The sequence below is a fragment of the Ursus arctos genome, unplaced genomic scaffold (genome assembly GCF_023065955.2).
Source record: "Ursus arctos isolate Adak ecotype North America unplaced genomic scaffold, UrsArc2.0 scaffold_5, whole genome shotgun sequence".
NCBI lineage: Eukaryota > Metazoa > Chordata > Mammalia > Carnivora > Ursidae > Ursus > Ursus arctos.
Genome location: NW_026623067.1, coordinates 9997340 through 10069428, shown reverse-complemented (window position 1 = coordinate 10069428; position 72089 = coordinate 9997340). Strand labels below are relative to the sequence as shown.

The 72089-nt window shown below is 35.7% G+C and overlaps 2 protein-coding genes across 2 annotated transcripts; one reads left to right on the top strand and one right to left on the bottom strand.

Moving 5' to 3' along the window:
• The first annotated feature begins 24965 nt into the window (after positions 1–24965).
• LOC113261452 (olfactory receptor 2T29-like) lies at positions 24966–25931 on the top strand. The gene has a single exon (XM_026507575.1). The coding sequence runs from the start codon at positions 24969–24971 to the stop codon at positions 25929–25931; it is 963 nt and encodes a 320-aa protein (XP_026363360.1). The 5' UTR covers positions 24966–24968.
• Positions 25932–49114: 23183 nt separating this feature from the next.
• LOC113261450 (olfactory receptor 2T11) lies at positions 49115–50068 on the bottom strand. Its single transcript, XM_026507574.1, has one exon. The coding sequence runs from the start codon at positions 50066–50068 to the stop codon at positions 49115–49117; it is 954 nt and encodes a 317-aa protein (XP_026363359.1).
• Positions 50069–72089: the final 22021 nt, after the last annotated feature.

The following is a 72089-nucleotide window of genomic DNA, read 5'->3' as shown; positions in this document are numbered from 1 at the left end:
TCATTAGCTATATTCTTTATTTTCTCCTTTTTATTCCTGTGACTTACCATTCCATAACTGGGGGCCTGTATCTCCTCCCCTTCACCCATTTTGTCCCACTCTTCATCACCTTGATAGTGTTTCATGACAGGTGGTAATTACACCTGTTGTGAGCATATAATAACTTTTAATCAGAGTGGGAGAGAAACTGTGAGACACTCTTAACTCTGGGATACAGAGGGTTGCTGCAGGGGGAGTTGATGGGGGAATGTGGTAACTGGATGATGGGTATTAAGGAGGCTTGTGATGTAATGAGCACTGGGTGATATATGCAACTGATAATTTATTGAATACTACATCTGAAACTAATAATGTATACTATCTATTGGCTAATTGAACTTAAAACAAAGGATATTGGTAACTTCTAATAAAATTTCCATATTTCAAGGTTTTGAGAATTCCTGATGACAGTGTTGTTTATCGATGAGTATGGAATATTGCAAAATCACTGCCCTTTGAAAATACAAAAGTGAATTTAAAAAAAGAATAAAACCCCTTATTTATAGTTTTTTTTTCCTTTCTTTGTTATGGAAGTCAAAATGGAATCAACCTCTCTGATTCAAGGATCTAGGTGAATCTTAAATACTGTTAGAAATATGTTCCATATTTGAAAGGTTTAAAAAGTAACTGAAATATGATTTGGGAATAATCATTCCAAAAGCTTGAATGTCCTCTGTGATGCTCTGTGTTTGTGTGGAGTAAGCCATGCATCCACAGGAACAGATGAGTTCCTCACCCATATCAGCCCCTTAGATATTCTAGGATCATCAATGTAGGAGCCCATACTTTGAGTCTGGACTATGACTGTGGGTCCAGATCATCCTCTACCCACAATTATTTTGTCCACTTTCATAAAAAGAGGATGATAAAGTTAGATCTTAGTGTGTTCAGGACTAAATTATGTAAAATAATAAAAGTGCTTAGACATTATCAGTTATAGATGAGTAAGTACATATATTGTTAAAGTTAAGATCTACAGTAATTATTGTACAGATTCTGTGTAAGAGATGGTTGTTACCATATTTGTTTTATGATATAAGATGAAATCTCCTGTTTGCCAGTTTTAGTATCTATTCATATGCATAAGGATTTGGATTTGATAATTTCTGTAGACCAGAATATATATATATATTAACTCATTCCTCTCCCATGTCCTTTTGGTAAACAGTTTGTTTTAGATAGAATAGATATAATACTATATCTATCTATATAGCTATATCTATATATTACCTATATATCTTATTTTAACTCTGTTTAAACAGATCTTTAAGGGGAATTCTACCTTAGTTTTGTCTAGTATACCTTTTCCAACTTCATTTACATAAAGTTCCTACCATTTACTCTAAATTTAAGGGGAGAGTGCTAGCATTTGGAAGATAATTTTCATATACAAGTTTTTAGTTGTTTTCACCAGCATCATCTACTTTATTGTCTGTAGCAAAAGAGTTTTCATGGAAAATGAGATGCAGAGAGAAAAACTGAACAACAGTGAGTTGTTTCTAACTCCAATTCATTCCCCCTTCTGTATCTGGCTATGAAAGCCTATATCTACATTAAATACTAAAGTCAAATAAATAAACTTGAAATTGGTTATGCTAAAGGAGGTCACAGTCTGTCTATTCAACAAAAATGGTGTGTGTGTGTGTGTGTGTGTGTGATTCAAAGTTCAGTTTTAAAAAAGCTCAAGATAAGAAAGAACAGTAGAAGTAAACTACATCTACAAGTAAATTCAGTAAATGTACTTTACATAAAAAATGTACTTTACATCAAAAGAGGATAATAAAGTTAGATCTCAAGTATGTTCAGGATTAAATTATGTAAAATAATAAAAGTGTTTAGACATTATGATTTACAGATGAGTAATTACATATATTGTTAAATAGTTAAGATCTATAGTAATTCGTGTACAGGTTCAGAGAAAGGGAACAAGCCAATATTCAGTAAAATACATTTTCCTTCCTAAAAAAGAATGATAACTTCTTTTACATTTTGTCTTAGGGATTTTAAGGATTTGCAACTTTTCAGTTTCTGAAATGTCAAATTTTTAAAGTCCATACCAGCATAAAAAGAAATATTGGCTCCTCTCTCCAGGAAAAGTTTAGAAATGGTTATGAATCAGGGATATTTCAAGAATAATCACTAATTTTCCAAACATTCTATGCTCTTGTCATGATTCCAAAGACTGATTACAATATTCAACTTATTAAGAGTTCCTAGTTCTGGGGTGCCGAAGCAGTAGACAATACTGAAAATTAATTTAATGCCTTAATATAAATACCTAACAAATCTGATACACATCATATTGAAAAATATAATCTGTCAAATTCCACATCTACATGTAGATGAAAACTGACCTCTGTGCAAAATTAAGACAGCCCAAGACAAGGAAAACATACTCGCTTTCTGAGTCAATATGTATGGCCAAAATGAAACAACCCTTTATTGCAATTTGGAAAATGAGAATGACTGTGATCAAGCTACACTGAACAGCCCATCTGACAAACCAGATGATGGAATGCTGTCTGTACCATGTAAGGTAATTGACTGTACTGTACATTCTTATTTGTCTGTATCCAATTTCTTGAGTTTAATATAAACAGAACAGTGCACTACTTAATTTGGGGACTTATTACTAGTGGTGGTATAATAACATCAACTCTTTATTTGAAGCTGACAGCAGATTTTGTTCTATTGCTCTACCATATTTTATCTTCCCTAAGAGTTATCTCTTACTCATCTTTTTTTCTCCTTTTACAAATTAAATAATTCAGATTCCCAGGTCATTTGCCTAGCATGACATCATTTACCTGGGAGAGGACTTGTGTTTCAATTCAGATGTTGGGGTCCAGAGCTCATAATGCTCTCTTAGCTTTCTAGAACACTTTATTCCCTCCACAGCCTACAATTGGGATATAATCTGTCAGTTTCATCTAAGAAACAAAAATATAATTGAGACATTTGTTTCAGTTTTCTATCAGAAATAATTCCCACCCAAAGTAAAATCAGTCTCATTTCTTTTGTAAAATTTCAGCCTCAAGGAAACAAACACACCATCCAATAATATAGGAGGAATGTGTATTATTTTCTCCATACATAATGGGAATAAAAACACATTTCCTAATATGTTGCAGTAAGTTATTGTTACATGAAATATTCAGTCAAAAAAAAAAGGCTATCTTGTTGAGCACTGAGAAATTGTTGCATACATCTAAAACTAATATCATGTTCTATGTTAATGATACTTGAATATAAAAAAATCACATTTGCTTTTTTTCATAAAAAAATAGATGATAGGGAAAAATTGAAGAAATATGTTCAAAAGTTAATAGCATGTATGAGAAGGAAAACAAACCAAAAACAATAATTACCCCTTTTGCTCCTGTGGTTCTTTCTATATGATTGAACTCAGCATCAGATGATGCTGCAGCTCTTATCCATCTGAGTAATGGAGTGTGGCCATGATTAACAGTATAAAGATAAACAGGGCAGTGACATAATCCTGGTTTTACTATGCCCATCATGGCAGTTGATGAGGTTTACTATTGATAAATTCCTTCTGGGACTTTGAAGAGGAATGCAATTAAGAGATCTAACAACAACAAAATAACAAAAGGTAATAGGTATCTATGTTGCACTGTTCCGGTTCTCTCCTCATGTGTTTTTAAAATCTTTTCTTATAATTAATTGGAAATCTTAACCAATATTAACAGTAATCTCAAATTTCACCGTCACCAGTAAAATCTTATCTGTGAAATAGATGCCAGGTTTTATGTGGCCTTAGCCTTTTCCGTAATATAAAATATTTTTCTTATATTGTGTATATCTATCCCCATTTAATTTCAAGAGTATTGTATGAGGGATTGATATTGTTCCCTTGTCTTTCACTGATGCAGCCTCTAAAGCTCAAAAACTATATCATGTGTCAACCTCTTTTATCTATTTATTTGACAGAGAGAGAGAGAGAGAGCAAGCAGGGAAGGAGAGGCAGGGGGAGAGGTAAAAGCAGGTTCCTCAGTGAGCGGAGCCCAACTCAGGGCTAGAGCCCAAGACCCTGAGATCATAACCTGAGCTGAAGGCAGGTGCTTAACCAACTGAGCCACCCAGGCGCCCCCCAAATTCACCTTTAAAGTCATCTGGCTCTGGATTTCTGTTTGCTGGGAGTATTTTGATCACTGATTGAATTTCATTGCTGTTAATGGGTCTGCTCCAATTTTCAGTTTCGTCCTTATTTAATTTTGGAAGGATGTATGTTTCTAGGAGTTTATCCATTTCTGTTAGAGTCTCCAACTTGTTGGCATATAATTTTTCATACTACCTTCTTCTAATCCTTTGTGTCTGTGTGGTGTTGGTTGTCATTTCTCCTCTTTCATTTATGATTTATTTGTGTCCTGTCTCTTTATCTTTCTTTTTTATTTTTGATGAGTCTGGGTAAGAGTTCATCAATTTTGTATGTTTTTCAAAAATGAGCTCTTAGTTTCATTGAATTGTTCTATTGCTTTGTTTCTAATATTTTCATTTCAGCTCTAGTCTTTATTATGTCCTTCCTTATAATGGTTTTGGGCTTTGTTTGCTTTTCTTTTTCTAGGTTCTTTTTTTTTTTTTTTTTGTACGGTTAGGTTGTTTATTTGAGATTTTTCTTGCTTTGTAAGATAGGCCTTTATTGCTCTAACTTCCCGCTTAGAAAGTTTTGCTACATCCTAAAGATTTTGGGCTGTTGTGTTTTTATTTTCATTTGTATTCAATCATTTTTCTCATTTCATCTTTGCTTTCATTGTTTAGTAGCATATTATTTAACTTCCATATTTTTGTGGTCTTTTAGATATTTTGCAGTTGATATCCAATTTCACAACAATGAGGTTAGAAAAGATGCATGCACGGTACAACTTCAGTATTTTTTGAGATTTTTTTCTTGTTTTGTGGCCTAACAAGTGATCTGTTCTGGAGAATGTCTTATGTGCACTTGAAAAGAATGTGTATTCTGCTATTTGAGGATAAAAAGTTCTGAAAGTATCTATTAGTTCCATCTGTTCCAATTGGTCATTCAAAGCCACTGCTTTCTTGTGTATTTTCTATTTGTATGGTCTAGTCATTGATGTGCATGAAGTGTTAAAGTCTCCTATTATTTTTTTTTGAGTTTTTATTTAAATTCCAGTTAGTTAATATGCAGTGCATTATCTCCTCCAATGCTAAGTGAAATAAGTCAAGCAGAGAAAGACAACTATCATATGATTTCTCTCATCTATGGAACATAAGAACTAGGATGATCGGTAGGGGAAGAAAGGGATAAAGAAAGGGGGGGTAATCAGAAGGGGGAATGAAACATGAGAGACTATGGACTATGAGAAACAAACTGAGGACTTCAGAGGGGAGGGGGGTGGGGGAATGGGATAGACCGGTGATGGGTAGTAAGGAGGGCACGTATTGCATGGTGCACTGGGTGTTATACACAACTAATGAATCATCGAGCCTTACATCGGAAACTGGGGATGTACTGTATGGTGACTAACATAATATAATAAAAAATCATTTAAAAAAAATAATAAAATAAAATAAAAAAAAATATGCAGTGCAAATTAGGTTCGGGTATACAATATAGTGATTCAAAACTTCCATACAACACTCAGTGCTTATCAGAAGTGTATTCCTTAATCTCCATTACCTATTTAACCCATTCCCCAACCAGTTCCCCTCTGGTAACTCTCAGTTTCATCTCTATAGTTAAGAATCTGTTTCATGGTTTGCCTCTCTCTCTCTCTCGTTTTTTTCCTTATGCTCTTTTCTTTCATTACTTTAATTCCACATGAGTGAAATCATATGGTATTTGTCTTTCTCTGACTGACTTATTTTGCTTACCATAATACTCACTAGCCCCATCCACATAGTTGCAAATAACAAGATTTCATTCTTTGTTATGGCTGAGTAATATCCTATTTAATATATATATACCACTTCTTTATCCATGCATCAGTTGATGGACACTTGGGCTGTTTCCATAATTTGGCTGTAGTGCATAATACTGCTATGAACATTAGGATGCATGTGCCCTTTGGATAAGAATTATTGTATTCTTTGGGTAAAACCTAGTAGTGCAATTGCTGGATCACACAGTACTTCTATTTTTGATTTTTGAATAATTTTCATACTGCTTTCCAGGGTAGATGCACCAGTTTGCATTCCCATCAGCAGGGCAAGAGGGTTCCCCTTTCTCCACATACTACCAGCACCTGTTGTTTCTGTGTTGTTAATTTTAGGCATTCTGACATGTGCGAGGTGATATCTAATAGTATTTTTGATTTGTAATTCCTTGATGATGAATGATGTTGAGCATCTTTTCATGTGCCTGTTGGCTATCTGTATGTCTTCGTTGGAAAAATGCCTATTCATGTCTTCTGCCCATTTTTTAACTGAGTTATTTTTTTGGGGGTGTTGAATTTGTTATTTTCTTTATAGATTTTAGATACTAGCCCTTTATCTGATGTCATTTGCAAATATCTTCTCCCATTCCACAGTTTACTTTTTTTTGATTATTTTTTTTAATGTGCAGAAGGTTTTAATTTTGATTAAGTCTCAGTTATTTATGATTTTGCTTCTCTTTCTATTGGAGACATAATTAGAAATAAATTGCTATGGCCAGTGTCAAAGAGATGATAGCCTGTGTTCTCCTCTAGGATATTTATGGTTTTATGTCACATATTTAGGTCTTCTATCCATTTTGAATTTATTTTTGTATATGGTATCAAAAGCGGTCCAGATTCATTCATTTGTACATTACTGTCCAGTTGTCCCAACATCATTTTTTGAAGAGTCTCTTTTTCAGCATTACATATTCTTTCCTGCTCTGCTGAAGACTAATTGATCATATAATTGTGGGTTCATTTTTGGCTTTTCTAATCTGTTCCACTGATCTATGTATCAATTTTGTGCCAGTACCATGCTGTTTTGATCACTGCACTTGAAGTCCAAAACTGTGATGCCTATAGGATTTTTTTTCAAGGTTGCTTTGGCTATTCAGGGCTTTTGTGATTCCATAAAAATTTTAGAATACTTTGTTCTAGCTCAGCAAAAAGTGCTGGTAGTATTTTGATAAGGATTTCATTAAATGTGTAGTTTGCTTTGGGTAGTGTAGGAATTTTAACAATATTTATTCTTCCAATCCATGAGCATGCAATGTTATTCCACTTCTTTGTGCCATCTTTAATTTCTTTCATTAATGTTTTATAGTTTTCAGAGAACAAAATTCTTTCAACTTTTTGGTTAGGTTTACTCCAAGATATCTTATTTATGTATTTATTTATTTTGGTGTAACCATAAATGGTGCTGATTCCTTAATTCATCTTTGTGCTGCTTCATCATTGGTGTAGAGAAATACAATAAATTTCTCTATGTTGATTTTATATTCTGCAACTTTCCTGGATTCACGTATCAGTTCCACTAAATTTTTGGTGGAGTCTTTTGTGTTTTCTACATAGAGTATCTTGTCTTCTGTAATGAGTGAAAGTTTGACATCTTCCAAACCAATTTGTTTGCCTTTTATTTCTTTTTGTTGTCTGATTGCTGAGGTTAGGACTTCCAGTACTATGTTGAACAACATGGTGAGAGTGGAAATCCCTGTCATGGTCCTGCCCTTAGGGGAAAAGTTCGAGTGTTTCCCCATCGAGGATGATATGAACTGTGGATCTTTCATATATGGCATTTATGATGTTGTGGTATGTTCCTTGTATCCCTACTTTCGTGAAGATTTTTTTTTTTTATCAAGAATGGATGCTGTATTTTGTCAAATGAATTTTCTGCATCTATTGAGAGGTTCATATGGTTCTTTCTTTTCTTTTATTCATGTGGTGTATCATGTTGATTTGCAGGTATTGAACTACCCCAGGTGTCCAGGAATAAATCCCACTTGATCGTTGCAAATAATCTTTTAATGTGCTGTTGAGTTCCATTTGCTAGCATCTTATTGAGATTTTTTGCATCCATGTTCATCAGGGATAATTAATATCAGGGATATTAGTCTGTAATTCTGCTTTATAATGGGGTCTCTGTCTGGTTTCGAGATCAAGATAATGCTGGCCGCATAAAATGAGTTTGGGAGTTTTCTTTCAATTTCTATTTTTTTGGAATAGTTTCAGAAGGAAGGGTATTAACTCTCTTTAAATATTTGGTAGAATTTCCCTGGGAAGCCATCCAGCCCTGGACTCTTCTTTGTTGGGAGATTTTTTATTACGGATTCAATTCCTTTGCTGATTACAGGGCTATTCAAATATTCTACTACTTCCAGTTTCAGTTTTTGTAGTTTATATGTTTCTAGGAATTTATCATTTCATACAGATTTCCCGAAATATTGACATATACTTACTCATAATAGTTTCTTATAATTGTATGTATTTCTGTGGTGTTGGTTGTGATATGTCCTCTTTCATTCAGGGTTTTAATCATTTGGGTCCTTTTTCTCTTCTCTTTGATATGTCTGGTTAGAGGATTGTCAATGTCATTAATTCTTTGAAGATCCAGCTCTTAGTTTCATGGATCTGTTTTGCTTTGTTTTTTTCATTTCTGTATTATTGATTTCTGCTCTAATCTTTTTTATTTCCCTCCTGCTGATGGTTTTAGGTTTTATGTTCTTCTTTTTACAAATCCTTTAGGTGTAAGGTTATGTTGTACATTTTAGACTTTTCTTGCTTTTGAGGAAGGCCTGTATTGCTATCTACTTCCCTCTTATGGCCGCCTTTGCTGAATCCCAAAGGTTTTGGATTGTTATGTTTTCATTTTTACTTGCTTCCATGTATTTATTTATTTTTTCTTTTATTTCTTGGTTGACCCATTCTTTCATAAGTAGGATTTTCTTTAATCTCCATGTATTTTTGGTCTTTCCAAATTTTTTCTTGTGATTGACATCAAGTTTCATAGTGTTGTGGTGTGAAAATAGGCATGGTATGATCTCAGTCTTTTGTGCTTCCTGAGGCCTGAGTTGTGACCTCTTATGGGGTCTATTCAGGAGAATGTTCCCTATGCACTCAGAAAGAATGTGTATTCTGCTGTTTAAGGATGAAATTCTCTGAATATATGTATTAATTTAATCTGGTCCAGTGCGTCATTCAAGGCATTGTTTCCTTGCTGATTTTCTGCTTAGATGGTATGTCTATTGCTGCAAGTTGGGTGTTTAAGTCCTCTACTTTTCTTGCATTATTATCAAAGAGTTTCTTTATGTTTATTATTAATTGATTTATGTTTTCATGCTCCCTTGTTGGAGGCATAAATATTTACAATTATTAGATCTTCTTGATGGATAGACCCCTTAACTGTGATGTAGTGTCCTTTGTCAACTCTTGTTACACTCTTTGGTTTAAAATCTATTTGTCTGATCGAACTATGGCCACTCCAGCTTTCTTTTGATGTCCATTAACACGATAAACTGTTCTCCAACTCCTCAAGTTTAATCTAGAGTGTTTTGGGGTGTAAAATTATCTCTTTAGTCCCTATCTGTACCTTTGGGGTAAATACCTAGTAGTGCATTTGCTGGGTTGTAGGGTAGCTCTATTTTTACCATCTTGAGGAACCTCCATAGTGTTTTCCAGAGTGGTTGTACCAGCTTGCATTCCCACCAACAGTGTAAGAGGTTTCCCCTTCCTCCACATCCTTACCAACACTTGCTTCCTGTCTTGTTAATTTTTGCCATTTTAACTGGTGTAAGGGGGTATCTCATTGTGGTTTTGATTTGAATTTCCCTGATGGCTAGTGATGTTGAGTATTTTTTCATGTGTCTACTAGCTGTGTGTATGTCTTCTTTGGAGAAGTGTCTGTCCATGTCTTCTGCCCATTTCTTACTGGATCATTTGTTTTTGGGTGTTGAGTTTGAGTTGAGCATTTCTTCATGTGTATGTTAGCTATTTGTATGTCTTCTTTGGAGAAGTGTCTGTTCATGTCTTCTGCCCATTTCTTGACTGGATCATTTGTTTTTTGGGTGGTGAGTTTGAGAAGTTCTTTATAGATATTAGATACCTGCCCATTACCTGTAATGTCATTTGTAAATATCTTCTCCCATTCTGTAGGTTGCCTCTTTGTTTTGTTGACTGTTTCTTTTCTGTGTAGAAGCTTTTTACTTTGATGAAGTTCCAAAAGTTCATTTTATGCTTTTGTTTCCCTTGCCTTTAGAGACATGTCTTGTAAGAAGTTGCTGTGGCCAAGAGGTTACTGTCTATGTTCTCTCTAGGATTTTGATGGATTACTATCTCACATTGAGGTCTTTAATCCATTTTGACTTTATATTTGTGTATGGTGTAAGAGAATGGTCAAATTTCATTCATCTTCATGTGGTCGTCCAATTTTCCCTGCAACATTTGTTGAAGAGATTCTCTTTTTTTCCATTGGGTATTCTTTCCTGCTTTGTCAAAGATTAGTTGACCATTGAGTTGAGGGTCCATTTCTGGGCTCTCTATTCTGTTCCATTGATCTATGTGTCTGTTTTTGTGCCAGTACCATACTGTCTTGATGATTACAGATTTGTGATAAAGCTTGAAATCTGACATTGCAAGGCCCCCAGCTTTGGTTTTCCTTTTCAACATTCCCCTTATGAATTGGGGTCTTTTCTGGTTACATACAAATTTTAGAATTGTTTGTTCCAGCTTTATAAAAATGTAGATGGTATTTTCATAGGGATGCTTTGAAAGTGAAGATTGCTCTGGGCAGCATAGATATTTTCTCAATGTTAATTCTTCCAATCCATGAGCATGGAGGTATTTTCCATCACTTTGTGTCTTCCTCCATTTCTTCTATAAGTGGTCTGTAGTTTCTAGAATAGAGATCCTTTACCACTTTGGTTAGCTTTATTCCTAGGTAATCTTATGGTTTTTGGTCCTATTGTAAATGGAATCCATTCCTTCATTTCTCATTCTTCAATTACATTGTTAGTGTATAGAAATGCAACTGATTTTTGTGCATTGATTTTGTATCCTGCCACATTGCTGAATTGCTGTATGAGATCTGTAATTTGGTGGTAGAGTCTTTTGGGTTTGCCACATAAAGTATCATGTCAGATGTGAAGAGACAATTTGACTTTTTCTTTGCTTATTTGAATGCTTTTTATTTCTTTTTGTTGTCTAATTGCTGAGGCTAGGAATTCTAATACTATGTTGAACTACAATGGTGATAATAGGCATCCCTGTCTTGTCCTCACCTTAAGGGAAAAGCTCTCAGTTTTCCCCCATTGAATATGATATTTTCTGTGGGATTTTCATAGATGACTTTTATGATATTGAGGTATGTTCCCTCTTTCCCTACACTTTCAAGAGATTTAATCAAGAAAGGATAATGTGTTTTGTCAGATCCTTTTTCTGCAACAATTGAGAGGATCATATGGTTCTTTTCTTTTGTTAATGTGACCTATCAGGTTGTTTGATTTAGAAATATTGAGCCACCCTTACATCCCAGGAATAAACCCCACTTGGTCTTGTTTAATAATCCTTTTAATGTACTGTTGGATCCTATTGATTAGGATCTAGTTGAGTATTTTGGCATCCATGTTCATCAGGGACATAGGTCCATAATTCTCCTCTGTGATGGGGTCTTTCTCTGGTTTGGAATCAGGATAATGCTGGCCTCATAGGATGAGTTTGGATGTTTTCATACAATTTCTTTTTTTTTTTTTCTTTTTCCTTTTTCTTTTTTTTTTCTTCTTTCTTTCTTTTTTTTTTTATTTTAACAGCTTCAGTAGATTAGATATGATTTATTCTTTAAACGTTTGGCGGAATTCCACTGGGAAGCCATCTGGCCTTGGACTCATTTTTTGGAAGCTTTTTGATTCCTGTTTCAATTTCCTTGCTCATTATTGGTCTGTACAGCTTGTCTATTTATTGCTGCTTCAGTCCTGGTAGTTCGTTATTTTCAAGGAATACATCCATTTCTTCCAGATCACCTAGATTGTTGGCATAAGCTGTTAGCAATAAGTTATAATAATTATCCATGTTTCCATAGATTGTCTCTGTTAATATCTGGGTCTTTATTCTTTTATAGAATTCCGCTTAATATTTCTTGCAATGCTGACTTGGTGGTCATATATTTTTTTCTTAAAATATTTTTTAATATATTATGTTAGTCACCATACAGTACATCCCTGGTTTTTTATGTAAAGCTCGATGATTCATTAGTTGCATATAACACCCAGTGCACCATGCAATACGTGCCCTCCTTACTACCCATCACCAGTCTATCCCATTCCCCCACCTCCCTCACCTCCGAAGCCCTCAGTTTGTTTCTCAGAGTCCATAGTCTCTCATGCTTCACTCCCCCCTCTGATTACCCCCTTCTTTATCCCTTTCTTCTCCTACCGATCTTCCTAGTTTTTATGTTCCATAGATGAGAGAAACCACATGATAATTGTCTTTCTCTGCTTGACTTATTTCACTTAGCATTATCTCCTCCAGTGCCATCCATGTTGCAGCAAATGTTGAGAACTCATTCTTTTTGATAGCTGAATAATATTCCATTGTATATATGGACCACGAATTCTTAATCCAGTCATCTGTTGAAGGGCATCCCAGCTCCTTCCACGATTTAGCTATTGTAGACAGAGCTGCTATGAACATTGGGGTGCATATGGCCCTTCTCTTCACTACGTCTATATCTTTGGGGTAAATACCCAGTAGTGCAATGGCTGGATCATAGGGTAGCTCAATTTTTAACTTTTTAAGGGACTTCCACACTGTTTTCCAGACTGGCTGTATGAAATTGCATTCCCACCAACAATGTAGGTGGGATCCCCTTTCTCCACATCCTCTCCAACAATTGTTGTTTCTTGCCTTGTCAATTTTTGCCATTCGAACTGGCATAAAGTGGTATCTCAGTGTTGTTTTGATTTGAATTTCCCTGATGGCTAATGATTTTGAACATTTTTCATGTGTCTGTTAGCCAATTATATGTCTTCATTGGAAAAGTGTCTGTTCATATCTTCTGCCCATTTTATGATTTGTTTATTTGTTTCTACGTATTGAGTTTGAGAATTTCTTTGTAGATCTTGGATACCAGTCTTTTATCTGTACTATCATTTGCAAATATCTTCTCCCATTCTGTGGGCTACCTCTTAGTGGTTTTGACGTTTCCTTGGATGTGCAGAAGTTTTTTATCTTGATGAAGTCCCACGAGTTCATTTTATCTTTTGTTTCTCTTGCCTTTGGAGATGTGTCATGAAAAGGTTGCAGTGGCTGATGTGGTAGTGGTTGCTGCCTATGCTCTCCTCTAGGATTTTGATGGATTCCAGTCTTGCATTGAGGTCTTTCATCCATTTAGAGTTTATCTTTGTGTATGGTGTGAGGGAGTGGTCAAGTTTCATTCTTTTGCATGTAGCTGTCCAATTGTCCCAGCACCATTTATTGAAGAGACTGTCTTTTTTCCATTGGATGTTTCTTCCTGCTTTGTCAAAAATTAGTTGCCCAAAGAGCTGAGGGTCCATTTCTGGGTTCTGTATTCTGTTCCATTGGTCTATGTGTCTGTTTTTGTGCCAGTACCATGCTGTCACTTTTCCAATGAAGACATACAAATGGCTAGCAGACACATGAAAAAATGTTCAAAATTATTAGCCACCAGGGAAATTCAAATCAAAACCACACTAAGATACCACCTTACACCAGTTAGAATGACAAAAATTGACAAGGCAAGAAACAACAATTGTTGGAGAGGATGAGGAGAAAGGGGATCCCTCCTACATTGTTGGTGGGAATGCAAGTTGGTACAGCCACTCTGGATAACAGTATGGAGGTCCTTTAAAAAGTTAAAAATGGAGCTACCCTATGATCCAGCAATTGCACTACTGGGTATTTACCCCAAAGATACAGACATAGTGAAGAGAAGGGCCATATGCACCCCGATGTTCATAACAGCATTGTCCACAATAGCTAAATTGTGGAAGGAACCGAGATGCCCTTCAACAGATGATTGGATTAAGAAGATGTGGTCCATATATACAATGGAATATTACTCAGCTATCAAAAAGAACGATTTCTCAACATTTGCTGCAACATGGACAGCACTGGAGGAGATAATGCTAAGTGAAATAAGTCAAGCAGAGAAAGACAATTATCCTATGGTTTCTCTCATCTATGGAACATAACAACTGGGAAGATCAGTAGGAGAAGAAAGGGATAAAGAAAGAGGGGTAATCAGAAGGGGGAATGGAGCATGAGATACTATGGACTCTGAGAAACAAACTGAGGGCTTCAGAGGAGAGGGCGTGGGGGAATGGGTTAGACTGGTGATGGGTAGTAAGGAGGGCACATATTGCATGGTGCACTGGGTGTTATACGCAACTAATGAATCATCGAACTTTACATCGGAAACCAGAGATGTACTGCATGGTGACTAACATAATATATTAAAAAAATTAAAAAATAAATAAATGGTATTAAAAGTATAAAAAAAACAAAAAACAAAAACAAAACAAAAAAAAACAATAGCCAAAGTATGGAAAGAGCCAAATGTGCATGGACTGATGAATGGATATAGAAGAGGAAGTATATATATATGTGTGTATATATGTGCATATATGTGTGTGTGTGTATATATATATATATATATATATATATATATATGCACATATACATACACACACAATGGAATATTGCTCAGTCACACAAAAAAAGAATGAAATATTGCTATTTTCAAAGACAGGAATGGAGCTAAAGAGTATTATGCTAAGTGAAATAAGTCAGTCAGGGAAAGACAAATACCACATGACAAATGAGCAGACTGACAAAAGAGATAGAGAGAGAGAGAAAGAAACTGACTCTTAACTGTTGAGAATAAACTGATGGTTACCCAAAAGGAGAGTGCAGAGGGATGGGTTAAATAGGTGATGGGGATTAAAAGTGCACTTGTGATGAGGACCAGGTGTGGTATGGAAGAGTTGAATCACTATTTTGAACACAGGAAACTAATATTACACTTTGTTAACTAACTGAAATTTAAATAAAAACTTTTTAAAAACCCTAAAATTTAAATAAAAACTTTAGAAAAATAAAAATAGCACTTCAGAGACAAAAAAAAGTTGGAGGGGTCTAGGATGAGTCATCTGCAGGCTTAAACCCTGGAGGACACAGTAGGCTCCAGTACAACAGAGTGGAACTTACAAAAATAGTCACTGTCTGGAGAAAGGATGTCATGCACAAAGATGGCATGAGAAAATGATCAACTTAGTTCCATAACACATATATAGAAAAAGGTTCAGAAGAACTGCTCCTATCTTGTTCCCTGGTTTATCCCAACTGCCTGGTACATGCCCTGCACCTCATAAATATTCATAGTTTAAAAAAATTAAGAGGTAACCCATGATATTTGTAAATGAGATTACAAATAAAGCTCTGGTATCCAAGATCAATAAAGAATTTCTCAAACTCAACACCTAAAAAACAAACAATAAGTCAAAAAATGGGCAGAAGACATGAACAGACACTACTCCAAAGAAGACATACAAATGGCTAACAGACACATGAAAACATGTTCAACATCACCAGCCATCAGGGAAATTCAAATCAAAACCAAAATACCTTACACCAGTTAGAATGGCAAAAATTAACAAGACAGGAAACAACAAATGTTAGTGAGGATGTGGAGAAAAGGGAACCCTCGTACACTGTTGTTGGGAATGCAAGCTGGTACAGCCACTCTGGAAAACACTATGGAGCTTCCTCAAGATGTTAAAAATAGAGGATTCAGAAGGGAGGTGGTGGAGGTGGGGTAGTTGGGTGATGAGTATTAAGGAGGGCCCATGCTGTGATGAGCAGTGGATGTTATACACAACTAATGAATCATTTAACACTACATCAAAAACTTATGATGTACTATATGGTGGCTAACTGAACATAATACAAATAAATAAAGCAAAAATTAACTTTTAAGTCATGATTTTTCTGCTTGACTTATTTCACTTAGCATAATTTCCTCCAGTTCCATCCATCAGAAAGGATGATTAGCCAACGTTTACATCAACATGGATGGAACTTGAGGAGATTAGGCGAAATAAGTCGAGGAGAGAAAGACAGCTATCATATGGTTTCACTTATTTGTGGAACATAATGAATAGCATGGAGGACATTAGGAGAAGGAAGGGAAGAATGAAGTGGGGGAATCAGAGGGGGAGATGAACCATGAGAGACTATGGACTGTGGGAAACAAACTGAGGGTTTTAGAGGGGAGGGGGCATGGGGGGATAGGTTAGCCCAGTGATGAGTATTAAGGAGGTCATGTATTGCATGGAGCACTGGGTGTTATGTGCAAACAATGAATCATGGAGCACTACATTGGGAACTAATGAAGTACTGTATGGTGAATAACATAACTTAATAATAAAAAAACATTTTTTTTTATATTGCATGGAGCACTGGGTGTTATATGCAAACAATGAATCATGGAACACTACATCAAAAACTAAGGATGTACTGTATGGTGACTAACAAAACATAATGAAAAATTTAAAAAAAGAAAAAGCATGATTTTTGTCTGAGAGATTACATTATGGTTCATTTTAAATTTTTTAAAATACTATTTTGTATTATTGAAATATAACTGACATACTATGTTATATTAATTTTAGATGTACAATGTATTGATTAAATTTTCTTTTTAATGGTTTGTGTTTTTATATTTTTCTATTATCTATTTCACAAATAAGATTTTACTGGTGATACTGAAATGTGAAATTATTGTTAATACTTTTAGGGTTGCCAGTTTAATAATAAGAAAAGATTGAGATGCATGGGTGGCTCAGTTGTTTAAGTATCTGCCTTCAACTCAGGTCAAGATCCCAGGTCCTGGGATGGAACCCCACACAGGGATCCTGCCAGTCCCCCTGCTTGTGCTCTCTCTCTCTCTCTCTCTCTCTGACAAATAAATAAAATAAAATCATTAAAAAATAATAAGAAGAAAAGATTTTAAAAAGATATGAGGAGAGAACCAGAAGAGTGCAACAGGGAAACCCATTGCCTTTGTTGGTGTTGTTGCCATTGTTGTTGTTAGGTCTCTTAACTGCAAACTCCCACAACGAATTTATCAACAACAAACCTCATCAACTCCCCTAATGGGTATGGTAAAACCAGGATGATGTCACTCTCTTGTTAATCTTTATACTGTTAGTTAACCACGGCCACACACCATTACCCAGGTGGGTAAGGGCTGCACCATCATCTGATGCTGAGTTCAATCATATAGAAAGAACTGCACAAGCAAAAGGGTAATTAATGTTTTTGACTTGTTCTCCTTCTGATACATGGTATTAGGTCTTGACCATGTTTCCTCAATTTTTCTCTATCATCTATTTTTATGAAGAAAAACACATGTGATTTTTAAAAATTCAAGTATAATTGACATACAGTGTTATAATAGTATAAGTTGTATGATCTAATGATTCAACAATTCTAGACATTTCTCAGTGCTCATCAAGATGAGTGTACTCTTAATTGTCCTTTTTTATTAATCAGGTAGTAGTTACTTATTGCAATGTACTAGGAAATGGCTTTTGGGTTTCCATTTATGTATGGACAAAATAATATGCATGCCTGCCACTTTTTGAATGATATGATTGTTTTATTGAAGCTGAAATTTTACAGAAGTAATGAGATTGATTTTACTTTGAGTGGGCATTATTTCTGGTAGTTAGAAAACTGAAACAAATGTCTCATATAGATATAGATGATAGATAGATGATAGATAGATAGATAGATAGATGATAGATGATAGATAGATATAGATGATGATAGATGATAGATGATTGATAGATGATAGATAGATAAATGATAGATAGATGAAGACAGATGATAGATAGATAGATGATAGATAGATAGATAGATATAGATGATATAGATATCTCAAATATATATAAGAAACAGACAGTGATGCGTGTACCTAAACTGTAGACTGTGGAGGGAAGATCGTGTTCTAGAAAGTGAAGGCAACATTATTGGCTCTGAGTTCTATCACCTGATTGAGAATGAGACACAAATCCTCCCTCAGGTGAGTTGTGTGATGCTAGGCAGTTACCCTGATAATTTTTTAAAAGAATTTTCTCTTCTATTAATCTTATGTTAAAATGTCTATACTGGGAATTTGAATTGTGTAATTTGTAAAAAGGTGTAAAGATGATTAAGTACTTCATTGACTCTTGGGGAAGGAAATATAGAATAATAGAGAACAATAGAACAATTTCTGGATTTTCATCAGCTTCAAGTAAAGATTTGTTATTCTATCACCACTATTAAAAAACAAAGAAACAGGTATGCTCAGTTGGTTAAGTGTCTGCCTTTGTCTCAGGTCATGATCCCAGGGTCCTGGGATCAAGTTCCACATTTGCTCCTTGCTTAGCAGGGAGCCTGCTTCTCCCTCTGCCTGCTGTTCCACCTGCTTGTGCTCTCTCTGTCTCTCTGACAAATAAATAAATAAAATATTTAAAAAATAAATAAAAATAAAAAAGGGGATAATTTGAAAAATAAAAATACATATTTAAATTTATTTTAAATTTAAATAAATCATATATATATTGATCTAATGATCATATATATATATATATATATATATATATATATATATATATGTATTTTAGTACACTCTACACCCAACATGGGGTTCAAACTCACGATCCCAAAATCAAGAGTCACATGCCCTTCCACTGAGCCATCCAGGTGCCCCTACCACCATTATTAATATTCCCCAATTTAAATATGCACTATTTTATTTACATTAAACACAAACAACTGGATAGAGAAAATAAGAATGAACAGGGTGGCTTGTTATCTTGCGTGGTATAGACAGCATTCCATTGTCTGTTTGGTGTGCCAGATAGACTGTTCAGTGTGGCTTGACTCCACTTACTGAAGTACAACAGAGATTTGCTTCATTTGACTGCAAAAATTGACTTAGAAAGCAGGTATGTTTCTCTTTTACTGGGCTGCTTTAAAATTTTGCATGGAGGTCAGCTTTCATCTACCTACTGGGGGTGGAAAATGAGAATAAGTTTATATTTTTAATGCAACATATTTTAATGTAGCAGATTTGTTGGATATTTATATTAAGGCATCAAACATATTTTAAGTGCTTTCTACTGCTTTGGAACCCAGAACTTGATAATGTTAATAAGTTGAATATTGTAATTAGTCTTTTTAATCATTACAAAAGTATATAATGTTTTGAAAGTCACAATTTATTAGTGAAATACCCTGTATCATAACCACTCCTAAATTCTTCCTAGAGAGAAGAGTCAATATTTATTTATTTTTACATTTGTTGCTAAAGACTTTTATTTTATTTTATTTCATTGTGAGTCAAGATATATTTATTATTATTTTTTTAGATCACAGAATTTTATTATTTTATTTTTTAAATAATATTTATTTTGTTCTTTAGTCACCATACAGTACATCCCCAGTTCTTGATGCAATGTTCCATGATTCATTACTTGCACATAACACCCAGTGCACCATGGAATATGTGCCCTCCTTAATACCCATCACCAGCCTATCCCAATCCCCCACCCCCCTCCCCTCTGAAGCCCTCAGTTTGTTTCCCAGAGTCCACAGTCTCTCATGGTTCATTCCCCCTTCTGTTTACCCCCCTTCATTCCTCCCCTCCCTCTCCCAACAATCCTCCTATCTCTCGTGTTCCATATATGAGTGAAACCATATGATAATTGTCTTTCTCTGCTTGGCTTATTTCACTTAGCATAATCTCCTCCAGTCCCGTCCATGTTGCTGCAAATGTTGAGAAATCGTTCTTTCTGATGGCTGAGTAATATTCCATTGTATATATGGACCACAGATTCTTAATCCAGTCATCTGTTGAAGGGCATCTTGGCTCCTTCCACGATTTAGCTATTGTGGACATTGCTGCTATGAACATTGGGGTGCATATGGCCCTTCTCTTCACTACATCTGTATCTTTGGGGTAAATACCCAGTAGTGCAATTGCTGGATCACAGGGTAGCTCTATTTTTAACTTTTTAAGGGACCTCCACACTGTTTTCCAAAGTGGCTGCACCAAGTTGCATTCCCACCAACAGTGTAAGAGGGATCCCATTTCTCCACATCCTCCCCAACATTTGTTGTTTCTTGCCTTGTCAAATTTTGCCATTCTAACTGGTGCAAGGTGTTATCTCAGTGTGGTTTTGATTTGAATTACCCTGATGGCTAATGAATTTGATCACTTTTTCATGTGTCTGTTAGCCTTTTATATGTCATCATTGGAAAAGTGTCTGTTCATATCTTCTGCCCATTTATTGATTTGATTATTTGTTTCATGTGTTTTGAGTTTGAGAATTTCTTTGTCGATCTTGGATACAAGTCTTTTATCTGTAGTGTCATTTGCAAATATCTTCTCCCATTCTGTGGGCTGCCTCTTAGTTTTTTTGACTGTTTCCTTGCCTGTGCAGAAGCTTTTTATCTTGATGAAGCTCCACAAGTTCATTTTATCTTTTGTTTCTCTTGCCTTTGGAGATGTGTCATGAAAAAAGTTGCTGTGGCCGATGTCAAAGAGGTTGCAGCCTACGTTCTCCTCTAGGATTTTGATGGATTCCTGTCTCACATCAAGGTCTTTCATCCATTTGGAGTTTATCTTTGTGTATGGTGTGAGAGAGTGGTCAAGTTTCATTCTTTTGCATATAGCTGTCCAATTTTCCCAGCACCATTTATTGAAGAGACTGTCTTTTTTCCACTGGATGTTTTTTCCTGCTTTGTCAAAGATTAGTTGCCGAAAGAGGCGAGGGTCCATTTCTGCATTCTCTATTCTCTTCCATTGGTCTATGTGTCTGTTTTTTTGCCAGTACGATCATGGCTTTGTGATCACAGCTTTGTAGTATAGCTTGATGTCCAGCAACGTGATGCCCCCACTTTCTTTTTCCTTTTGAACAATTCCTTGGAGATTCAGGGTCTTTTCTGGTTCCACACAAATTTAAGTGCTGTTTGTTCCAATTCTTTGAAAAATGTCATTTGATCGGGATGGCATTGAAAGTGTAGATTGCTCTGGGTAGCATAGAAATTTTAACCATGTTTATTCTTTCAATCTATGAGCATGGAATATTTTTTGATCTTTTTGTGTCTTCTTCAATGTCTTTCAAGAGTGATTTGTAGTTTCTAGAGTAAGGACTTTTAAAATTTAACATTTAACACATCAGTAGTTGGAAAGTTGCAACGATTTGATCTGTAGAAGAGAAAATGTACCATGAGAGACTATGGACTCTGGGAAGCAAACTCAGGGCTTCAGAAGTGATGGGGGTGGGAGAATGGGATAGGCTGGTGGTGGGTATTAAGGAGAGCACGTATTGCAGGGTGCACTGGGTGTTATAGGCAAGTAGTCAGTCATGGAACTTTGGATCGAAAACTAGGGATGTACTGTATGGTGATTAACATAATAGAATAAAAAAAAGAAAAGAAAATGTAAAAGAGGCTATTACTGATTCTTTTCAGAATGGACACTTTACTTCCAGTGTTCTTTCTTATTTATTTTGAGCCATTTTAAAATTCTACTTTTAATCACACACACACATGCACACACACATGCACACACACACACACACACACACACACACACACACACACTATTTTAGCCTGAATAGATGGACTGTGACCTCCTTCAGTGTAATAAATTTATTTTTTTCTTTTGTCTTCAGCATTTAACAGAGGTATAGGTATTGAGTAGCCAAATTGGGTAGGGTAGGGGGAGTTGTATTAGAGTCAGAGACAAACTCAGCATTATTCAGTTTTGCTCTCTACATCTCAGTTTTGATGAAAAACTGGTTACTATAGACAATAAAGTAGATTATAATTTTAAAAGCAACTAAAGCTTGTCTTGTAAATGATGAAGATCTTGTAAATGTGAATTCTTCTTCCTGAGATTTAGAACAAATGGTAGGAAATTTAAGTAGATGAAGTTGGAGAAGCCTATATTAGATAGTACTAAGACAAGATTTTCCATAAAGATATGCTGTTTGGAAAGAGTAAAAATAATAAATATATCATATATAAATACAAATATATAAATATAAATATATATTAGTCTGGGACTACAGAAATTGCCAAATCCAAGTTCTTATGTGTATGAATAGATACTAAAACAGGCAAACTGAAATAATTCATCTTATATTATACAACACAAACAGTAACTGCCATCTCTTACACAGATTTTACATAACAATTACCATAGATATTAACTCTTTAACAATATATGTGCTTATTCATCTGCAGCTTGTAATGTTCTAAGCACTTTCAGTATTTTTTTATTTGATTTTTTAAATAATAATATTTTTTATTATATTATGTTAGTCACCATACAGTACATCCCTGGTTTTTGATGTAAAGTTCCATGATTCATTAGTTGCGTATAACACCCAGTGGACCATGCAATATGTTTCCTCCTTACTACCCATCACCAGCCTATCCCATTCCCCCATCCCCCTCCCCTCTGAAGCCTTCAGTTTGTTTCCCAGAGCACTTTCATTATGTTACATCATTTAATCCTGATCATACTTGAGATCTAACATTATTATCCTGTTTCTATATAAAGTGGACAAAGGGACTGTGGATAGAGGATAATCTGGACCCACAGTCACAGTCCAACCTCAAAGTTTGGGCTCCTAAATTGATGTCCCTAGGATATCTAAGGGGTTGGTCATTGGTGAGGGCCCTGATCTACTCCTGTGGATACATGGATCACTCTGCACAAGCAGAGAGCATCACACCCTAATCTGATTGTGGAGTCAATGGGTGTTCACATTTTTGGTATAAATTTCCCCAAGTTATGTTTCAGTTACTTTCTAAATCTTTCTCATGTGGAATATATATTAAGAGTTTTAGAAATCCAGTTGGATCTTTAAAAGTGAAAGGTTGATTCAATTTTGACTTCCATAACAAAAAAGTCTATAAATAAGAGACTTTACTGTCTTTTTTCCATGATTCACTTTCTGTGTTTTTCTAGGGCAGTGATTCCAAAAATTTCCATACTCAATCATAAACAACTATCCATTATCAGGAAATCTCATGACCTTGAACTGTGGCAACCTTACTGTAAGTTACCAATATTAACTTGACACACAATGTTGCAGTAATTTCAGGTACACAACATTGGGATTCAACAAATTATATGCTATGCTATGTTTACAAGTGTAGGTTACATCTGTCACCCTACAAACTATTAAAATATCATTGACTATATTCCTTATGCTGTGTCTTTTATTCCTGTGACTTATTCATTCCATAATTGGAAGACTCTATCTCCCATTCCATTTCACCCATGGTTCCCATCACCCTACAATTCTCTCCTCTGGCAATCATCAGTTTCTTCTCTATATTTCTAGGACTCATACTGGTTTTTTTGTTTATTCATTTATATTTTAGATTCCACATGAGTGAAATTATGTAATATTTGTCGTTCTCAGTCTGACTTATTTCACTTACCATAATACCCTTGTGGGTCCACCCAAGTTGTAAAAAAGAAGAATCTCATCCTCTATGATAGTGGCATAATATATATATATATATATATATATATATATATATATACATACACATAATACATTTATATGTACACAGACACCATTCCTTCCTTATCCACTTAAGTTGTTTCCATATCTTGGCTATTGTAAATAACACTGCAATAAACATATGGCTGCACATAAAAATATACAATGGAATATTACTTAGCCATAAAAATGAAATCTTGACATTTGCAATGACATGGATGGAGCTAGAGAGTATTATGCTAAGTAAAATATATCAGAGAAAGAGAAATATCATATAATTTCACTAATATGTGGAATTTAAGAAACAAAGCAAATTAGTAAAGGGGAAAAAAAGAAGAGAGAGAGACAAACCAAGGAACAGACCCTTAACCATAGAGAACAAACTGATGGCTACCAGAATGGAGGTGGCTGGGAGGATGGGTTAAATCAGTTATGGGGACTGAGTACATTTGTGATGAGCACCAGAGATTGTATGAAAATGTTGATTCACTATACTCTACACTTGAAACTAATATTACATTATATGTTAACTAATTGGAATTTCAATAAAATATTTTTTAAAAATGAATGTCATCTGAGGATTTGAAAAAAAAATAAACATGAAGGTGCAAATAGTGTTTTTGTTTTCTTTGGGGAAAATGTATACCTAGAAGTGGAATGATTAAAGTACTGATATATATTTTTTTAATTTATGTGTCAAGTTCTGTATTGATTTTTTCTTTTTTAATTTTTATTTTGTTATATTAGTCACCATACAGTACATCCCCAGTTTTTGATGCAATGTTCCATGATTCATTATTTTCATATAACACCCAGTGCACCATGCAATATGTGCCCTCCTTAATACCCATCACCGGCCTATCCCTGTTCCCCACCACCCTCCCCTCTGAAGCCCTCAGTTTGTTTCCCAGAGTCCACAGTCTCTCATGGTTCATTCTCCCTTCTGTTTATCCCCCCTTCATACTTCCCTTCCTTCTCCTACTGATCTTCCTATTTCTTATGTTTCATAAATGACTGAAACCATATGATAATTGTCTTTCTCTGCTTGACTTATTTCACTTAGCATAATCTCCTCCAGTCCTGTCCATGTTGCTGCAAATGTTGTGTAATCATTCTTTCTGATGGCTGAGTAATATTCCATTGTATATATGGACCACATCTTCTAAATCCAGTCATCTGTTGAAGGGCATCATATTTTTGACCCACAGTTGTGAATTCTTAGATTTCTAGTAAATTTGTTCAATTATAGGTAATTTATAATCTTAAACTTTATAGGTCCTTGGAATTTCACCATATTGGCACCCGGGTTGCTATGTGTAAACATGCATGCACATGCACACACACACACACACACACCCTCCCTCACTAAACCTTTATTTCAGGTGCTCATATCCCATGAATGGTCTATTAATTCCACAGCTCTCCTTGGTTCACCAGACAAAATGCAATGGAGAACACCACTTGGGTTGTCAACTATACTGGACGAACAGATTTTGACCTAGTGGGACTCTTCAGTCAATTCAAGTACCCAGCTCTCCTTTGTTTGGTCATTTTTGTGGTTTTCCTGATGGCCTTGTCTGGAAACACCATTCTGATCCTTCTGATACACTGTGACATTCATCTGCATAACCCCATGTACTTTTTTATCACCCAGTTGTCTCTCATGGATGTGATGTATATTTCTGTCACTGTGCCCAAGATGCTCATGGACCAGGTCATGGGTGTGAATAAGATCTCAGCCCCTGAATGCGGGATGCAGATGTTTCTTTATCTGACACTAGGGGGTTCAGAATTTTTCCTTCTAGCTGCAATGGCCTATGACCGCTATGTGGCCATCTGCCATCCACTCCGTTATCCTGTTCTCATGAACCATAGAGTGTGTCTCCTCTTGGTGTCTTCCTCTTGGTTTCTGGGATCTGTAGATGGATTTATGCTCACACCCGTCACCATGACCTTCCCCTTCTGCAGTTCCCGGGAGATCCACCATTTCTTTTGTGAGGTCCCTGCTGTAATGAAGCTTTCCTGCTCAGACACTTCACTCTATGAGACACTCATGTACCTGTGTTGTGTCCTCATGATCCTCATCCCTGTGACAGTCATTTCAAGCTCCTATTCTTTCATCCTCTTCACCATCCACAGGATGAACTCAGCTGAGGGACGGAAGAAGGCTTTTGCCACTTGTTCTTCCCACATGATAGTGGTCATCCTCTTCTACGGGGCTGCCATCTATACATATATGCTCCCCACTTCCTATCACACCCCAGAGAAGGACATGATTGTATCTGCCTTTTATACCATATTCACTCCCGTCCTGAATCCTTTAATTTATAGTCTTAGGAATAAGGATGTCACAAGGGCTCTAAAAAAGATGTTGAACATGGGATCTGTCCTACAGGAAACTATGAAGTAGGGAAAAATTGTACTAATGTTTTTTTTTTCTTAGTCTACAATTTAAAACTTTAGGACCTTATGCCAGTGTTTTTCTTCAGAGTCTTATAACATGATGTGTCATCACCTATTCATTCCTTTTGAAGGAATTTTTCCCCGTACTGGAGAGCTCTTCCTTTTTACATTTCTAGATTCAAAATATTTGTACAATTGTATCCATGTTACATTTTTCTGAATATTCATATTCTTAAGAAATACATAATGAAATATTTGGAAACAAAGTTCATAAGGTGTGCAACTGATGAGAGAGAGATGGAGAGAGAGGTGATAAACCAAATGGGGTATAAACTTATAGGAGAATCTACTCAAAAGGTACACGAGTGTTAATTGTACTATTATTATTCATACTATTTTTCTGTAAATTTGAAATTGCTTAAGAATAAAACACAAGTGTCAGACTTTTGACTATTTTAAAAATGTGTCCTTGCTGCATGGTGACAATATAAGTAACAAATCTTGGAAATCATGCACATGTTGACATGGCTGGTCATTACTGCAACCATCCAGTTGTTGGCCTATGTTTAATTAGGACCATTTTGTTCTTTGGTTCCAATCCTGAAGACATCCTGTGGCTCTTCCCTCTCTGAAATCATGAATACATTGTGGTAGAAGGTACTGTGGGGAATACATTAACCCCAAGAAGGAGAGCTTAAGGAACATTTCCAGCATAAGGTTATATTGGAGCTGAAATCTGAAGTATGTAACTTATTATACAAACAAGCAGAGGAAGACCATCAAACATCCAATCCTTCATTTATTCAAAAAACACATCTTAGTTATAATAAAAAATAACTAATAGCTAAGTGAATTTAGCATATAAATAACAAATGTCTAATATCTTTAAGGAAGATAATCTGTAGGTGTAGTTTGTGCAAAGAGTTGTAATAAAATAGATAAATTGCTTTGAGGCTCATGTGGAAAGGGTGCAGCTCATCAGGACCCACCTATGACATGTGAGTTCAGCCAAACAAAGAGGCTCAATGGGCACCCTAGATCTCAGCATTGAATGGTGAGTAGATACTACCTTCATATGAGTACAGGAGGCTTGGACCAGGGCTCTTCCTTAAGGAGCAAGGACATGGTGCCACAGAAAAGGAACACTATGAGCAAAGTTCAGGTGGTTGACCAAGCAGGAGAGAGTTGTCCCAATAGCACCTCTTTCCTCATTCACTTTATAGCCACATTTCTTGTTCTTTTGAGACCCAGATATTTACAAATGATAATAAAATGACCAGACTTGGATTGTAGAAAAGTTAAATCAGTGGGAATCAATTGGAAAAAAGCAATAATGGAGGTATGGGAACCCAGGTGGGGGAAGACAATGAGCTGGATAGTGTTATTCTAAGTGGAATGGACCATTTCAAGTGGAATTATGGGCTTTTGGGGTGTAAACAGTGTGTTGTTGAATCTGTTCCCTAAAACCACAGACTTCATTGCATGTTTACTAATTTACAACTAACTGTGACATCTTGTGAATTATCAGGTGGTTTCAAAAGTAGAGAATCCTTCTATTTTTTTTTTTTCTTGACACACTCAATTTCTTCATGGGTATAAAATAAGGATCTTACAGTAGTTTAGGAAACAATATTTGAAAATTAGTTTACAATATTTTTGTTGCAGTAAAATGGAATGAATAAAATATGTAAATACTCTTTAACTTCTAAAATAAATGAGATGTGTATATATCCCCCCCCAACTTATGTGCCAGTCACTGTTACAGTGTTGTTACATATATTAACTTATTCAATCCTCTTAAAGTCTTTAAGGAAGATATGTGCTTTTTGCTGTTGTTGTTGTTGTTGTTGTTGTTGACAAATTTATTTTATTTTGGTAGGAGCACCTATCATTAGATCAACCTTCTTAACAAATTTTTATGTGTGCAACATAATATTGCTGACTATAGGGCAGGTATTTATATTACAGGGAAGGAAACTAAGGCACCAAAAGGTTAAATAATTTTTGAGACTACTAGGTTGTAATGTTCAAATGGATATTTGCTAACAAGTATGAACTTCGAGTTTGTTGGAATGACTAGTCCTTTCCATAGTGAAAAATGGTGTATTTGTGCCAATATTAGTTGTCATTTTTGCTCTAGACAGAAACCTTGGTGATACCAAGTTTTAGAGAAAACCAGTTGCTTATGCTACAATTTACTCACTAATACTGTATATCTTCACGGGAAAGATAGAAGATGCCACTCATTGTTTCTAAATTATTTCCAGAGAGTTAGTAGTTATACTTCAATTACAGTGTAATCCTGTCGTGCTATAAATATAAATTTTTTTAAAGTTGCAATGTAAAGGATAAGGTAAGGCATTATTGATACCAAGTCCTAACCACAGAAGTTTGTTTTCCATAGAATTTGAAAGATTGTATATTCTCACTATACAGGTCAGTTTTCAAAGAAGTTCCAATTGCTTGGTACAGCAATTATTTGCTAGATTAAAGGTTCCAACTTTGAGTTATAAAAATATGGCTACAATATATGTGTATGTTTGAGCTAAAGATAAATACCAGTTAGCATCTTAGGCAACGTTCTGAGTTGCCCAGCTAACAACTGATGTCACTGATTAAACATTAAAGAAAATCAACCTTTAGATTTTGAGCAGAAAGTGTCGGATAAAGGTGGTTCTGTAGACTGAAACCAGAAGGTGTAAAAATCAGGCACACTTATGAAATCTAAAATAACTTCATTTATGAATGATGAATTATACTCTATAAGCAAGACAGATGTTAGATGAGTAATTTGCATGCACATGAATGTGTATATATGTGTATAGGTATGTATTTATACAAATCTATAACCATGTTAATACATATTTATTTTTTTCATTTATTGAGATTTACTGTATACTAGGCACGGGCTAAAACTTCATAGTTGTTTTGTATTTTTCTTTCTTCCAAATGATTTTTTTAAAAAAATTATTTGAGTATAGTGGAAATACAATGTTACATTAGTTTCTACTGTATAACATGTAATTTGACAAGTTTATATATTATGCTATATATATACATTTGACAAGTTTATATATTATGCTATATATACATTAGTTTCTATTGTATAACATGTAATTTGACAAGTTTATATATTATGCTACAACTATAACTACCATCTGTCACCATACAACACTATTAGAATATCATTGACTATATTCATTATGCTGTGTCTTTTATTCCTGTGACTAATTCATTCCATAACTGAAAGTCTGTGTCTTCCACTCCCCTTCACTCATTTTGCCCATCACTCCACCCTTCTTTCCTCTGGCAACCACGACTTTGTTCTCTGTATTAATAGGTCTGATTCTGCTTTTTGTTTATTCATGTGTGTTTTTAATTTCCACATACGACTGAAATCACATGTGGTGGTTCTTATGTGGTGTTGTCTTTTTCAGTCAGACATATTTCATTTAGTATAAGGTCCTCCAGACCCATCCATGTAATTACAAATGACAAGATGTCCTTATTAAAAAAAAAGAAAGAAAGAAAAGAAAAAAAAAGAACCCCAATGTTCATAGCAGCATTGTCCACAATAGCTAAATTGTGGAAGGAGCCAAGATGCCCTTCAACAGATGACTGAATTAAGAATCTGTGGTCCATATATACAATGGAATATTACTCAGCCATCAGAAAGAACGATTTCTCAACACTTGCTGCAACATGGACGGCACTGGAAGAGATAATGCTAAGTGAAATAAGTCAAGCAGAGAAAGACAATTATCATATGGTTTCTCTCATCTATGGAACATAAGAAATAGGAAGATCAGTAGGAGAAGAAAGGGATAAAGAAAGGGGAGATAATCAGAAGGGAGAATGAAGCATGAGAGACTATGAACTCTGAGAAACAAACTGAGGGCTTCAGAGGGGAGGGGGATGGGGGAATGGGATAGACTGGTGATGGGTAGTAAGGAGGGCACGTATTGCATGCTGCACTGGGTGTTATACGCAACTAATGAATCATCGAACTTTACATAAAAAACCAGGGATGTACTGTATGGTGACTAACATAATAAAAATATTATTATTAAAAAATAATAAAATACATAATTAACAATAAAAAACAAAAAAAACAAAAAAAGAAAAAACAAAAAAAAATGTCCTTATGTTTTTAAAGCTGAATAATATTCCGTTGTGTACCATATCCCATATTTTGTTACATTGTTCATTCATTCATTGTTTGATGGTCATTAATTTGTTTCTGTATATTGGCTACTGTAAATAATATGACAACAAACGTGAAAGTGCAAATCTTACTGAGATCTAGATTTCAATTCATGTGGATATACATCCAGAACTGGGATTGCTGAATCAGATGATAATTATGTTTTCAAATTTTTTAGGAGCCTATATGTTGTTTTCCAAAATGGCTGCATCAGTTTAAATTCCAACCAACAATATACAAGGATTACCTTTTCTCCACATTCTCACCAGCACTTACTCTTTTTGTGGTTGTTAATAGTTATTATAACAGGTAGCAGGTGATCTCTATTGTGCATTTGATTTGCATTGCCCTGATGATTAATGATGTTGGTCATCTTTTATATATCTGTGGCCATTTGTGTGTCTCCTTTGGAGAAGTATCTACTCAGTTCCTTTGCCCATTTTGAATTTGTTGTTGTTTTGTTTTGTTTTGTTTTGTTTTGCCATAGAGTTATATGAGTTCCTTATATATTTTGGATATTAAGCTTTTATGTAAAATGAGGTCTACAGATATGTTCTCCCCTTCCCTAGTACCTTTTTTTTTTCTTTCTTATGCAGAACTTTTAGTTTGGTGTCACACTCATCTATTTTAGCTGTTGGTATTGTATCAAGAAATCTTTGCCCAGTATAATGTCCAAAATCTGAAGTTTTTCTTTATATGGTTTACAGCTTTAGAGCTTATGTTTATGTCTAGTTTTTACATATAATAGACACATAACATTATATTACTTTCGGGTGTATAACATAATCATTCAATATTCATATATATTGCAAAATAATCATCACAATAATATTAGTTAACATTCATTGCCATACAGAGTTATATTTTTCTCAAGATGAGAATTTGTAAGATCCACTCCCTTAACAACTTTCAAATATGCAATACTGTATGATTAAATATAGTCACTATGCTGTACATTACATCTAAATGCTTTATTCATTTTATAACTTTAAATTTGTGCCTTTAGACCACCTTCACCTATTTCACCTTCCTTACCATCCATCTCTGGTAGTAATTAATCTTCTCTCTGTATTTTGTTATTACTTTTCAAAAATTCTACATATGAATAAGATCATATGGTAGTAGTCTTTCTTTTTCTGACTTAGTACATTTAGCATGAGGTCCTCAAGGTCTATCCTTATTGTCACAAATGACAATTTCCCTTTGCTATGGTTGAATAATACTCCATTTTATGTATGTCTATTTATATTAAAAAAAACATTTTTAAAAAAATCTATGGACACTTGTTTCCACATCTGGCGATTGTAAATAATATTACAATAAACCTATGGGTGTGTATATATTTTCAATTTAGTATTTCTTTTTTCTTCAGATAAATATCCAGAAGTGGAATTGCTGGATTGTTTAGTAGATCTATTTTGATTTTTAAAAAAACATTCCTGGAGTTTTCTATAGCAGCAGCCCAAATTTACATTTCCACCAGCAATGCACAAATGTTCCATTTTCTGCACATCCTCACCAACACTTGCTAATTCTGGTGTTTTTTATTATCTATTCTAACAGGTGTGAGGTGATATTTTAGAGTGGTATTAACTTATACTTCCATAATGACTAATGTCACCTGTGTCATTTTCATGTACCTGTTGGATATCTATATGTCTTTGACAAAGTGTCTATTCAGATCTTCTGCCCATTCTTAAATCAGACTGCATGGGTTTTGTTGTTGTGGGGATGGTGGTGGTGGTGATAAAGTTGTATTAGTCCTTTATATATTTTGGATATTCAGAAATATAATTTGCAAACATTTTCTCCCACAGTTGGTTGCTTTTTCATTTTGTGGATGTTTTATTTTGTTGTGAAAAAGCTTATTAGTTTGATGTACATATTCATTTTTCCTTTTGTTACCTTTGCTTTTGCTGTCAAATTAAAAGAAATCTATCACCAATTCCAATAAAAAGGACCTTGCTGCTTATTTTTTTTCTTCAGGGAATTTTATGATTTCTGCTCTTACATTGAACTCTTTCATCCATGCTGAGTTAATTTTTGTATATAGTGCTGCTAAATAGTCGACTAGTCTCATTTTTTTGCATGTGACTGTCCAGATTTCCTAACACCATTAACTGAATAGATTGTCCTTTCTCCATGGTATATTCATAGCTCCTTTGTGATAAAGGAGCTATGAATATATCCATGTGTGCATGGATACATTTTTGGGCTCTCTATTTAGTTCTTTTTTTCTATTCTATTCTATTCTATTCTATTCTATTCTATTCTATCCTATTCTTTCTATTCTATTCTATTCTATTATTCTATTCTTTTTTTTTTAAGAAAAAGTGAGAAAGTGGGGGTGGCAGAGGGAGAGAGAGAGAGAGAGAGAGAGAGAATCTTAAGCAGGTTCTATGGTCAGTGCCAAGGTTGAGCTTGATCTCACAGCCCTGAGATCATGACCTGAGCTGAAACCAAGAGTCAGACAATAACTGACTGAATCACCCAGGGGCCAATCTATTCTGTTCTATTGAGCAATGTTTCTGTTTTACATTAATACATACTGTTTTGATAACTGTAACTGTAATATAGTTTGGAATCAGGGAGGATGATGTCTCCAGATTTACCTTCTTGCTCAAGATTACTTTGGCTATTCAGGGTATTTTGTGGTTCCATACAACATTTAGAATTCTTTGTTTATGTCACAAAATTTTGATAGGAATTGCATTTAATGCATAGATTGCTTTAGGTATTGTGGAGATTTTAACAATATTAAATCTTCCAATTCATGAGCATGGTATACCTTTCCATTTATTTGTGTCTTCTTTTATTTTTTCATCAGTCTCTTAGGGTTTTCAGGTCTTTCAGCTATTTGTTTAAATTTGTTCCATGGTATCTTATTCTTTTTGGTGTAATTATGAATGGAATTTAAATTTTTTTATTTTCTGGTGAAGTCCCACAACTTCATTTTTTCTTTTGTTTCTCTTGCCTTTGGAGATGTGTCATGAAAAAAGTTGCTGTGGCTAATGTCAAAGAGGTTGCTGCCTATGCTCTCCTCTAGGATTTTGATGGATTCCTGTCTCACATCGAGGTCTTTCATCCATTTGGAGTTTATCTTTGTGTATGGTCTGAGAGAGTGGTCAAGTTTCATTCTTTTGCAAGCAGTTAACCAATTTTCACAGCACTATTTATTAAAGAGACTGTCTTTTTTCCACTGGATGTTTTTTCCTGCTTTGTCAAATATTAGTTGCCCAAAGAGCCGAGGGTCCATTTCTGGTTCTCTATTCTGTTCCATTGCTCTATGTGTATGTTTTTGTGCCAGTACCATGCTGTCTTTGTGATCACAGCTTTGTAGTACAGCTTGAAGTTTGGCAACATGATGCCCCCAGGTTTGTTTTTCCTTTTCAACAATTCCTTGGCGATTCAGGGCCTTTTCTTGTTCCACACACATTTAAGGGCTGTTTGTTCCAGTTCTTTGAAAAATGTCATTGGTATTTTAATTGGGATGGCAATGAAAGTGTAGATTGTTCTGGGTAGCCTAGACACTTTAACTATGTTAATTCTTCCTATCCATGAGCATGGAATATTTTTCCATCTTTTTGTGTCTTCTTCAATGTCCTTCAAGAGTGATTTGTAGTTTTTAGAATATAGATCCTTTATGTCTCTGGTTAAGTTAATTCGGAGATAACGTATGATTTTTGATGCTATTGTAAATGGAATGGATTTCCTAATTTCTCTTTCTTCAGTCTCCTTGTTCATGTATAGAAATTCTACTGATTTCTGAGCATTGATTTGGTATCCCGCCACATTACTGAATTGCTCTATAAGTTCTAGTAGTTTGGGGGTGGAGTCTTTTGGGTTTTCCATATAGACTATCATGTCATCTGCAAAGAGAAAGAGTTTGACTTCTTCTTTGCCTGTTTGAATACCTTTTATCCCTTTTTGTTGTCTGATTGCTCTTGCAAGGACTTCTAGTACTTTCTTGAATAATAATGGTGAGAGTGGACATCCTTGTCATGTTCCTGATCTTAAGGGAAAGGGTTCTATCTTTTCCCCATTGAGAATGATATTTGCTGTAGGCTTTTCGTAGATGGTTTTTATGAAATTGCAGAATGTACCCCCTATCCCTACGCTCTGAAGTGTTTTAATCAGGAAAGGATGCTGTATTTTGTCAAATGCTTTTTCTGCATCAATTGAGAGGATCATATCATTCTTGACTCTTTTCTTGTTGATATGATCTATCATGCTGATCGATTTGTGAATGTGGCAATCCCAGGGATGAATCCTACTTGGCCATCATGTATAATCCTTTTAATGTGCTGTTGGATCCTATTAGCAAGGATCATGTTGAGAATTTTGGCATCCATATTCAACAGGGATATCTGTCTGTAATTCATCCCAGGGATGAATCCAACCTGGTCATGATGGATAATCCTTTTAATGTACTGTTGGATCCTATTAGCTAGGAACTTGTTGAGAATTTTGGCATTGATATTCATCAGGGATATCAGTCTATAATTCTCCTTTTTGATGGGATCTTTGCCTGATCTGGGGATCAAGGTAATACTGGTCTCATAGAATGAGTTTGGTTGTTGTCCTCCTGTTTCTATTTTTTGAAACAGCTTCAGTAGACTAGGTATTATTTCTTCCTTGAAAGTTTGGTAGAATTACCTGGGGAATCCATCAGGTCCTGGAGTCTGTTTTTCGGGAGGTTTTTGATCACTGCTTCAATCTCTTCATAATTAATTGGTCTGTTTAAAAAATCAATTTCTTCCTGTTTCAGTCTTGGTAGTTGATAGGTTCCAGGAAGGCATCCATTTCTTCCAGGTTGTTTAATTTATTGGCATAAAGCTATTGATAAAAGTTTCTAATGATCCTTCCAATTTTATTGGTGATGGTTGTGACCTCTCCCTTTCATTCATAATTTTATCAAATTGCATCCTTTCTCTATTCTTTTGAATAAATATGGTCAGTGGCTTATCGATCTTATTTATTCTTTCAAAGAACCAGCTTCTAGTTCTGTTGATCTGCTCTACTGTACTCCTGGTTTCTAATTCATTGATCTCTGCTCTAATCTTGATCAACTGCTTTCTCGTGCGAGGGTTAGGCCTGTTCTTCTGTTCCTGTTCCAGCTTCTCGAGGTGAGAATATAAAAACTGCATTTTTAATTTTTCTATTCTTTTGAGTGAGGCTTGGATAGCTATATATTTTCCCCTCAGGACTCCCTTTGCAGTGTCCCATAGGTTTTGGACCATTGTGTTTTCACTCTTGTTCATCTCCATAAATTGTTTATATTGATTTTTGATTTTCTGGTTTATCCAGTCATTCTTGAGCAGGATGGTTCTTAGTTTCCAAGTGTTTGAGTTTCTTCCAAATTTTTCTTGTGATTCAGTTCCAATCATCAAGATAAAAAGCTTCTTCATGGCCAAAGATACAGTCAAAAAAACTAAGAGGCAGCCCACGGAATGGGAGAAGATATTTGCAAATGACACTACAGATAAAAGACTGGTATCCAGGGGTGCCTTGGTGGCTCAGTCATAAGCGTCTGCCTTTGACTCAGGGCGTGATCCCAGTGTTCTCGGATCGAGCCCCACATTGGGTTCCTCTGATGGGAGGCTGCTTCTTCCTCTCCCACTCCCCCTGCTTGTGTTCCCTCTCTCACTAACTGTCTCTCTCTCTGTCAAATAAATAAATAAAATCTTAAAAAAAAATACTGGTATCCAAGATCTACAAAGAACTTCTCAATCTCAATACACAAGAAAAAAATAAACAGATCAAAAAATGGGCAGAAGATATGAGCAAACACTTTTCCAATGAAGACATACAAATGGCTAACAGACACATGAAAAAATGTTCAACATCATTTGCTATCAGGGAAATTCAAATCAAAACCACACTGAGATAACACCTTACACCAGTTAGAATGGCAAAAATTGACAAGGCAGGAAACAACAAATGTTGGAGAGGATGTGGAGGAAGGGGAGCCCTCTTACACTGTTGGTGGGAATGCAAGTTGGTTCAGCCAGTCTGGAAAACAGTGTGGAGGTCCCTTAAAAAGTTAAAAATAGAGCTACGCTATGATCCAGCAATTGCACTACTGGGTATTTACCCCAAGGATATAGATGTAGTGAAGAGAAGGGCCATATGCACCCCAATGTTCATAGAAGCATTGTCCACAATAGCTAAATCGTGGAAGGAGCTGTGATGCCCTTCAACAGATGACTGGATTAAGAATCTGTGGTCCATATATACAATGGAATATTAGTCAGCCATGAAAAAGAATGATTTCTCAACATTTGCTGCAACATGAGAGGGACTGGAGGAGATAATGCTAAGCGAAATAAGTCAAGCAGAGAAAGACAATTATCATATGGTTTCACTCATTTATGGAACATAAGATGTAGGAAGATCAGTAGGAGAAGAAGGGGAAGAAGAAAGGGGGGTAAATAGAAGGGGGAATGAACCCTGAGAGTCTATGGACTCTGGGAAACAAACTGAGGGCTTCAGTGGGGAGGGGGGGAAATGGGATAGGCTGGCAATGGGTATTAAGGAGGGCACATATTGCATGGTGTCCTGGGTGTTATACGCAAGTAATGAATCATGGAAATTTACATCAGAAACTAGGGATGTACTGTATGGTGACTAACAATATAATAAAAATATTATTATTAAAATAAGTTTCCTTTCTGTTTGTTTTTTTTTTTTTTTGTTATAGGACTGAAACATATTTTTGTGTGTTAATTTTTGTATCCTGCTATTTTATGTGTTCATTAATTCTAACAGTTTTGTTTGTTGGTTGGTTCAATCTCTTAGGTTTTGTATGTATAAAATCATGCTGTCTGCAAATAGAGACAGTTTTACTTTTCCCTTGAGATTTAGAGTTTTATTTATTCTTCTTGCCTAATTATTCTGGCACATTCTTACAATATTATGTTTCACAAGCATAATTAGAGTGGGCATCCTTGTTTTGTTCCTGATCTTAGAGGAAAAATTTCAGGTTTCCACCTCTGAGTATGATGCTAACTATGGACTTGAAATATCTAGCCTTTACTATGTTGTGATAAATTTCACCTATACCCAGCTTGTTGAGAGATTTTATCATAAAAGGATGTTGAATTTTATCACATGCTTCTCTACAACTATTGAAGTGATCATACGATTTTTATCCTTCATTTTGTAAATTCAATTTATCACATTGATTTGCAGAGGATTAACTATATTTTAATCTCTGGAATAAATCTCACTTGATCATGATGTATCCCATATATCCTTGTATGTTGTATTTCCATTTCATTTATCTCCATAATTTTATTTTCTTTTTTGATTTTTCTTTGATCCATTGTTTTTTTTCAGTAAGATATTGTTTCATTTCCACATACTTGTGAATTTTCCAGTTTCTTTTTAAAAGATTTTATTTATTTATTTGAGAAAGAGAGAGAACATGAATGGGGGGGGAGGAGCGGAGGGAGAGGGAGAAGTAGACTTCCCACTGAGCAGGGAGCCTCACACAGGGCTTGATCCCAGGACCCTGAGATCATGACCTGAACAGAAGGTAGGCACTTAACTGACTAAGCCACCTAGGCACACTCCACTTTTCTTTTTGTAATTGATTTCATACCATATAGTCATAAAAGATGCTTGATATGATTTCCATCTTCTTAAATTTTGTAAAACTTGTTTTAGGTTCTAGTATATGATCTGTCCTGGAAAATACTCCATGTGCACTTGAGAAAAATGTGTATGGTGGTTTTGGATGAAATGTTCTGTATCTATCTGTTAACTTTATCAGATCTAATTTGTCATTTAAGGCTAATGTTTACTCATTGATATTTTTGTCTGGATGATCTAAACTCTAATGAAAGTGGGAGTATTAGAGTTCCTTGCTATTAATTATTGTTTGTTTTTCACTTTAGGTATGTTAATATTTGCTTTATATTCAAGTTGTCATGTGTTGGATGCAGAATTTTTATAATATTTTATTTTCCCTTGGATTAACTCCTTTATCATTTATAATGCCCTTCTTTGCCTTTTTCTACATTCTTTGTTTTAGTCTATTTTCTCTTATATAAATGTAGCTATCCTAGCTTTCTTTACTTTCCATTTGCATGAAATATTTTTTTTTCCTTTTGTTTTCAGTCAATATATTTGAAGTGAGTCTCTTCTAGGCAACATATAAATGAATTTTTTTCCTTATCCATTCATCACTCTATGCTTTTGATTGGAGAATTTAGTTCATTTACATCTAAACATATTTTGTTAATTGTTTTCACCCTGGTTTATAGTTATTCTGCTTTTTGTGTGTGATTTGATTATTTTTTGTAGTGGTATGCTTAGATTCCTTTCTCTCTCTTTTTTTCTTTTTTTTTTAATATGAATTATAACTTCTGCTTTGCAATTACTGTAAGGCTTTCAAGAGCAACTTTCTATTTTAGTTCATTAAAATTTAAGGTTTTTTTTCATAATAAAATTTTTATTATATTATGTTATTCATCATACAGTACATCCCTGGGTTTTGATGTAAAGTTCGATGATTCATTAGTTGGTGATGGGTAGTAAGGAGGGCATGTATTGCATGGTGCACTGGGTGTTATACACAACTAAAATTTAAGTTTTAACACATTCTAAAGCTGTACACTTTTATCCTTCTCTCAAACTTTTATGCTTTTGATGTCACAATATACATCTTTTTATCTTTGTATTCCTTAACAAATTCTTATTTTTTTTACTAGTTTTGTCTTTTATCCTTCATACGAGCTTACAAATGATTAACTCACCATCTTTACATTATTTATTATTACCTGATAAGTCATACTTCCAAATGTTTTACTGTTACTAATTAGTACCCTTTTATTTCATTTAAAGAACTCCCTTTAACATTTCTTATGTTTGAGGTAGTGAAGTAATGTAGCCTTTGCTTATCTTTTAAACTTGTCTTTTGTTCAAGTCTTTAATCCATTTTGAGATGTTTTTTGTATAAAGTGTGAAATTAGTGTCTCTTATCATCTTTTATTTGTATATCCAGTTTTTCTAACACATTTTGAGGAGAATATCCTTTCCTTGTGTGTTCTTGCCTTTGAAATAAAAGATGACTTATACACATGGGATTATATTCTTAGGATTACTTTTATTTTTCATTAATCAAAGTTTCTATTTTTTTAATTTAAATTCAATTTGGCAATGTATATTACATCATTAGTTTTTGATATAATGTTCAATAATTCATTAATTGTGAATAACATGCAGTGTTCATTACATCACATGCCCTCCTTAATATCCATCACCCACAAAAAAAAAAAAAAAAGAATGAAATCTTGTCATTTACAATGACAAGGGTGGAGCTAGAAAGTATTATGCTAAGCAAAATAAGTCAACCATAGAAAGACAAATACCACATAATTTCATTCATATGTGGAATTCAATAAACAAAACAATCATGGGGGGAAAGAGAGGGAATAAAAAACCAAAAAACTCTTAACCCTAGAAACTAATGATTACCAGAGGGAAGGTTGGGAGCATGGGTTAAAAAATGATGGTGATTAAGGAGAGCACTTGTGATGAGCAGCAGGTGTTTTTATGTAAGTGTTAAATCAGTAAATTGTACACCTTAAGCTAATATTGCACTGTATAAGAACTAATGGGAGTTTAACTAAAACAAAAACAAAACCAATATAGTATTAGATTTAAAATAGACATTTCCTGATGGCTGAGTAATATTCCATGATAATATTCAAATAAAAACTTAAAACCCCAATCAGATAGTAATTTAAACATGTCATTAGTAATTCCTCACATGACAAAACACTAATGTGAAGAGATTTGATTCACCACCAAAAGGCACTCAATGCCTGGTTGGATTTAAACAAACAAAAAAAAGACACAACTATAAGCTGCCTACAAGACTCACTTTACCTTTACAGGCACACATAAGCTGAATGTGAAGGGATGGAAAAAGTTATTCCATGCAACTGAGAACTAAAAGAAAGTAGGGATAGCAATAATTATATGAGGCAAAAGCGAGTTTAAGGCTAAAACAATAACAGGAGAAAAAGAAAGACATTATATAATGATAAAGAGGCCAATTCATCAAGAAGATATATAATTGTAAATATATACACAACCAGTATAAAGCATCTATATAATTTAAGCAAAAACTAAAAAAAAAAATCAGAAGAGAAAAATAAATAGCAACAGACTATTTTAGAAATGACCACATCCTCTAGACCAAAAAAAAAAAAAAAAACCAGCAAGGAAATGACAGATGAAAACCAGGGAAATTCAAATCAACATTGAGATACCACCTTATACCAGTTAGAATGGCAAAAATGGACAAGGCAAGAAACAACAAGTGTTGGAGAGGATGTGGAGAAAGGGGATCCCTCCTACACTGTTGGTGGGAATGCAAGTTGGTACAGCCACTCTGGAAAACAATGTGGAGGTCCCTTAAAAAGTTAAAAATTGAGCTAACCTGTGATCCAGCAATTGCACCACTGGGTATTTACTCCAAAGATACAGATGTAGTGAAGAGAGGGGCCATATTCACCCCAATGTTCATAGCAGCATTGTCCATTATAGCTAAACTGTAGAAGGAGCCAAATGCCCTTCAACAGAGGAATGGATAAAGAAGATGCAATCCATATATACAATGAATATTACTAAGCCATCAGAAAGAATGATTATCCAAAATTTGCAGGAACATGGATGGGAATGGAGGAGATTATGCTAAGTGAAATAAGGCAAGCAGAGAAAGACAATTATCATCTGGTTTCAGTCATCTGTGGAAAATAAAAAATAGCAGGGAGATTGGTAGGAGAAGGAAAGGAATAATAAAGGAGGGGTAAACAGAAGGAGGAATGAACCACAAGAGACTATGGATGTTGGGAAAACAAATCAGTGCTTCAGAGGGGAGAAGGGTGGGGGAGATGGGCTACCCTGGTGATGGGTATTAAGGACAGCAAGTATTCCATGGACTACTGGGTGTTATCTACAAACAATGAATCATGGAACACTATATCAAAAAACTAATGATATACTGTATGGTGACTAACATATCATAATTTTTAAAAAAAGGAAACAAAAGAAAACCATATATTAGGTCAAATGGACCTAACAGATATTACAGAACATTCCATTGAAAAGAAACAGAATGCACATTCTTCACAAGTGTACACATAACGTTATTCAGGATAGAACACATGATCGTACAGAAAACAAGTCTTATTAAATTTAAGTAATCAGAAGGGGGAATGAAACATGAGAGACTAGGGACTATGAGAAACAAACTGAGGGCTACAGAGGGGAGGGGGGTGGGGGAATGGGATAGGCCGGTGATGGGTAGTAAGGAGAGCACATATTGCATGGTGCACTGGGTGTTATACACAACTAATGAATCATCGAGCCGTACATCGAAAACCGGGGATGTACTGTATGGTGACTAACATAATATAATAAAAAATCATTATAAAAAAAAAGAAAACTGATTATATATATATATTTCCTAACCACAATGGTAGGAAGCAAAAATTAAAAAAAAAAAAGCTGGAAAACCCACAAATATGTAAACATTAAACAAAACACTCCTGAACAAACAATGGGTTCAAGAAGAAATCAAATGCAAGAAAAAAAATCTCCTAGAACAGATGGACCTCATAGATATATAAAGAACACTACACCCCAGAACAACAGAATACTCGTTCTTTTTGAATGCACATGGAACTTCCTCCAGAATAGACCATATACTAGGTCACAAAACAGGTCTCAACCGAAATCAAAACACTGAGATTACTTCCTGCGTATTCTCAGGTCACAATGCTTTGAAACTGGAACTCAATCACAAGGAAAAATTTGGAAGAAACTCAAACACTTGGAAACTAAGAATCATCCTGCTCAAGAATGATTGGATAAACAGGGAAATTAAAAATCAGTTTAAACAATTTTTTGAGACCAATGAGAATGAAAACATATTGGTCCAAAACCCATGGGACACTGCAAAGGTGGTCCTAAGCGGAAAATACATAGCCATCCAAGCCTCACTCAAAAGAATAGAAAAATCTAAAATGCAGTTTTTATATTCTCACCTCAGGAAGCTGGAGCTGGAACAGAAGAACAGGCCTAACCCTCGCACGAGAAGGCAGGTGATCAAGATTAGAGCAGAGATCAATGAATTAGAAACCAGGAGTACAGTAGAGCAGATCAACAGAATTAGAAGCTGGTTCTTTGAAAGAATAAATAAGATCGATAAGCCACTAGCCAGAGTTACTCAAAAGAAGAGAGAAAGGACTCAGTTAATAAAATTATGGTTGAAAGCAGAGATATCACAACAAACACCGATGAAATAGGAAGGATCATTAGAAACTTTTATCAACAGCTTTCTGCCAATAAATTAAACAACATGGAAGAAATGGATGCCTTCCTGGAAACCTATAAACTACCAAGACTGAAACAGGAAGAAATGGATTTTTTAAACAGACCAATTAATTATGAAGAGATTGAAGCAGTGGTCAAAAACCTCCCTAAAAATAGGAGTCTAGGGCCTGACGGATTCCCCGGGCAATTCTACCAAACATTCAAAGAAGAAATAATACCTATTCTCCTAAAGCTGTTTCAAAAAATAGAAACAGGAGGACAACTACCAAACTCATTCTATGAGACCAGTATTACCTTGATCCCCAGACCAGACAAAGACCCCATCAAAAAGGAGAATTATAGACCGATATCCCTGATGAATATCGACGCCAAAATTCTCAACAAGATCCTAGCTAAGAGGATCGAACAGTACATTAAAAGGATTATCCATCATGACCAAGTGGGATTCATCCCTGGGATGCAAGGGTGATTCAACATTCACAAATCGATCAATGTGATAGATCATATCAACAAGAAAAGAGTCAAGAACCATATGATGCTCTCAATACATGCAGAAAAAGCATTTGAAAAAATAGAGCATCCTTTCCTGATTAAAGCACTTCAGAGTGTAGGGATAGAAGGTACATTCCTCAATTTCATCAAAACCATCTATGAAAAGCCTACAGCAAATATCATTCTCAATGGAGAAAAGCTAGAATCCTTTCCCTTAAGATCAGGAACACGACAAGGATGGCCACTCTTGCCATTAGTATTCAACAAAGTACTGGAAGTCCTTGCAAGAGCAATCAGACAACAAAAAGGTATAAAATGTATTCAAATAGGCAAAGAGGAAGTCAAACTCTTTCTCTTCACAGATGACATGATACTCTATATAGAAAACCCAAAAGACTCCACCCCCAACTACTAGAACTTATAGAGCAATTCAGTAATGTGGCGGGATACAAAATCAATCCTCAGAAATAAGTTGCATTTCTATACACTAAAAAGGAGGCTGAAGAAAGAGAAATTAGGGAATCCATTCCATTTCCAATAGCATCAAAAATCATACGTTATCTCCAAATTAACATAACCAGAGATGTAAAGTATCTATATCTAGAAACTACAAATGACTCTTGAAAGGCATTGAAGAAGACACAAAAAGATGGAAAAATATTCCATGCTCATGGATCGGAAGAATAAACATAGTTAAAATATCTCTGCAACCCAGAACAATCTACACTTTCAATGCCAACCCGAACAAAATACTGATGACATTTTTCAAAGAGCTGGAAGAAACAGCCTTAAATTTGGGTGGAACCAGAAAAGGGCCCGAATAGCCAAGTAATTGTTGAAAAGGAAAAACAAACCTGGGGGCATTACGTTTCCAGACTTCAAGCTGTACTACAAAGGTGTGATCACAAAGACAGCATGGTACTGGCACAGAAACAGACACATAGACAAATGGAACAGAATAGAGAACCCAGAAATGGACCCTCGGCTCTTTGGGCAACTAATCTTTGACAAAGCAGGAAAAAATATCCAGTGGAAAGAAGACAGTCTCTTCAATAAATGGTGCTGGGAAAATTGAACATCTACATGCAAAAGAATGAAACTTGACAACTCTCTCACACCACACACAAAGACAAACTCCAAATGGATGAAAGACCTCGACATGAGACAGGAATCCATCAAAATCCTACAGGAGAACATAGGCTGCAACCTCTTTGACATTGGCCACAGCAACTTTTTTCTTGACATTTTTCCAAAGGCAAGAGAAACCAAAGAAAAAAATGAACTTGTGGGACTTCATCAAGATAAAAAGCTTCTGCACAGGCAAGGAAACAGTCAAAAAAACTAACAGGCAGCCCACGGAATGGGAGAAGATATTTGCAAATGGCACTACAGATAAAAGACTGGTATCCAAGATCTACAAAGAACTTCTCAACTCAATACATGTAAAGAAATAATCAAATAAAAAAATGAGCAGAAGATATGAACAGACACTTTTCCGATGAAGACATACAAATGGCTAACAGACACATGAAAAAGTGTTCAAAATCATTAGCCATCAGGGAAATTGAAATCAAAACCACACTGAGATACCACCTTAAGCCAGTTAGAATGGCAAAAATTGACAAGGCAGGAAACAACAAATGTTGGAGAGGATGTGGAGAAAGGGGATCCCTCTTACATTGTTAGTAGGAATGCAAGTTGGTGCAGCCACTTTCGAAAACTGTGTGGAGGTCCTTTAAAAAGTTAAAAATTGAGCTACCCTATGATCCAGCAATTGCTCTACTGGGTATTTACCCCAAGGACATAGACGTAGTGAAGAGAAGGGCCATATGCACCCCTATGTTCATAGCAGCATTGTCCACAATAGCCAAATTGTGGAAGGAGCCGAGATGCCCTTCAACAGATGACTGGATTGAGAAGATGTGGTCCATAAATACAATGTAATATTATTCAGCCATCAAAAAGAATGCTTTCACAACATTTGCACCAACATGGACAGGGCTGGAGGAGATAGTGGTATGCGAAATAAGTCAAGCAGAGAAAGACAATTATCATATGGTTTCACTCATTTATGGAACATAAGAAGTAGGAAGCTTGGTAGGAGAAGGAAGGGAGGAAGGAAGGGTGGGGTAAAAGAAGGGGGAATTAACCATGAGAGACTATGGAGTCTGGGAACCAAACTGAGGCCTTTAGATGGGAGGGAGTGGAGGATTGGTATAGGCCAGTGATGGGTATTAAGGAGGGCATGTATTGCACGTTGCACTGGGTGTTATGTGCAAGCAATGAATTATGGAACTTTACATCAAAAACTTGGGATATACTGTATGGTGACTAACATAACATAATAAAAAAATTTATTAGAAAAAAAAAGAAAGTGATGTTTCTCACTGGAGCAGATTTCTAAGGGTTCCAAATACGGGCTCAGATGTCATATCTCTTTCAGATAGCCACCTATGGAGGCTCCCTCCCTGGTCTGTTTATCTTTTGATATCTCCGGACAGCTTCATGACTCCACACCTCCTACCTTGCAAAAAACATTTGTTACTCTGCTCATAGAGTTGCAGATACATTTTCCTACATCTCAGGCTGTTTCCATGAGTGTTCAGAATGGTTTGATAGATATTCAGCTAAATTCAAGGGACCAGATTCAACACAGTCCCTACTCTAATGCCATCTTGTCTATAGCTAGCTAATTGAGTTTAAATAAAAACTACCCTTAATATAAATTTTGATGTTCCTTTTTTATTTTTATTTTTTTTTGTTTTATTTCCCTAACCTCCATATTTTAAGTAGCACACCAACGAAATACATTGTAGTTTTAGAATAATGTTATGTGTAATTATCCACAAGGTGGCAGATGGATGATGCCAATTTGGTCCACTAGTAATACCTACTGGAGGGCTAGACAGATCTAAAAAAAAAAAATCCCCTGCGGATTTTATCAAATTTGTGGATTTCTTCTCCCTGTAAAGACATATCATCAAGCCAAGGGGTAAAAGGGAGAAGTATAAATATCCCAGATACAATTGCAACTGATTGTATTTGGTACTTATAGTTTAAGTTATTTAATGAATAAAGAGGGACTGCTGATAAGAACTGTGCCTGGGAACACACAGAAAAATGCTAAGTGAAAATATGATAAAAGCAGAACTGCCATTGTCTCAAGAAGCAACAGTCACAGACTCAGAAAGTCTCTGTTGCAAGAACCCTTTCCCCTTTCTTGATTTTTAATAGGAAATCCTTCCTTAAGAAAGGAAAATTTAGTACAGAGAGTTTAGGTACCATGTTCAAGTATACACAACACAGAAATTAAAAAGACAAGATTCAAACACCCTGTGATCTTAACATCACTCATTTGCACCTGAAACTGGCATATGGGTTGGAAGTTATTTAAAATATTTTAACTTGAATAGAAAAAAAGAAAAAAGAAAATCAGTTCAAAGCTGAGCAATCAGTTATTAGGCATATTGCAATGGTAGAAGTCTGAACATTTTAATAAAATATATTGGAACAGAAAAATTGTTCACTGAGGATATTAGATAATCCAACTTGTCACCAAAGAAGGCATCACAAAGACCAGTTTAAACACTAGACGTACTGGGGGGGGGGTGTCTTTAACTCATAAACCGAATAATTAGTATGTTGAGGAGACAGTATGTTACCTTATGATTCCAAATTGTATCATATTATATAATAAGCTCCACATGGGCAAGAATGTTGGTTCAAAACCTTTAATTCTACCATGAGATCAATCCATTGAAATTAAAAAAAACCCCTATAAACATATATGCTGCAAGTTCTAGGCTTTGGAAAAACAAATGTTTACAACATATTTTATTCATATAAGAATATATGCTGCAAGTTCTAGGCTTTGGAAAAACAAATGTTTACAACATATTTTATTCATATAAGAAATGCTAAGTTTGTAAAAGTAGTGATAAAAGTTGTTTTCTTCCTGTTATTCTTGTAATTGTTGCCATAATTAATTGTAGGTAATAGATTCTGTGTTTACTATTTGTTAGGCAGCACTTATTGGTCTACCTGACAAACATGCTTATGCTAAGTTCATAAATCAACCCCAAAACTACCCTGTAATCCTAATATCTCTAATTTATTCATTTACTCAACTGGTCTCCAAAATGTTTTTCTTCTCTTCTCAAATTTTTAGCAATCATTCCTCCCTTTCACAAGTAGAAGTTCTCCCTGATTCTAATTACACTGAGAACATAGAATAAATCAGAGGAGAACTTACTTGTATCACCTATGCTCAGCCTTTCTTACTGCTATAGTAAATGAATTGGCCATGCTAACTCAAAAAAAAAAAAATCAACCTCTTTACTTTTAAATTGGTTTCTATGCTCTCTGTCTCTCTCAAAGGTCATCTTCTGGAAGAACCTTCCTCCATTTTTTTTAATCCATTATCAATTTATGCTTTGGGTAAATTAATCCCTTTAACATATCTGCAATATTCTACAACAAGAAAAACACATTGATATCATATCCCTTTCTAGCTATTGCTCCATTTATCTGCTCTCATTAAAAAAAAAAATGTTCTTGTACTCTAGTCATCCTGTCCATTTTCTCCCCTTCTAATTTACTCTGAATCCTCTTGGAGCAAAATTTCATTGGAATTGCTTTTATTAAGGTAATAATTGATCTTTGTGTTGACAAATATAGTGGCCAACTCAAAGCTCACATTGTAATACAACAAGAAACAGCATCTAGTGCAGTTGATTACATTCCAGTTGTGAAGTTTCCTCACTTCTATCTGAGATATTACTTCTTTTTACTCCATCAATTGCTGTTTCTTGTCTCACTTTCTCTCCAGCTGAACAGTTGCCTTAGTGCTAAATCTTTACTGTTACCTAAGTTTCAGCTAACCCTATGCCTTTAAATATTCTTTCTATTCTGAAGACTACCAAATTTAGACCTTCAGGCCTTAACTACAATCTGAACCCCAATTGTTCTCTTATATCTAACAGACATTTCAGAAGTTTCTCAACAACTAAATTCTTGGCTGCTCCTACTTGATCCTGTCACTCTAAAAGTTTTCAAAATCTTAGTAAGTAGAAATCCTAGTTTCCTTTCCCTTGAGGTCAATTAACTTATCTTTCATTTTTCTTTCCTAACAGTCATCCTTTCCATGAGCTAAATCCTCTTGTGTAACTACCCAAATCAATCCTTCTTTTCTTTCATTTGAAGATTCCTAAATTGTCTTCTTGCATACAATCTAGTTCCCTGTTCTATATTCCACACTACAGACACAGTGTGGCAGTGTGCATAAAACAGTTCACATAAAAATGTACATCTTATCAAGTTATATTTATACAGAAAATTCTTCAAAAGTTTTCCATCTCACTCCAAACAAATCTGAATTGCATCCAAGTCCTGCTGATGAATCATACAAAATTGGGCAATGTAAATTTTCTTTCTATAGATGTTAAATTTCCTAGAATTCTGCTATTAAAATAATATGGGAAAAAAAAGCACAGTAATTCCCTTTGATGTTAAATATTAGAGTCTATCCCTTTTGAGTAGGTATGTAATGCTTAGACATTCAATATTCAGTTGGTTTAGCTCACTCACTATTTACCGTGGCCTAGTATTTGAAAGTCACTATTTTTTAACACAAGTGCTATGAAAATGATCATAGAGGTTAAAATCCCCTGAGGCTAAGCCAATAAATAAAGACCTGAATAAAATTGTGTGATTTCTATCCTTTGTAACTTGTGAATTGACATTGTCTTATTTTATTAATACAAAAACAATCACATAATTATTGGCAACAAAATTTGTTAGCTTTGAAAGGTGTTCCAGGGTTAAGTGTGAAAGGAACCTGCAAAGATTTGCTATGAACTCTAGGATACACTTTTTCCCCTTTATTTAGTCTGAGAGTCAAGAACCAGAATCAGGGGAATTCTTTAATCTATGTAATAATATCTTATTGTTGATAGGTAGCCAAAATGTATCTACATAACTAACAAAAAATCTTTGGTTCCCTCCCCTGGTAACAAGAAAGCAGCCATGATAAATCCTCTTAATTGCCAATTGTAAGTAATCTTTGACAGCTGACCAAATAGTCACCTTTGAAACAGGACGATAGAGAATGTTCTTAAGGGAAGCCCTATTGTCAGTTTATTGAATCCTTAAGCATCACTTGTGGATACTTTTTTAACAGATGAGTATTGTGAAAATATCTTTTTAAATGCCCCCATGACATCCTTGTTTCTGAGGCTGTAGATAAGAGGATTGAGCATGGGTGTGACAATGGTATAGAAGGCTGACACTACCTTGTCCTGCTCCGGAGTATGAAAAGACTGGGGCAGAACATAAGTGTAGAAGGCAGCACCATAGAAAATGCTGACTACAGTCAAGTGGGAAGAACAAGTAGTAAAGGCTTTCTTTCGGCCTTCAGAAGAGCGCATTTGGTGGACAGTTAACAAGATGAGAGAATAGGAGGTTGAGATGATAGAGATAGGGATGAGCAACATGAGTACACAGCAGATGTACATTAGGGTTTCATACAAGGATGTGTCAGCACAGGCTAGTTTGAGAACTGCAGGGATCTCACAGAAAAAATGGTTGATACTGCGGGAGCCACAGTAGGGGACATTCATGGTGATGGGGGTGAGAAGAAAGCCATCCAGAGACCCACCAAACCAGGCACCAGCAGCCAGAAGGAGACATACCCTGCGGTTCATCAAGACTGGATACCTAAGAGGGTTACAGACAGCCACATATCGGTCATAGGCCATGAGGCCCAAGAGAAAGAACTCTGAGCCAATCATGGTCAAGTAGAGGAAGATCTGGATGCCACAACCTACAAAGGAAATGGTCTTCTCTTTAGAAACCATGTCGACCAGAAGTTTTGGGACAGTGGTACAAATGAAAAGGGTGTCCATAATGGATAGCTGGCTGAGCAGGAAATACATAGGAGTATGGAGACGGGAGTCCACCTGAATCAAGAATATCATGACCAAATTTGCCGTTACAGCCACCACAAAGATAGCAAAAATAACAGCAAAGACAATTCCTGTAGCTTTATTGTTCACCAGAAGCCCCAGGAGGATAAAGTCAGAGGATAAAGTGATATTCTTCATTGACTTTGTTGATGACAGCTCCAGCAGAGCAGAAAGCCACAAAGACCAGGAAGGAAAAGGAGAGAAGACACTTTCAATATGGATGAAACTTAAAATGGAGATGACACCTCAGAGAGTACTGGCTGGGCTGAAATTTTCCAAGGCAAAATGCTAGAGAAAAAGGAACAGACCAAGAGGCACATCTTAAGTTAGAAACTATAGATCTATTCTCTTTGTTGGAGAGCAACACTTTTTATATTGTGTTTATGTTCATGCTGCAATACATAGATTACGCTAACTGCATAAAAAAGTTGGTATTTGCTATACCTGGATTATAGTTCAACATATCTCCTATTCACTCTCTGAATTTCTGGCATCCAGAATGTTGTCCAGTCTATAGTAGAGCTAAGTCAATACTGGTAGCAGTCTCATTGATTCACTGATTATTTGAATGGCCAAAGGTGAGAAAAAGGAATTATTTAGGAAGTGTTGAATGTAAAGGAAAAAACAAACACCCTGTATGTGTTTCCTCTGTTCTCATTATTTTACCTCTGACACTTTTGGTCACCAAATTTGTAAGGTTTTATTCCCCATAATAAACAATATCCAACTCTCCAGACAACCAGCTGGGTGTCCTACAATTTAATACAATACTCAAACTATCTACATGAAGATAGCTTAGTATCTCACTGTTTAAGGGCTTAGTCCCACAATACTGTTCCCCAAATCAAATAACAATGGCCAAATAGAGCTTATCACTTGAGCTTCAGAACCACTGGCTATAAATAGAAGGTTTTCATGACCTCATCCATGGGTTCAACTAATTTTTTGGATTGGAAAATATTTTAATTACTATATTGACTAGTATATAACTAAGGAACAATAAGGTAGAGGAGATACATAAGATGTGCAGGAAAAGACTGGGAGCTTCATTGCCCTCTCTAGATGTGCCATTCTCTTGGCAACTCCATATGTTCAGAAGCTCTCTGAATCCCCCATCCTTTTGGATTTTTATGGGTGCTTGATTATTTTGGCATGATTGATCAGATCACTGGCCATCAGTGATTAATGAAACTTCTAGATCCTTTCCTTGGATATATGAAAGGTGGAGGTTTAAAAACTGCAAACCTTTAATTTTGGTTAGTTTCCTGGAAACCAACCCTGATTCTTAGGAAATTTCAATAAGTCACCTCATTAGCATAAACTAAGGGGTGGTAGGAGGGTCTTTTATGAATAACAAAAGACATCTACATAGCTATTTCCATTTAGGAAATTCAGAGGGTTTTAGGAGCTTTATGCCAGGAAAACAAAACAACAACAACAACAACAAAACTAAATTAGTTATGCAACACAACATCACAAAGGGTTAGGACATTTGTTGCACTTCATAAAGGAAATGCTCCAGCCATATTTCATCTAGGTTATTCTGGTAGCTTTCCTGCTATCTCCCTGCTCTCTCTCTCTCTCTTGTCTAATTTTAGTCTAACCTCAGCAGAGCAAAGTGATCTTAAAAATCTACATCAGAGGGGCACCTGGGTGTCTCAGTTTTTTTAAACTTCTGCCTTTGGCTCGGGTCATGATCCCAGGGCCTTGGGATTGAGCTCCACATCACATTTGGCTCCCTGCTCAGCAGAGAACCTGCTTCTTCCTCTCCCTCTGTGACTTCCCTGGCTTGTGCTCTCTCTCCATCTGTCAAGTAAATAAATAAAATCTTTAAAAAAATCTACATCAGAGTAGGTCAAATCCTGCTCAAAGCTCTACTATGAAACTTCATATTTCACTTCAAGACACACCATATTGTAACACATTAATCCTTTCAAATCATTTTCTGCTTCCTTCAGTGCTGCAAATCCCATATGGACTCCCTGCCAATCCTTTGTCCCCACTCTGGGTGTGTCTCCAGTCCACAGCTTTTGTCTCTGCTGTGACCCAGGCCTGGTTCTCCTCCCCACATCTGTGACTGTCACCCTCATGTCATTCAAGACTTTGCTTCAAGCCCACCTTCTCAGAGGGGTCTATTCTTATAGTTCTTGATGACTATTGTTTTTATATTCTTTTCCACCACTTAACATATATATTCATTTCATTTTGTACTTGTCTCCTGTCACTGAAAGAGTCTCAATATGAATAAGGTAGTCTGCCTATTTTGTTTACTGTGTGCTTCCAGAATATAAAAGATGCCTGGAACATGGCAAATATTTGTTGATTATTTAAATAAATGATTGTTAAGCATATATAGTTTACTGAAATGCAAATTGCTTTGTTTTTTTTGCCCTTTAAGTGAACCATTTCTTGTAAAATTTCTTTAAAATCCACATGAATATGATCTATAAAATATGCTAAAGGAAAATTTAAAAAAATATATTAGCCCAGCGATGGGTATTACAGAGGGCACATGTTGTAATGAGCACTGGGTGTTATACACAAATAATGAATCATGGAACACCACATCAAAAACTGTATGGTGGCTAACATAATGATGTACTGTATGGTGGCTAACATAACATAAAAAATAAAAATTCAATGCCAGGCCCTTGTGTTTATCTTCAAACCAAAATAAAATTGCCATAAGATAGGATTTACCCACATTTTCTAATAGGAAAGTTATTTCTAGGAAACAAAAATATTTCACAAGTTTCTAGGATAAAACAGCAATACAAATTTTACATCTTAATCATTGAGGTTTCACATATACAAATTTGAGATAATCACTGTCAGTGACTTAAAATCAACATACTATTTTGGACACAGTCAGACATCAGAACAAATTTTCAGCACACAAGGGACTCACCTCTTTCTCTCCTTTCTGAATCTGCCCATGCTGTAATAGCAGTTCATTCATTGTGTCCCAATTATTGTGTACAAGATAACTGTATCTGCAGATGTTATTATCCCTCCAGATATTGTATTGTGGATGCTAATAACATAGTTTGAACTCACTCTAAATCATACAGGCAAAAGGACAGAAAATCATTGTGAATGTTTTTTCTTAGCCGTGGTTTATATCTGTCTCCTATTAGCAGAAAAAAAATGCATCTTAAAACATGTTTCTATAAATTTTGTATTTTATTAAACTTAACAAAGCTATAATATATTTAAATTAATGATAGATAAAACCAGTTGTACTAGGCAGAATAATGTCCATACCCCACTCAAAGATCCCTATGTCCTAATTCTAAGACTATGAATATGTTCCCTTATTTGGCAAAACAGATTTTGCAGACGTGATTAAAAGGAGATTGTTCTGGAAGTGCCTGGTTGGCTCAGTAGGTTAAACATCCAAGTCATGATATTGGCTCAGGTCTTGATCTCAGGGTGATGAATTCAAGCCCTGTGTTGGGCTCCACCCTGGACAAGGAGCCTACTTAAAAAGAGAGAGAAAGAGAGAGAGAGAGAGAGAGAGAGAGGGATTATTCTGGAATGTCCTATTGTGCTCAGTGTAAATACAATGTTCCTTATAAGTGGGAGATAGAAAAGAGGGAGGCAGAAACCAGAGGAGATGTGGTATTATGAACAGAGATCCAAATGATTCAAACACTGGCTTTGAAGATGAAGAGGACCATGATGCAAGGAATTGAGCGGTCTCTAGAATCTGAAAAATGCTTAAAAAAAAAAAAAAGGACTCTCCTCCAAGGCCTTCAGAAATGAGTACAGACCTCCTTGATTTTAGCCTATTATGTCCCTTTTTTGACTTGTGACCTCCAGAATTGAAAGAAAATGAATTTGTGTCATTTAAAGTTAGTGGTAATTTATTATGGCAGCCACACCAATAAATAATTTTATTAGCTTTTAAACATGTATAATTGAGGAATATTGCTAATAACAAATTAGCCAGGACCCATGCAATACTTACTCTATGCCAAGCATCTCTTCACATGCTCTAGTGTTTTGATGTAGTTACTTTACACAACACCTCTATGGGGTCAGTTAGTATAATTATCACTATTTTTCAGTTGGAGAAACTGAGGCACAGGAGGGCAAGTGGCAAATTTGGGCCTGGTTCAAGTAGCAGGACTTTGTTTTTCATACTCTCCACTGTTACACTCATCTGACCCTAATGTACAATATCTTTTTAATCATCTTTTATATTTACAGTTGTCTAAGACAAGTCACATTAATACAGGCTGCAAAACCATAATCCTGTTAAAAAAAGTTTTGGATTTCTGGTCAAAGTTTTCAACAATGTTACAAAGTAACAAACGAAGTTCATTATTTCCAGGAATACAAAGTGCTAACTTCTGGGCGATCTCTAAGAATCACGTTTGCCCATAGATATCTGATTTCCTATTTCAACGTCCATGGGGTGGGGGAAGAGAGGGAGGAAAAAAAGAAAAAGAAAAAAAAAAGTCCTCACTGAATGTAACTTGGGAATGATCTTCCAAACACCAGACACAATTCTCACTGCTGAATATTCACAGCTGAGGGCAACTACTTATCTTCAAGCAGACATAATAATGCCTATCCAATAGTCCTACTCCCAGTGGTTCACCAGTATAGCCATCATTACATATGCAGCTCTGTAAAGATGACACCATATTTCCTTTGAAGATCCACATTTGAAAGAAAACCTCCATGTGTGTCAGGGGGAAGTGGCAGAGTTAACACAAATAAATAAGTGACCCATGAGGACAAGACTATTAAAATTGAATGAAGAATAAACAACAAAGACATTTCAAAAATTACATGAAGGCGTGAACTCAAATTAACTCATTGTGGCATAAACTGAAATGTTACTAAAGAGATCTTACCAATGATTTACAAATCTAAAACCATGAGTTAAATTATCAAGTTTTTTTAAAAGATTTTATTTATTTATTTGACAGAGACAGCCAGCGAGAGAGGGAACACAAGCAGAGGGAGTGGGAGAGGAAGAAAAAGGCTCCCAGCGGAGAAGCCTGATGTGGGGCTTGATCCCAGAACGCTGGGATCACGCCCTGAGCTAAAGGCAGATGCTTAATGACTGTGCCACCCAGGCGCCCCAAATTATCAAGTTTTTTAAACATAATTTCCCTTTTCTACTGCATGCATATAGATGATAGATGATAGATAGATGACAGATAGATAGATAGATAGATAGATGATAGATGATAGATAGATAGATGATAGAGAGATAGATAGATAGATAATAGATATCGATGTTCCTAAATTGGGAGGAATGATAAGTCTTTAACATTTTAGGGGTACCTGGCTGGCTCAGTCTGTGGGGCATGTGCCTCTTGATCTTGGAGTCATGATTTCAGCCCCACATTGGGTGTGGAGCCTACTTAAAAAATTGTAAAAAATTAAAAAAAAACACTTAAAAAAAGACTTAAAGTAAAATGCTACGTCTGCGATCAGACCTCAAACCTGTTACAGTTGTGTCTAACATAATACATCACTCTCTTAAACCAAAACCTCTCTACAGGTGGAGGTACTCCGAGAGCTTCCCCACAGTTGATTTAGGTCATTGGTTCCATAATAACAGACTTTTCAATATGATTATTCCTTACTTGAGTATGATCAGAGTTAGTTATCAAGTTTAATATCATTGGAAAATCAAGGTGTTCTTCCCTCTGTTTCCAGCGAGGTTGAAATCTCTGGATTTTGTTGGTGAATCCATAAAAACAACTCCCACCACTTCCTCCCCGGAATACGTATGAATCACTGTGCACTTGGTGTTACATTCCTCTAAAACTCATGTGTTGTGTAAGGCTATGCAATGCAAAGTTGTTGGTCTGACTGTGGACAGCTAGGCATTGGATGTCCAAAGTTAGATGGTTGGAACTTTAGCTCGACTCACTCTGACTCTTCCCTATAGTACAGGCCCCAAAATCTTCCTCAACAGGCTAGATGCTTGGAGTACTGGTTATTTTCTCTTCTGTAGCACAGGCCACAGGGTATAGAAATGAATTTTGAGCTGCCAATCTTATTCAAATTAAACCTCTAGTTGACAGCCGGGTTGTTTCAACATTGAGTATTAAGGGGGGGTGGTGCTCATAAATTGTTGATGAGAATGGGAGTGGGCATTATTTTTGTTTGAGAGAGCACGGATCGAATATCAGGATCTTAAAAATAATGTGTATAAACTTCTGCTGGTAGGAAATTTTAAACGGAAATCAAGAGATAAGTGGGCAATATATAAAAATTTTTACCTTGGTCTTGTTTGCAATAGTAGGAAAGCAAAAGAAATATAAGCAGCTGCAATTGGACACATAAAAATAATTTATCTCTTAATATTAGAATTCATAATAGAATTTCAAGCAACTATTGGGATGTAAGGTGGATCTATAATCATGAGCATGGTATGACAGTTTTGTTATTAAGTTAAAAAAGGTGACACATTTACAATTTCCTTATCATATATATGTATATATATCAATAATATATATGTGATAAGTAGATATACATTTATATATACATAAAACTATATGTAGTTTAATGTATATATATATAAACATATATATACATATATGAAATTATGATATAAATCCACGTTTTCACTGATGATGGAGATTCAAGTGACATCAGTTTCTTCTGGATCATATTTTCTGTCTTCCTACAAGTGTGGATTATATGTGTAAAAAGAAATTACTTTAAGTCAAAGGATAAGCTTCTTATTCAAAACTTGGACAATTAATACATATAATTTTCCACATCTCAGTCTTTAAATATTAAGAGGATGACAAGGCTGGGATGAACTTACACCAGAACCCTGCCCACATCTCCTCCCAAATCTGAAAAAAAAATTCATCACATTCCTCCCAACTGTTAAACCTTGTACTACAAAATGCCACCTGAAATAAATTATTATAATCTTAAAATATGCATGTTAGTTATTGTAAGCTAAATTCAGAGAGACTTACTAGCATACACACATCGAAAAGTCAGAAAATATAAATTTTTAAATACATAATGTGTTAGAAAATTAAAATAATTATCAAAGAAAGGAGAGATACATACAAAAGAATGCCCCCAAATAATTGACACTTAACATTGGTATAAACAACTCCAATTTGCTAGTTTAAATTCCCAAGTTTTCTAAAATCACAAACTCTAAGATGCCACTTTATCCTTTACTCCTGGTACAGTTTAATCTAATCCTTAGACAGAATCTGTACCTCAATGGCCTGGGTGAAAATCCAGGTCTGCCACTTATTAGCCATATGACACCAGGGAAGTCACTCCTCAAGTTCCTCACTGGCCAAAGGGCATCAAAGTAACCCAAGTCTTCAATTTATTGTGGAGTCTGTGTAAGGAGCTTATAACAGTACTGGGCACTTAATAATGCTATCAAAGTATTGACTATAAATTATAGGATTTCCCCTTACTGAAAACAAATAACTCTCCAGTTTGATAATTATGGAGAGAGAACAGGCCTCAGAGTAAGAAAACAATATTAATTATTTAATTTTAAAATTGCCAATAAATCACCTTGTTTCCATCACTTAAATTCCTTTACTCTAATTTTCCCTATATTTAAGGTAGACATGATAGTAAAAGTGATTGCAAATTATGTAAATTTTAGGTTATAAATTTAAGAGTATAAGACCATCTTTATTATTTATTTATTTATTTATTTATTTATTTATTTATTCTCTCTTGATACTGGTCTTACTACTTAATATATACACAGCATATAATCTTGTTCTTAAAAATACTCACACATTTTTTACAATCTTTCAAATTAGAAAGAACCATTATATGCAGGCAGCTCTGAGTTTGGTTAAATTTATATATACTTTTTCTTTTTCGCTCATGAAAAAAGTTTCTCCACAATTTATCTAAGGAGTCAAGAAAGTGACTGTCTCTACTGCTGTTTCATCATCTCTGCAAAAACTAAGTTCCAGAGACATAGATTAAGCTATATTCAAATATATTTCCTGATTTTATCTTTCTAAGTTTATTGGATACTTATTAAAATCACTACTCATTGCAGTTAAACACTGGAAGTTCAGGAGAAGAACAACTTTGGTATCAACTGAAATATAGAATCCTAAACCTCATTTTAACATCTAAGTTTTCAATTAATATGGAAGGAAGTGTCTTTTCGTCTCCACAACTAAGCAAATGCCTACCTATGACACATACCTCCTGTTTCCTCAAAAGGAAAATGGTTATCTGTCACAAATCTAGCAAAAGCCAGCCATGCTTTCTTTGCAGGAGCTACAACATTAAAGAATTTATAGATGGGGCGCCTGGGTAACGCAGTCCTTAAGCATCTGCCTTCAGCACAGGGCGTGATCCCAGCCTTTTGGGATCTAGCCCCGCATCAGGCTCCTCCGCTGGGAGCCTGCTTCTTCCTCTCCCACTCCCCCTGCTTGTGTTCCCTCTCTCACTGGCTGTCTATCTGTCAAATAAATAAATAAATAATATTTTTAAAAAGAATTTAAATAGAAATGACATCAGAATTGGTGGTGTTGGAAAGAATTTAGTTTATTCTTTTGCTTTCACCTTCATCCTTGACATGTATGAAATGTGAGCTTATAAATCACACCTAATTCTATTGATCTACAGTTTCTACTACAAGTCTTCAAACTTGGTATTCCCAGGAGATAGGGAAAATTTTTTTCAAAGTATTATTTTTAAAATTTTACTTAAGTAATCTCTCTCAATGTGGGGTTCAAGCTCATGACCCTGAGATCAAGACTTGCATGCTCTTCCAATTGAGCCAGAGAGGTGCCCCGAAACCCAAATATTTTTGCATACTAATTATTCTTAAATTTAAAAAGTGTTCATTTATTCAACTATTTTTAGCACATTTTCTATATCAGGGATACTTTTTTTTTTAAGATTTTATTTATTTATTCGACAGAGATAGAGACAGCCAGCGAGAGAGGGAACACAAGCAGGGGGAGTGGGAGAGGAAGAAGCAGGCTCATAGCAGAAGAGCCTGATGTGGGGCTCGATCCCAGATCGCCGGGATCATGCCCTGAGCCGAAGGCAGACGCTCAACCGCTGTGCCACCCAGGCGCCCCTCAGGGATACTTCTTGGAGCTTGGGGTACATCATAGATCAAAATGAAGATCCCTGCCCTTTCTTATGTAATGAATAAAATCTATATAATAGAATGAACTTAAAATCTAATCAAAGAAAATGAAATAAAGCAATGCTAGATAATCAAGAGTTGATGCTATAGGTATGGATTTATCAGCTTTATGTCTTTATTTAATTGTAGAAACCCAGGAGATATAATAGAATAGAATAAACCTTAAACATTTACTCAAAAATTAAGTCTTTCGGATTTTGAAAGGCAAACTCCCTGAGATTGTTGCTAAATATTTGGCAAGACCATGGTAGGTATGTGGTATGCAGGTTTAATACAATCTATACTTAATGCAATTCCAAATGAAAAAATACTGGCTGTATATTATGAATCATAGTCAAATGACATTTCAATGCCATGAAATTATCCATTACAATTATCCTGCCTCATGAAAATAACTTCTGTATACAGTCAGTATCTGAAGTTTTGAACATTTATTTCATGCTATTATCATAGCTATTAGGAGGACTTTTTCCAAATCTAACTTGGCAAAGGTGTACTGCCACTTTCTAGGGAAAAGAAATCTGTATTCGTTTCTGGACATTAAATATTTTTAGTTTTTCTTATTATTCCTTTATTTCTAAAAACTTCCTGGGTATTTAATAAAGCATTTAATAATTAAACTTTATACCAACCATTATTTCAATTTTTACATTATAGAAATATACTTTTTAATTTCTGTATAAGTAAAATAAATCTGTGGAAGCAAGAGTTCAATTAATTTCATGTCCATATCTCTCACCTGTAGAAAGAAACCAGAGAAGGCATGACTGCCCTTCAACATGCATCATCAGGTCTTTGGTAGACCAGCCTAGCTGGTATCTGACAGAAAATGAACATGGGTTTTATTAACATGTCACTCTCAGAGGAATTTTTTCCCAGTTTATCACCAGGATTAATAAGCTAGAAAGTGCTCATTGTACCACATGCTTCTCTTCTTTGGAAATTGTTTATCAATTAATGACAAGATTTGGCACAAAAACACAAGAAAAAATTCAGAGAACATAGTTCTGAGGCTCCCATTTGCCTCTTGCTAGTGAGAGCCAATATTTTCTTTGCTCTGAACATCAGCTTCCACAGCTCACATGGGGCTAATTACTTCTGTAAATACTGGTAGGACTTTGAGCAAATCAGAATCAAAACTAGAAAATAAATTTAAATATGATTTAAAATTTGGAGAATTTTCCTTCACTTTTAACACATAATATAAAACAATATCATAAAAAATAAAAACAATAAACAATAAAATAATAATATAAAAATAAATATTTAATTAAAATAAAAATTAAATAATTAAATTTAATTAATTTATTTATTTTATTTTAATTATTAATTAATTTAATTTAATTATTTTATTTAATATAAACAATATCTGGTTTGTACAAGTATGCAGTTGGTAATTTAAAATTAATTTAAAATTATTATAATGTATAATTGTATTTCCCAAGCAATAGAATATATTTTTAATAAAGGGGAAAATCTAGTTAACACAAATAATATAATATAGGAATTTGTGTTCTGTACTGTATAGTGACTAACATAATATAATAAAAATATTATTAATTAAAAATAAAAAAAAGGAATTTGTTAACATTACTGGGAAACATCCCTGGGCATCCCTTTTAAATGAGGGGAAAGGATACGCACCATATGTATAAAATAATTTTTAAATTAAAGTATGTTAAAATATACAACAGAAAATTGCAAAAATTAGAAGAGGTATGATTGATAAATAATCACAAAGTAAACACACACAGAAATGTAGTTATCACTTAGGTGAGGGTGTAGCCTCAAGAAAAGTCCAGTATATCATTTAAGAAAATAAACCCAAGATTAGACTCATTGAAGTGGCAAGGCAGTAAAGACTAGAAGTGTCCAGTACTTTAAATGTGTAGATGTCACATGTAGACATCAAGAAACATAAAGATTCATGGAATCATCATACCACAAAGAGAACATCATAGTTTTTCAGTACAACTTCACAGAAATGGAGATCCCTGTTTTATCCAATAAATAATTCAAAATCGTTCTTGTAAAAGCCTCTGTGAGTTAAAAGAAACACCGAAAGATGGTTCAATAAAATCAGGAAAACAATACACAAACAAAGTGAGTTCTTCAAAGACAGAAGTTACAGAAAGAACCAAAGAAAGATTGTGGATCTGAAGAATACAGAATGAATGCAATTAAAAATTCAAAAGAGAATATTAATATCAGACCTAATCAAACAGAGAACTTGTGAGCCAAAACAGATTGTTTGAAATTATCCAGCCAGAATAGAAAAAAAAAATGATGGAAAGTGAAGACATCCTATGTGAGTTATGAGAAATCATCAATTGAAAAAAAACTATGCATTTTTTTGAATCTCAGAATGAAAATAAAGGTAGAGGGGCAGGAAACAATCCAAGTTCATGAAGCTCATGAGTCCCCAAGCTTATTATTTAGTAACTTAAATAATAAATTATTACTTAACTTATAAAAAACTGTTAAAATCAAACACAGAGTAAATTTTAAAAGCTGGAAGAGAAAAAAATATACATACAAAGTGTCCTCATCAATGGATATTTTAGCAGAAAACTTGCAGGTGGATAAAGTAATATACTCAAAGTGTTGAAAGGAAAGAACAAAGTAAACAAAACAAAACAAAACAAAACAAAACAAAATTGCTAACCAAGAATACATTAACCACCAAATGTGTTTTTCAAAATGACAGAGAGATAAAGACTTAACAAAAAATATATATATAATTAAAAGTTCAGGGAGTTCATTATCACTAGCCCTGACTTACAAGAAAAACTGAAAGGACATCTTCAAGTTTAAATAAAAGAACACTAATAAGAAACTGGAAAACATTTGGAAACATGAAAGTCAATTTTAAAGATAGTTGCAGGGGCTTCTGGGTGGCTCAGTTGTTTGGGTGACCAACTCTTGGTTTCAGCTCAGGTCATGATCTCAGGGTTATGATCTCAGGGTCAGGAGATTGGCCAGTGTTGGGCTTCACGCTCAGTGGGAAGTCTGCTTGAGATGTTCTTTGTCCTTCTCGCCCTCTGCCCCTCTTCAACTCATGCATGTGTGCTCTCTCTCTCTCAAATAAATAAATAAATCTTTAAAGAAATAAAGATAATGGCATATTCAAAGTGAAAGTACTCTAATATTGTAATACAATTGTGTGTTATCAATTAACTCTAGCATAAAAATTAAAGAAAAATATTTAAAAATAAATAAAACTGTAACTTGATAATAAATACACAATATAAAAAGGTAATATCAGATTATATTATATCAAATACATATATATGGCAAATACGTAATATAACATAATATCAAATTATAATATCAAATACATAATATATGGCAAATGAGAATAAAAATGTAGAGCATTTCTATGCAATCCAAGATAAGTTGTTATTACCTTAACATAGACTGATGTAGCTATGTATACTATGTTTATGTAAACCTCAAGGTAAACACAAAGCAAACATTTACAGTTGATGAACAAAAACAAAGAAAAGTGAGCCAAAGCACATCATTATGGAAAATCATTCTTCACAAAGGAAGATAGAAGGAGAAGAAAGTACAAAGAAAACATAAATCAGGAGAAAGCAATTAATAAGATAGCATTAGTAAGTCCTTAACTATAAATAATTATTTTAAATATAAATACATTAAATTGATAAGCATGGAGTGGCTAAATGGACAAGGAAAAAAAAAAGATTAAGCTATATGCTGCCTAAAAAGACTCTCTACACCTTTAAGAAAACTTGTTGGTTCACAGTGAATGGAAGGAAAAAGTTATTCCATGCAAATGGAAACCACCAGAGAACAGGGGAAGCTATAGCCATATTAGTCAAAATAGATTCTAAGTCAAAACTGTATAAAGACACACAAGAGGTCAGTGTCAAATATACAGGAAATAATCCATCAATACTATTTGGCAATGGTAAAGATATATGCACTCAACATGGGACAAGCCAAATATATTATGTAAATTCTAAGAGATAAAGAGAGAAATAGACAATAATACAATAATGGTAATAGACTTCAGTAAGCCACTAAACAATAGAAACATTGTCAAGGCAGAAAACCACTATGAAATATTGTGCTTAAACTATTGTTTAAAACAAAATAACTCAGCAGACAAATCTATCACAATCCATCTACAGTAGCAGAATACACATTCTTCCTGAACACACACAACACATTTTCCAGGTTATATCATATATAAATTCACGAACAAGTCCTACCAAATTTAAGAAGATGGAAGATGAAAATTATAACAAGTATTACTTCTGACCACTATGGTATGAAAATAGAAATCAACAATATGAGGAAATCTGGAAAATCTACAAATATGTGAAAACTAAACAATAAGCTTACAATCAATGGATAAAAGAAGAAATCAAATGTGAAATCAAAGAATATCTCAAAACAAGTGAAACTGGAAATACAACATATCCAAACCGTTGAGATCCTGCAAAAGAAACCTAAAGGGACATTTATAGCAATATATACATTGATTAAAATGTTATAGAGAGTGATATAACTAAGATGGCAATGTAAGTTATTTCCAATTTAGTTCCTTTCACAAGAACACGAAACAACTATTCATGGGGAGGACACCACTGAGAAAATCTTACAACATGGGGGAGAGGCTGAAACATTCCCCTGTACCACAGAGATAAGAAAAACTACATTAGAAGGGTAGGATAAACAGCTGCATTCTGACTGCATTGCCCCTCACCCAGGTCAGTACACCACCTCACTAAGAGAGCTCGCCTGTATCTATTGTCCTCCAGCAGGAAAACAGAGTGAAGGATTGACACCCAGCTCTCCAGTCTTGTAGGTCATCTTTGGGGATCTTTCACACTGGTCTTGCACCACAGGGATTACAGGGGAAGCTATGGGGCTTGATTACTGAAAATCTGGTTATGACGGAAAAGGGTGGGGAACTAACAATCAGTACTCAGATACTAGCACACCAAGTTCCTATCTGCTGTGCCCAAGTAGAAGTCCCAACTACCAGTTACGTTCATCTGGAGAGACAAGATGGTGGTACAGCCTAACCAGGGAACTAACTGGGGCACAGGTCTACCTGATTCAGGACCTCAAACAATAGATTTTCTAGATCTGGGGCCTGGTCTGACCCCACCAAAGCCAGGGAACTGAGTCACAGCCTGACCCATTTCTGAGTATAGCTCCTGGGCCTGCCTGACCAGAAAGCCTGGCTGGAACACCTTAAAACTGCATAGCGCAGCAACATTCAAGCAGAGAGTATGGTAGGCAGAACTGATATTCACAGAGTAAAGCCAGTGGTACCATTCACCCAAGGAACTTGGAGAGTGATTTGGTTTGTGTCAAGACCACAAGCAAATAAACTTTGGGGTCAATAAGTCAGTTCTCTCACTCTGCCCAATGAGGGGAAGTAATTCATAGCCTCACCCATTGCTGATTATACCCCTATACACCTCCGGACCAGAAAGTCTGACTGGGAACATTTAGGAAGCCACTTAGACCTGGTCTTCCCATTCTGCTCTTGCAGAGGAACTAAATCTAGTCCCACCCACCAATTAATGTAGCTCCAGTCTTCACACAAGCAGAAAGATTGGCTGGAACATCTAGAAAACTGTGTAACCCAAAATATTTGAGCAGATAGTGTAATAGGGAGAGATGATTATACTGACAACAGACTCAGTGGTCCCACTTGGCCAGGGTATTTGGAAGCATGTATCATCTTTAGTCAAGACAACAAAGAGCCTTGGCAGGCTTGGAGGCAGTTTTCCTGCTCTACCTGTTTAGGAATTTGATTTAAAGCCCAACCCACTTCTGAAAAGAGCCTTCAGTCCACCTGAGTAGGGAACTTAAGGAAAGTACATGGAAAGTTGCTTAGTCCATCCAACAGCCTTGCTTAGAGTGGCAGTTGAACTCAGAACACAGCATATGGCTTTTGCCATCTGCAAGACAAAAACATAAGTTCTACCTGCCAGGAATTTTGTTGTACAGTCTTGATTTAGTTGAATCTCCAAACAACCAGCCATGTAGGCCCTGGGTTCCATTTTGGTGTTCTGCCAGTTGGTCATAGCCCTGACTGTTGCTGAATATAGTACCAAGTTCCCAAATACAGTGATGCTGACCAGAAACCAAGACGGGGATCCAATCAGCAATCCTACCTATCTGTTCTCAACAGCAGCACCCAACCACTGTTCTCAAAGTTCAGGAAGCAGCCTTTCCCCAGAATAGACCCTGATAGCAAGCCCTACCTGCCCAAGAATGTTACTAGCAGAAATGTCCAAAAATCCAAACTGAACTGATTGTTGAAAAACTGTTTCTGCCGAAGTGAATTTGCAAAGTCTGGAAAAAGATACTACTTAATCGCATGCAGATACTAACATCAGAAATCAACTATCGGGGCGCCTGGGTAGCACAGCGGTTAAGCGCCTGCCTTCAGCTCAGGGCGTGATCCCAGCGTTGTGGGATCAAGCCCCACATCAGGCTCCTCCGCTGGGAGCCTGCTTCTTCCTCTCCCACTCCCCCTGCTTGTGTTCCCTCTCTCGCTGGCTGTCTATCTCTGTCGAATAAATAAATAAAATCTTTAAAAAAAAAAGAAAAGAAAAGAAAGAAATCAACTATCATAAAAAAAATCAACAATCATGAAAAATCAGGTAATCATGGCATCACCACCCCCCCAAAAAAAAGAAAGAAAGAAAGAAAAAGAAAAAAGTAACAAACAAACAAAATTACCTATCCCAATAATGGATTATAAAGAAATGGGTGTCTATGAGTGGTCATACAAAGAATTAAATATGATCCTCTTAAAGAAGTTTAGTAAACTGTAAGAACATAGAAACAACTAAATACAATTAGAAAAACAGTGCATAAATAACAGAAGTTCATAAAACGAGAAATAACAACAAACAACAAAAAAGAAAACTAGAACAGAAAAACACAATGGCTGACCCAAAGAATAAAATAATAAGCTTCAAAAGCAGACTTAACCATACAGAAAAAAGAATCAGTGTCCTAAACCAGAGGATATTTTAAATTATCCAGTTAGAGAAATAAAAAGACAAGAATAATAATTTTTAAAAAAGATAAAGAAGGCCTACAGTACTTATAAGACATGGTCAAAAGACATAATATCAACATTATGGGAATTCCAGTAGGAAAAGAGTAATAGAAAGGAATAGAAAGTATATTTAAAGCAATTATGGCTGAAAATTTCCAAAATCTAGGGGGAGAAGTGGACACCCAGATCCACGAGGCCCAAAAAGTTGAACCCAAAGATGGCAACACCATGACAGAAATAAATAAAATGGAATGCAGAAAAACTATAGAAAATATGAGCAAAACTAAGAGTTGATTCTTTGAGTAGATAAGCAAAATTGACAAATCTATAGCTAGATAAATCAAGGAAATAAGAGAAACGACTCAAATCAACACAATTATAAATTGAAGCAGAGACATTACAACTAATTCTACAGAAATGCACAAGATAATAAGGATCATAGGTGAAGGGTGGGAACACTGAATGGGAAGAAATCAGAGAGGGAGACAAATGATTAGAGACTCTTGACTCCAAGAAATAAACTGAGGGCTGTGGAAGAGACGAGGATGGGGTAACTGGGTGATGGGCATTAAGAAGGGCACATGATGTGATGAGCACTGAGTGTTATATGGAACTAATGAAACATTAAGCAATACATCAAAAACTAATGATGTACTATATGTTGGTTAATTGAATTTAAATGAAATAAATAAAATGAATCAACAGAAAAAAAAACACAATATAAGAATCTACCATGAACAGCTATACACCAAGTAGGATAACCTAGAGGGAATTGAAAATGTATTAAAAACATACAAAATACCAAGACTGAATCATAAAGAAATAGAAATTGTGAATGTTAGAATTATCAGTAAGGAGATTAAATCTGTGATAAAATATTTCCAGTGAAAAAATTCCAGGATCACATAGTTTCATGGGTGAACTGTACTAAACATTTAAAGAAGAATTCATGCTAAATCTTCTCAAACTTTTCAAAAAAAATTGAAGAGGAAATAACACTCCCAAAATTATTTTATGAGGCTAACATTACCCTGATACCAAAGTCAGAAAAGAACATTATAAGAAAAGAACTACAGGGAAATATCCCTGATATATATAAACACAAAATTTATCAACAAAATACAGCATGCAGAATAGGCAGGTGATGGGTATTAAGGAGGGCACATATTGCATGGTGCACTGGGTGTTATAAGCAAATAATGAATCATGGAACATTACATCAAAAACTAAGGATATACTGTATGGTGACTAATATAACATAGTAAAAAATATTATAAAAAAGAATTAAAAACTCATTAAAAATATCTACCATGATCAAGTGGGATTTATAACTAGTATGCAAGGATAGTGCAGCATACACAAATCAATAAATGTGATGCATCACACTCACAGAATGAAAAAAAATTATATGATCATCTCGATAGACTCAGAAAAATTATATGACAAAATTCATCATCCATTTATAATAAAAACTCTCAACAAATAAGATTTAATAGAAACATATTTCAACATAATAACGGTCATGTACGGCAAACCCAAAGCTAACATCACAAACAATGGTGAAAGATTGAAAACTTTTCTTCATGAAGAAGAAGACAAGGGGTTTGCTTTCATTACTATTTATTACAGTACTGGAATCCTACCTAGTGCAATCAGTTAATAAAAAATATAAAAGATACACAATTGGAAAAGAAGTGAAATGGTCTCTATTTGCAGATAACATGAGTTTATATATAGAAAACCAGTAATTCCCCACAGAAAACTGTTAGATCTAATCAATAAATTCAGTAAAGTTGAAGGATAAAAAATTAATATAAAAATCAGTAGGGTTTCTATATACTAATAAACTTTCTGAAAATAAAAAGAAAATAATTCCATTCTCAACAGCATCAACAACAATAAGGCACTTAAAAATAAATTTAACCAAAGACATGAAAGATCTCTACAATGAAAAATACAAGACTTCGAAGGAATTGAAGAAGACACAAATAAATGGAAAGTATCCAGTATTTATGAACTGGAAGAATTAATATTGTTAAAATGTCCCTATTATTCAAACTTATCAAAATATTCAATGTCATCCTTATCAAAATTTCAATGGTAATTTTTACAATAGTATATAAAAATTATCATAAAATTTGTGCAGAACAAGAAAATGCTCCAAATAGCCAAAGCAATCCAGGAAAGAACAAATTAGAGGGGTAACTGGGTGGCTCAGTTGGTTAAGCATCTAGCTCTTGGTTTCATCTTAGGTCATGATCTCATGCATCATGGGATAGAGCCGGAGTCAGGAGCCTCACTCAGTGGGGAGTCTACTTGGAGATTCTCTCCCTCTGCCCCTGCCCCCACTCAGGTGCATGCATTCGCTCTTGCTCTCTCTCTCTCTCTCTCTCTCTCTCTCTCATCAATCAATCAATTAATCAATCAATCTTTTAAAAAAGACCAAAGTGCAATTGCTGGATCATAGGGTAGCTCAATTTTTAACTTTTTAAGGGATCTCCACACTGTTTTCCAAAGTGGCTGTACCAACTTGCATTCCCACCAACAATGTAGGAGGGATCCCCTTTCTCCACATCCTCTCCAACATTTGTTGTTTCCTGCCTTGTCAATTTTTGTCATTCTAACTGGCATAAGGTGGTATCTCAATGTGGTTTTGATTTGAATTTCCCTGATGGCTAATGATGCTGAACATTTTTTCATGTGTCTGTTAGCCATTTGTATGTCTTTGTTGGAAAAGTTTCTGTTCATATCTTCTGCCCATTTTATGATTCGTTTATTTGTTTCTTGTGTATTGAGTTTGAGAAGTTCTTTGTAGATCTTGGATACCAGTCTTTTATCTGTAGTGTCATTTGCAAATATCTTCTCCCATTCCATGGGCTGCCACTTAGTTTTTTTTACTGTTTCCTCGGCTGTGCAGAGCTATTTATCTTGATGGCACTACTGGGTATTTACCCTAAAGATACAGATGTAGTGAAGAGAAGGGCCATAGTCACCCCAATGTTCACAGCAGCATTGTCCACAATAGCTAAATCATGGAAAGAGCCATGATGCCCTTCAACAGATGACTGGATTAAGAAGCTGTGGTTCATATATACAATGGAATATTACTCAGCCATCAAAAAGAATGTTTTCTCAACATTTGCTGCAACATGTACGGGACTGGAGGAGATAATGCTAAGCAAAAGAAGTCAAGCAGAGAAAGACAATTATCATATGGTTTCACTCATTTATAGAGCAAAAGAAGTAGGAAGATCAGTAGAAGAAGAAAGGGAAGAAGAAAAGGGGGTTAAACAGAAGGGGGAATGAGCCATGAGAGACTATGGACTCTGTGAAACAAACTGAGGGCTTCAGAGGGGAGGGGGGTGGGGAATGGGATAGGCTGGTGATGGGTATTAAGGAGGGCACATATTGGAGGAGTTAAGATGGCGGAGGAGTAGGAGACACCGTTTTCAGCCGGTCCTCCGAGTCGAGCTGGATAGGTACCAGACCAGCCTAAACAACCACGGAACCAGCCTGAGACGCAGGAAGACGCATCTGGATCTCTACAAATGAACATCTCCAGCGCTGAGTATTGAGGTACGAAGCGGTGAGCCATGAAACTGTGCACAGATATCGGAAGATAAACGGAAGGGGGAGGGAGCCGCCGTGTTCGGGCGCCGGGAAGTGGTAGCCACTTGCACGGGAGAGTGGGCGGGGCTCGCGGACGGCACCCGCAAAACAGCAGACTGAGACCGTGAGCCGGGTGCGCGCGCCACCAGGCATCTCGCGGAACACCGGAATCCCGGTGCGCTTACTGGATCCAGACTGAGACCCGGAGATCCGGGAGCGCGCGCGGGGGCGGCTGGCGGCTGGCGGCATTAGAAACACAAAGGACAGAGATGCGCCGGCCCTGGAAGTGAGGGCTGGGACGCCGGGTGTGGGGCGCACATCCCGGACGCTGCAGGGTTGAGCAGCACCAACAGAAACAGAGTTAAAGTGGCCAGAACATTAGTAGAGAACAGGCCGCAATCCCTCTGTTCTGTGACAGAGGCTGAAATTTGGCCGCTGCTGCTCTGACTCTCAGAAGAGGCACAGCAAACCGCCAGGGAAAGCCGCCAGAGAACAAAAGCCTGGAAAAACCGGCTCAGGGAGTGCCCATCCCCATCCCCCCTCGCAGGGGACGCCGAGACTCTACCCAAACATGGCTGCCTGAGTATCGGCGCGGCAGGCCCCTCCCCCAAAACACAGAAGGCAGGCTGAAAAATCAAGAAGCCCACAACCCGGGTGCCTGGGTGGCGCAGTCATTGAGCGCCTGCCTTCAGCTTAGGGCGTGATCCCGGCTTTCCGGAAAGGAGTCCCTCATTGGGCTCCTCCGCTGGGAGCCTGCTTCTTCCTCTCCCACTCCCCTGCTTCTATTCCCTCTCTCGCTGGTTGGCTGCCACATAAATAAATAAATAAATAAAATCTTTAAAGAAGAAGCCCACATCCCTAAGATCCCTATAAAACAAGGGGCACGGCCTGGGACCCAGTCAATAATTTGGGCTCTGGAAACCCCGCAACCTCTCTTCATCAGAATGACAAGAAGGAGAAGCCCCCCCCAGCAAAGAAAAGACAGTGATTCTGTGGCCTCTGCCACAGAAATAATGGATATGGATGTAACCAAATTATCAGAAATGGAATTCAGAGTAACGATGGTCAAAATGATGAGTAGAATTGAAAAAACTATTAACGAAAAGGTTACTGAGAATATAGAATCCCTAAGGACAGAAATGAGAGCGAATCTGACAGAAATTAAAAATTCTATGAGCCAAATGCAGGCAAAACTAGAGGCTCTGATGGCCAGGGTCGCAGAAGCAGAGGAACGGGTTAGTGAATTGGAGGATGGGTTAATAGAGGAAAAAAATGAAAATAGAAGATGGTCTTAAAAAAATCCACGCCCACGAATGTAGGTTACGGGAGATTACTGACTCAATGACGATCCAATGTTAGAATCATCGGCATCCCCGAGGGGGTGGAGAAAAACAGAGGTCTAGAAGAGATATTTGAACAAATTGTAGCGGAAAACTTCCCTAATCTAGCAAGGGAAACAAACATTCGTGTCCAAGAGGCAGAGAGGACCCCTCCCAAGCTCAACCATGACAAACCTACGCCACCTCACGTCATAGTGCATTTCGCAAATATTAGATGCAAGGATACAGTATTGAAAGCGGCCAGGGCAAAGAAATTTCTCACGTACCAAGGCAAAAGCATCAGAATTACGTCAGACCTGTCTACACAGACCTGGAATGAGAGAAAGGGTTGGGGGAGCATATTTAAAGCTCTTTCAGAGAAAAATATGCAGCCAAGGATCCTTTATCCAGCAAGGCTCTCATTCAATATTGATGGAGAAATAAAGACATTTCAGAATCGCCAGTCACTAACCAATTTTGTAACCACGAAACCAGCCCTACAGGAGATATTACGGGGGGTTCTATAAAAGTAAAAAGGCCCCAAGAGTGATACAGAACAGAAAGTCACAGCCAATACAAACAAAGACTTTACTGGCAACATGGCAACATTAAAATCATATCTCTCAGTAATCAGTCTTAATGTAAATGGTTTGAACCATCCCATAAACGCCACAGGGTTGCAGATTGGATAAAAAGAAATGACCCATCCATTTGCTGTCTACAAGAGACTCATTTCAAACCCAAAGATGCATTCAGACTGAGAGTAAGGGGATGGAGTACCATCTTTCACTCAAATGGACCTCAAAAGAAAGCTGGGGTAGCAATTCTCATATCAGATAAATTGGATTTTAAACTACAGACTATAGTTAGAGATGCAGAAGGGCACTATATTATTCTTAAGGGAAGTATTCAACAAGTGGATATGACAATTATAAATATATATGCCCCCAACAGGGGAGCAGCAACATACACAAGCCAACTCTTAACCAGAATAAAGAGACATATAGATAAAAATACATTAATAGTAGGGGA

What these genes read in the sequence shown, in the direction of transcription:
- LOC113261450 (XM_026507574.1), bottom strand. Translation starts at nt 50,068, where the DNA reads ATGAAGAATATCACTTTATCCTCTGACTTTATCCTCCTGGGGCTTCTG.
- LOC113261452 (XM_026507575.1), top strand. Translation starts at nt 24,969, where the DNA reads ATGGAGAACACCACTTGGGTTGTCAACTATACTGGACGAACAGATTTT.